The 72,089-nt window shown below is 39.3% G+C and overlaps 1 pseudogene; it reads left to right on the plus strand.

The window, feature by feature from the left end:
- The first annotated feature begins 29,413 nt into the window (after positions 1 to 29,413).
- Positions 29,414 to 30,330, plus strand: LOC115068313 (annotated as a pseudogene).
- The last annotated feature ends 41,759 nt before the right edge of the window (positions 30,331 to 72,089 follow it).

Genomic DNA, 72,089 nt, shown 5'->3' on the forward strand with positions numbered 1-72,089 from the left:
CCATGAAAACTCAGGCAGACTAGAACCCGGCATAGAACTGGGAAAATGAACTGCAGACTTCAATCTTAGCTGAAGAAATATTGGCAGCTGATTGCTTCTAGATAAGGAAGAACTGATTTTCCTAAAACAAGGGACTCTAGATAGGCTGACTAGACCTCAGTGGATGGACTTGCACTGGGGAACATCTTGGGACACTGACTTGACACAGTAGACCTTAATATGGATGACAGAGTATTTGGGTTCCAGGTGGGGGGGGAGGATATGGGAAGGTGCCAGTGGGGACAGGCATATAAAGATGATTAAGATTGTTTGAGAAATTCTGTATGAAATACACAAAAATTCAATAAAAAAGAACACTAAAAAAAAAAAATCAGTGTAATACCAGGAGCTATCTTTGCGGGGTTGTTGAATTAAAGAAGATAATGTTATGAACTAGTAAATATGGTGTCTGCCATATATTCATTATTTGGAAAGTGTTAGTTATTTTTTATAGGTGTTAACTTCAGTTTTAGCATAAACATCTTCTCAACATAACATTCTTTACATAATTTTTAAAAATATAAAATTTTTAAAAAATGCGCTTCCTTCTCAAGTCATGTAGATGCCACAAACTTCTTACTCACACAGGCCAAAGAATTTTGAGCATTTTTGGATCACACCACCAAGTCACCAAGTCTTGCTTTATTTATAATCCATTGGAACTTCATGAACTAGTATAGGAAGAGATTGAAAAATCCACTGTGAAAGAACTGAAACAGTTTTTTTTTCCATTTAATAGTAATTCAGAAAATTTGTTCGCTATTGTTTGGGATGCAAAGTATTTGTACATGGGTAATTGAAATGTTACATTGGAATAAATAGGAATTTCAGTCTATTAAGCAATCAACTGAGTCAGTAACTACAGCCAAGATCTAAACTGTTCCTTCTCTATAGAGCTGTCTTCATAGGGCTACCCGAGGCTTTGAAGGTGTGTACACCTGTGTGGGTGTGAGCACACATGTATACAAAGGAGAGAATCACTACTGTAGATATGTGTGCACAGGACTCTAATTTGGAGGTATTTGAACATTTCTGCATGACTTCATGATGTCAGCTGACCTGTGTGCCATCTGGGTCTGCACGATTGAGCTCTAGACCTCTCAGGCTTTCTTGCTATCTTTGGAAATGATTATATCACTGTAGAAGTGGAATGGATTTCCTTATTATGGTCAGGCCTATACGCTGCCTAGAAAAACTCAAGTAGAAATAAACTTCTTTTTTAACCTCACCTTGGCCTTACGGTCAGAGAGAGGGGCAAGGGCAAAATGAATCATGAGCAACCTTTTATGGATAAACATATCCCACCATGCCCTGGACTGGTAGAAGGTGCACTGGACATGAGACAGTGTGCTCAAGATAAGGAGTGAGGAGTCTGGGAAATAGCAGTGGGATTTGAAATTCTCAAGATCTATGGAATTTCATGCTTAAGAGTGATAGTTTTTTCACTTGTTAGAAAAAATGTTTTTCCTCTTAGAATAATTCCAGAGACTTGTCTGTAGAGATTAGGCATAGGAGCTTTCGATAGTTCAAGTTCAATCATACTTTCTTTTCTTTTCTTTTCTTTTTTTTTTTTAGCTTTCAAATGTATTGTATATAATAAAAAGTCTTCCTCTCGAACCCTACATACTAAAAATGGAATGTATCTTTAATATGGTCAGGGGAATTTGTCCTTGGAGTAGTCAATGCAAGGTTAATGCTTTTATAAATGTTTCTATAATGACATTCATATTGAATCAAATACTACATGACTCAATCAAAAATCTTTTCTTACATCATCTTCCTTAACCTAGTCTTCTATGGACTAATGCCACAGAGGGTTTTAGAGACAAAGGCTTGTAGAAACCAACTGGACTGAGAGTCAGGAGTCTTTGTCTTTGCCACCTGTAGAGCTTCCCTGAAAAACCAGGAAAAAAATTTCCTCAAGAAAATCTGGGAGTAAAACAAAGCAAGGCAAGACAAATGCTAGATTCACAGATGCCAATGTGTTCTTTGTTCCTGGGAACACAGAAGTGTGTGTGTATGTGTGTGTGTATGTGTGTGTGCACGTGCACATGTGCAGTTGTGCATGTGTGTGCACATGTGTGTGCGCTTGTGTTTGTGTGTTTGTGTGTGTTTGCTTTACTTGAACCATCTTTAATCACAAATTTAGAATTATCTACCATTCTCTTTAAATTTACCTAGTCAGACTATGGCTCACCAAGCTGTAAAGATGCCATAGTGGAAATCTTGTTCTCCTGACCTAGCCCTGAATAGTAGCCCCCTGTGCTGAGGCAACTATGTCAGGATCACATGGGTTCTCCATACCTGATCTAGCTGGTCCAGCTTTAAACACAGAGCTATTGTTATACTATGTCTTCTGTAGATGGCATTTTTCCTCCATAGAATGCAAGAGCCTTTCAAATTTGAATATTCATCTAGAAAAGTTTTTGATCAAAGAGCAAGTCCCTTGAGTTTTATAAACTAAAATGAAAACAACAAAATGGCCCATGGGTTATAAAAATATTCTCTGAAGATGAAAGACATAGTCACAAAACTGTATAACATTTTATACACTTTAAAATAAACTACCATGCAGAAGACAATGGGAAATCTGGCAGCAAAAAGTATAATTGTGAAATATATGTTTGTATGGATGTTGCATGCAAATACTAATATATACACTAAAAATTATCTTAAGAGATTTAATGTACCAGAAATAATTTAATGTGTATTCTCTTTGTGTTATTTTGTTAATAATATTTTGTCTCTTTGTAGGATATTTAGAAAATGACAAGAAATACTAAGCTAAAATTACATTTCACCTAGCAGTGAAGCCCATTGTCCCCCTTGTTTTATTTCTAGTCCTTCTTTACTCTGTGCATAAGGGAGTTTTTAAGGCAAGAGTGGCTCTGCATATAAAACTATACAGCTTGGATTCTCCCTCAGCGTCCTTTTATCATTCCTTCATGTGCTGCTCAGCACCCTGTACTCCACTACGGCCAACATTTTCCTACATTCCATTCCAACCTTTCTAGTATTCTGCCAGGACCTTCAGGCCCTCCACTGCCTTTCACCACCCCTCACCACCCCTCACCACCCTTCATGTTCAGATGCCTGGAACGCAGTGTTCTCAGTAACCATTCTGAGTTGCACACACCTTCACTCTCCTTGCCCCTCTTTTCCTTTGTTGAGTTTATCTGATGAAACTCCAATACTGTTTTGATCCAGCTCTGCTGACTCTCTACTGTAGACGAGGGGACAAGAGAACACAACCATCTTCTAGGAGCTTCACTTTATTTCTTCAGTGTTTTAAAGTTTTCACTAAAGAGGTCTTTCACTTGGCTGTTCATTCATTTGTTTTAAAGCTATTAGAAGTAGGATTTCCATGCCTTCTTTCTTGGCAAAGTCTACTTTTATACAGAGAAGCTACTGATAGTTGTGTATTAATTTTGTATTCTACTACTTGGCTAAAAGTGTTTATCATGCCTGAGAGTTTTCTGGTGAATAGTTTAAGGCCTTAAATATAGGATCATATCATCTGCAAACAGAGATTCTTTTGTTTCTTCATTTCCTATTTATATGCTTTTGATTTTTCTCTTATTGTTTTACCTGACACTAAGCATGATATTGAATAAGAGAGGAGAGGAGTGAATGGGCACCCTTGTCCTGTTCTAGATTTTACAGGAAATGTTGTCTCAGTTTTTCCTCATTTAAGGTAATGTTGGCTGTAGGTTGTCCTATATACTCTTCATTATGTTGAGGTATGTTCCTTTTTTCTCTGGTTTCCTCAGAACTTTTATCCTGACAGGACACTGAGTTTTGTGGAAAACCTTTTCTGTGGCGTGATTGAGATGATCATGCAGTTTCCATCCTTAAGTTTTCCTATGTGCTGTACTTATTGATTTTGCGTGTTACAACCCTGGAATGCAACCACCTTGGTCATGGACTTCTTAGTGTGTTCTTGACTTTGGTACGTCACAGTTTTATTGAGAATTTTGTGCCCATGTTCATCAGTGAATTTGGTCTGGAGTTTTTGTTTGGGTGTGTGTCCTTATCTGGTTTTGGATTTAGAGTAATGTTGACTGCATAGAATGACTTTGGTAGTGTTTCTTCCCTTTCTATTTTATGGAGCAGTTTGAGGGGTGTTAGTATAAGTCCTCCTTTAAAGTTCAGTAGAATTCAGCAGTGACTCCATCTGGCTTTTCTTTGTTGGAGAACCAGTTACAGGGGAATAACTGGAAATCTTGCATCGTATAAACCTGGAAGAAATGGATAAATTCCTAGATCCATATGATTTATCAAAATTAAATCTAGAGGATATAAGCAACTTAAACTGATCTATAGCAATTAATGAGACTGAAAGAGCAATTTAAAAGTTTTCCAAAGTGATCTTTTTAAACTTAAATTTTATCAGGTTACTTATCTCTCTGAATTTTTCTCACATCTCTCTACTTGAGTAAAAGTGAAGCTGATAAACACACAATGGTTTATTAAGGTCTGTGCTGCTGACTGACCTGCTACTGTTTGATCCATTTTTCTTTCTAACTCACCCCACTTCAGCTATGATGGCTTATTTCTTGTTATTCAGTTCTGCTAGGTAAACTCTTCCCCAGGGCCTTTCCACTGACCATTACCATAGCCTAATAGACTTATCCAGTCTTGCTGGAAATGTCATCTGCCCTGGTCACCCTATATTAAATTGTACCCCTACAGCTCTGTCTTCTTGCTCCTCCTTACCTTTCTTTTCCTTCCTCTTGATGCACAGGGAAGCTTCCAATATGACATGAGACATTCCTAACACACACATAATTTAATATTATTTTTATGTTTATTATCGTCATTCCTACCAGAAACGTAAGCCATCAGTGTTAAAGCCTTCATTCTGTTCCTAAGTGCTGAAAACAATGTCTGGCATGCGGTGGTTACTAGAGAAATATTTGTTTGAAGAACTTTAATAAATAAGTCTACTCATACAGAAAAGGCAAGCACTTAAAAAGCATCTTAATCCTTTTCAGCGAGAATTTGTTTTGAAAGCCCTGCTTTCTGAATTAAAGTGTAATCTCTAACATTGGCTCTGATCACCTTACTTGAAGCTTTACCTTTCCATTCTTTAGAGATGACGTTCAAAAATGTGTTGGTGAGGGGTAAAGTAAGATAGAATCGTCAAACACACTGAAAAGCAGAGAGAAGAATTATGACAAATACCTGGATGTCTCAGCTGCAGGAGCTTTGGTGGTGAACTCCTGTCATCAGTGGGCAAGTCCTGGCAGAAGCATGTCAGTGTGTGGATGGAAGGATGGATGGTGGTGGGTTGGAATGGGCACAGGCAGAAGTTGGCTATGAGAAGAAAGTTGAAAGTAAAGTGGTAGGAAAATAACTATACTAGAAAACATACCAAATTCTCAACTCATAAATGGCGTATCAGAAATGCCTGTGCTATTTGACTGAGAAAACAGTAATATGCATTTACTGCACAGCATAGGAAGGGCACTATTTATCCTTTGCTTCATCAATAAGTTTTTGAGGTCATACCAAAAGCTTAAATTTCCCCATGATCTAGAGGCTGGGATCATGCAACTGTTCCAAATGTGCTCATCTGCTTTAGGGAGCCAGGACGGGTTTATTTATTTTTACAAACTTTTAAATTTTATTTTTTTTATTTTTTGTTTTATTGAGCTTTTAAAATTTCATACATTTCCCACACAAATTCAGACCCTTTCCCATCCATGCTTCCCCCCACTCCCCCACCGAACCCTATGTACTCTGCCATACATGCTGAATACTATTCATTCAGGTGTTTGTATCCAAATGTCCTTCAGTGTAAATACGTACACTGGAGTCTAGTCAGCCCATCCAGTGGTCGTATTTAAGTCATACTCTTCCCTCACCCAGCATCAACCAGTCTCAAACAGCTCTAAAACTAGTGCTGGCCTGCCACCTGTCTCTCACCTCCCTTTTGGGCCCTTGTTTAATTGAGCTGACATGGGTCCTATGCTTGATGCTACCACTGCCACAGGCTCATATGAGCAAGCCTCCAGTGGCCTGGAGGCCTCCACTTCCCTGGGTTCATGAACCAGCCCTGGCTCTTACAATCTTTCCACCTCCCCTTCTGCAATAAGCTGTGGGTGAGTGAGGTTCCATATAGGAGTCCCATCCTATACTCTACAGTCTCTTATTCTCCAAAGCTTGGCCAATTATGGTCCTCTGTGTGCATCACACTCTGATGTTCATGGAAGCCTCACTTGTGAGAGTTGAGGGGTGCATTATCCCTCTCTCTACCCCTTATTCTGCTATGTTCCATGAGCCTTAGTTGTAGAGATTAGATAGCAAATGTGTCACCTAGTACTGGGCATCTCCCAGGCATATGCTCTCTGTGCTGACGAGATGTGTAACTCTGTAGTAGCCTCTATCTGTTGTAAAAAGAAGCTTCTTTGATGAGTACTGTACGGCACGCTTGTCGCTCTAAGGGAGGTCTCTTCTATCCTGCACTGTGTTCCCAGCCAAGCAACTCCCAGGTATACATACACATTAATGTTCAGACACTCTGTATGAATTTCTCATGGGGTTTCTAGGGCATCACTTTTCCCTCTAGGTTTCCTAGTCCCCTGAGATTCACTCATCTCCACTCTTTTTTCTCTTATCCAGCTTCTCCCCACCAGTCACAGTGCCCCCATTATCCTCCCCCTCCCCCTCCCCCCAATACCTCCTGACTCTGATCATCTTTCCTTTCCTGCTTTCCCTCCCTTCCCCACACCATGGTCCCTTGCACGTCGCTCCCTCCTCTCCTTCCTGCCAATTATTCCCACTTTTTCCACCTCCCTCAGATAATATTTGTTCCCTACTATCCCCTTTTCAAGTTTTTTTTTTTATGTGTGTGTGTGTGTGTGTGTGTGTGTGTGTGTGTATGAGCACACATGCACATGCAGAGGTCAGGACAGCTTTTGGTCATCAGTTCCCTCTTTCTGCCATGAGTTCCTGGGATTGAACTCAGGTCATCAGACTTGTGTGACAAGCACCTTTACCCACAGAGCCATTTCACTGGTTTGCCTGGGAGTAGGCGCCATAAGAGTCTTTTCAACCATGAAACTTTCTAATCCAGCCAAGGAGACAGAAACTGCAATGACTAAACTATCATCTACATTAGAGGAGAAATAATAAAAAAAATAAAAACGAGCCTGTCTGGAGGGGTATATGTATGAAGGGTTTTGCTAAGGAAAACCCATTCCATTTAGATGGAAGCAAGACCACCTCTTAGGAAGCCAGACATTCGTGCACACACAGTGTTCTGCAGCAGTTTTGATCATTTTATGGTGATCTCCTTTAATTCGGGTTTCCAATTAGGTTTTTCCCCAACTGGCGTTCAGTGTTTGGAAAAATCATCACTTAATGATGAGGGTGGTGAGTGAGGAGGAAATTAAGCAAAGTAACTATCCTAAATAGTGTCATGATGTAGTCATTTGGGGGACATAAAAGGAAAATAGAAGTGTTTCACCAAAGCCCCTCCAGGGATGGTCAGAAGAATAGGCAGGCAAGGGAGCTGGTTCTCTAGAGTTTAGGCTTCTCATGGAAGCAAAGAAAGCTAGCAACTGAAAGAAGGGGGATGGGGTGTGTTGGTGGGGTATTGTTGCAATCTCTAACAGAATAGTCCAGCAACATTCTACTGAGAAGGAATCTTTGAGTCAAAACCTAAAGAAAGTGAGGCCTCAAACGGTAGGAAGCAAAGACCCCAACATGGAAACATCAGGGGGGTTGAAGGATAGCAAGGATGTAACATGATTAGCTGAATGACCCTACTTTGTTTCCTCCTATAACATTCAGTATCCCCTGACATGTCTACTGTCTGTCTACCCAGCTGCCAGGACAGTATTCATAGTAGGTACTATGAAGGGTGCTGTGCTTTGCCATTCACGTCCCCTTTCAGACAGAAATGAATGCTCCTCAGAGTGCTGTCAGCCCTCATGGGAAACTACTTATGGCCAAGATAACTGCACAAAGTCACTCCTTTTTCTCCTTTTCCCTTCTTTGGGAAACATTAGAGAGCTCAAGTTTTCCTCCCCCTCCATTTTACTTCCTTCCATTTCTTTTCAAAAACACTGATTTCAAGAGAGCTCCCTATTTAATGTGCCTGTGATGGCGAGTTTTTATCAACTTGATACAACTGAGTCACCTCAAATGAGGGATTTTCCAGATCAGATTGACCAGTGACCATGTTTGTGAGGCATTTTCTTGATCAATAGTTGATGTGAGAGGCCCCAGCCCACTGTGGGCCTGGGCTGTATAAAAAAGGTAGCTGAGCAATCCAGGGGAAACAAGCCAGTAAATAGTGCTTCTCTGTGGTCTCTGCTTCAGTTTCTGACTTAGCTTCTCTCAATGATGAACTGTAACCTCTATGCCAAATAATTACTTTACTCCCAAAATTGATTCGATTATGGTGTTTATCACAGTGTCAAGAAATCAAACTAGAACATTGCTCTGTCTCTAAATCTGCTTCCCACAGACCCCTACCTGACTTAATGTCAGGAGTATCACTGAGAAAATAGATGAAATAGATGCTCAAATGGGATTTTGGAAGTGAGCTACATGCCATTGGCTGGTGATGACATTAATACTGTTATGATGACATAACATAGTATGTGGTAGTCCCTTCCTTGAGGTAGTGGTGTAATGATTGCACCTTTTATTGGTGGCAAATCAGGATGACAGACTAATGAAATAAGCATCTTATAGTATACTACAGAGGCATTTGAGAATATGGGAGAAATGGTATCTATAAAGACTTGGAATTAAGTCAGTATAGCTAAATTCAACTTTAAGAATTGTTGTGTGACTACTCCATATTTAAAATCAAGTTGGGGAGAGGATGGGGAGATAGCTCAGTGGTTAAGAGCACTTACTTTTCTTCCAGAGGATCCAGGTTCAGTTCCTAGTACCCACATGGTAGCTAACAATCATCTGAAAGTCCAGTTACAGGAGATCTAACTCCCTCTTCTGGCTCTCAGTGGGCATTACATGGCATTGGTGCACTTATATACATTTAGGCAAAACATTTATATGCCTAAAAATAAAAATAAATAAATACAAATTTACAAAATCAAGTTTGAAAGCCCTGGGGGCTCCTTGGGAACATATGAAGGGCTTCCCATTTCTTGCAGTGAGAAGGCACATAGACTGAGGTGCAGGACTGAGATGTACTGAGAAGAGTAGACATACTCTAAAGCATATCAAACTCCCAGTCAAGGATGTTATTTTATCTCAAAGTCAGGATCTTCATTGTTAGAGAATAGATTCTGACTCTGACACATGGGATCTAGCTTCTGGGTTAATATACTTCAAAAATTTCTATGGCTAAATACAGTAGTATTCTGTTAAATGCTTAACAGCCAGCTCTCCAATATATTTACTGTACATGCTCTTCTTTATTCCACATTATTATTTTTCTGTCCACAGCTTTCTTTAGCTAGACAATCAAGCAGACAAAAAGTCAAGCCCTGATCTGCGGTGCCTCTAACCTTCATGGGTCAGGACCCACCACGATGGCCCATTGTGGTATCACTGAACGTGAAGATGGGAAGGGTCACTGGATAGTCTGCTGGTATGTGGCATTTCCTCCACACTGATGCAACAGATACAAACAATATCAAGATCATAAATAACAGTAAAACAAGTAGAAAGTGGTTGAGTTCTCAGTATTTATTACTTTTGTCTTCTTTTTAACTTAGTTATAATTTCATATTATTGTATTTGTCAATGATTGCTTTTACAATCCATTCAAGAATTTCTGAAATTCAACAATCATTTGTGAAGAGGGGAGCAAAGTGGCTAGTAGTGAGGAAATTGCAATCAGAGGACGTGGTGTGATATAAAGGCTTCAAAATTCATTAGGAAGGCTGGGATGTAGCGCCATTGGTAGAGTGCTTGCCTGGCATGTAGGAATTCCTGGGTTTGTTTCCAGCACCACATAACCAATGTATGGCACACACATCTGTAATATAAGCACTTAGGAGGTGGAGGCTGGAAGATCAGAAGTTCAAAGTCATCCTTGGCTACAAAGGGAGTTTGAGTCCAACCTCACACATGTGAGATAATCTTAAAAAATAAACCAAAAACAAACAAAGAAACAAACCAAAAAAAAACCCCAAAAACCCAAAACACCAAACCAAACGTCAGTGAAGTGCTTACCTTGCAAGCATGAGGACCTGGATTTGATCCCACAAACTATGTCAAAATAACCATGTGAGGTGCCGTGTGGTTATAGTCCCAGCACTGGGGCGAGAGAAAAGGAAGATCTTTGGGTTCACTGGCCAGTCAGTGAGCTTGGTGAGTTCCAGGCTAGTGAGAAACTGTCTTAAGATACAAGATGGATGACAATCAAGGAGTGACAGCACAGGTTGTCTTCTGGCTTCTATGTGCATGTGTGCACATGAACCTGTATACACATGAACATGTATACACACACACACACATATACACACACACACTCACACAAGAGCAGGAAAGTAAAGACACCTATTTCTGCCTGACAACTTTCCAGACAAGACATACACAAATAAGTGAAATAACCACAAGAAAAATACCACTTTCATAATCCAGGACTAACTTCTTTAACAGTAGAAAAAATTTTCATGCATTGTTTCATAAACACGTATGATCTGAAAGTTACTTCCGTATGATTAGAGCCACAGTCCTTAAAATGACAATGTGAACATACTGCTATATTAGGCTATGTTTGGGCACTTTGACTTGGAAATGGGAGGAACAACTTTTTGCCATTCAGTTATATTATTGTTTGCTTGTCAACCAGGGCTCTAAAGGAACCTGGAGCTTTTCTAGAAAGTGTAGGATTAGAAATATCCTGTACAAGGCTTTCTAAAGCATGGACTAAGAAAGAGAGAGTTGTTTCAGGATAATTTGGTGATCAGCATATAGGGATGATGCCATCACTTGTAGAAGACCATCTTCAGAAAATATGGTCTAAAAATAGCTGAAAATTGATGTGGAAACAGAATGTCTACTTTGTAGTTTCATACTATAGGTTTTTCCTGCTTTTAGCAGTAGAACTAGGACAAGAAACTCATTCCTGAGGCCACTTTCATATTTACTGCTTTTTTAAAAATCCATTTTTGGTTTCGGTTTTGGAGACAGGGTCTCCAAAGACGGCTCAAGATGGCCTTAAAGACTTGGTCCTCCTGTCTCAGCTCCCCAAATGCTTCTAGGATTATATGTGTCCCTCCACTCCTGGTTCCTATTTTCTACTTTTTAAAGAAGATGGAGGTTCTTCTGGATGCAGTTCTTTTAATAGCAGCCTGCTGTCTTGAGGCTGAAAGAGGAGATTTGGTGTGTCCTTTTCTACTGGATGAGAAGTCAGTATTTGCAAAGAATCCTTTTACCCTCTCTGCCTGTCTTCTTCCTAGCACTAGAGAGCTTCAAGAAGCTCTGCAAAGGAGATCTAGAGAAAGAACAAGAAAGAAGGATGCCATGGGCTCCTTTTCCTGGGCAAAAAGGTAATTTGGTGCAGTACAAGTATGATGTGCAAAACTATGCTCAAGGAAAAATGGTAAAGAGGTGGGGTTGCTGGTATGTTCTCCAGTGGTTCCAAGGTTTACACTTCATGCTATTCTAAGGCACTAGATCCCTAGGAAGCCAACAGGGTCACTGAGAAGAAATAAAGATGGTTCATTTGTGCTTCTTGGTCTCTGGCAGGAAGGCCTTGTTTTAACTCCAACAGGGCCCTTCAACTGAGCTGCTTAGGGACATGTAGCTCTGGATATCTCAGTTTGGAGATGTGACCTGTCACCTTTCTCTTCTTTGTTTAAGCACACTGCGCTGGATAGCTTTAGTGTCAACTTGAAACACCTCAGTTGAGGGAGCCTCAACTGGGGAATTGCCTCCATTGAACTGGCCTGTGGCCTGAGATGTGACCTGTCACCTTTCTCTTCTTTGTTTAAGCACACTGTGCTGGATAGCTTTAGTGTCAACTTGATACACCTCGGTTGAGGGAGCCTCAACTGGGGAATTGCCTCCATTGAACTGGCCTGTGGCCATGTCTGTGGGGGAATTTTCTTGATTGTTGAGTGATGTGGGAGGGCCCAGACCACTGTGGGTGTTGCCACCCCTGGGCAGGTGGGCCTGTGTGGTATAAGCAAGCAGGCTGAGCAGGGGCCAGGGGAGCAAACCAGTAAGCAGCATTCCTCCATGGCCTGTGCTCCAGCTCCAGCCTCCAGGTTCCTGCCCTGAGTTCCTACCTGGGCCTCTCTCAGTGATGAACTGTGACCTAGGAGATGTAAGCCAAATAAACCCTTTCCTCCCCAAGTTGGTACTGGTCAGAGTGTTTTGCCACCGCAATGGCGACTCAAACTATAACACTGACCAATTCCAAAATTAGTGGAGGGGAAAGCACTAAGCCCTTTAAACCCAGATTGTCCCCAGAGACATTGGATTCTGTTTCCAGGTCACCTCTCTACTTGTGGAGAGCTTCATCTTTCCTCCTGAGTGTGTGTGTATGTGTGTGTGTGTGTGTGTGTGTGTGTGTGTGTGTGTGTGTGAGAGAGAGAGAGAGAGAGAGAGAGAGAGAGAGAGAGATACTTTATGTGTACGCATATGATTCTTTATCTTTCAGTAAAAGGTTGTGTTGGGGACCCTGCCATTAAGGTAGCAGTCCTCATGTCCAGATAGCTCTACAAGCTCGGTGCAAAATGGAGGACTCCCTTTCTCAGCTGGGGCTTCCTACTCTCTGCCTGACCTTATTTGGAAAGTGTCTCCAAGCACAGATGCCCGACCTTATTTGGAACATGACCTTTGACATAGTTCCCTGCAAATCTGCCCCTAGGTTTTTCCTGTATGATAATTAGGCATTGCACTACAGCTACTCCATCCCACCTACCCTTTCTATGCAATAGGGTCCTCCTGCCACATGCAAATAAAGCATACTATGAATACCTATCAGGTAAAGCTTTGGCTGCCATCCTCACCCTATATCTTTCCTCCAACCTCCCTGAATAAATGAGCTGTCTCATTGAAGCTGAGGAAGCTGACTCCCGGAAGGTCTTCCCATTGTATTCACGGCCATACCTAACCCCGTTCGTCACCTCTGCTCCCTTTGTTCTCATGGATCGGTGGCCAAAGACCCATGAGGGAAGAGAGACCCATATGTTTGCTTCTTGCTCTCTGTTGGTCTGAGATTTTTCCTGACTTTTAATTCTTTAATTGGCTGAGAAAACAAATCCGACCTTATCCTTAGACTGATAATGTGCCAACCACAGCACTACAGTTTTATTTGTCTTTTAAAAAACTGTATTAAATTTCCAAATTTCAGACATAATCTTTTTTCTAACATCTACAAAATCTAAAACATAAAATACCACTAACTACAGCAAGCCTCAAGAGTCATTGACTTTCTCTATTATGATAAACAATTAAAAGCTGATTTTACTACTAACTAAGCAAGGAGTAAAAGGAAAGCTAAGTGAAGAGCTGGTGTTTCCTGCTGCTCACATCACACCCACAGCTAGCCTTTGTAGCTGCTGGTCTCAGCCTGCAAGGCTTCTGGCCCAATCACCTTCCTTGGCACATGAGCTCACTGAGCTCACAACTGCAGAATTCTCTGTCATATCACCCTTCCTTACCAAACTCCATCATATCACCCTTCCTTACCATACCTCGGAAGTGACTAAAATTTAATTTACTCTAAAACAGAGGAATTATAATTATTACCATTGGAAAATCTTCTTGAATTAAACAAACACTAATCACACCTTGCTTTGCCAGGTTATTGAATAAATGTTACTTAATTCTGATAGCTCAACAAGCAAACTCTGCTTGTGCCTATTATGAGGAAATCAGTATTTTCTGGCATCCACTTAAAATGTTCCTCTAAACCCTGGAAGAACATTCACGTATTCCATATCTACCCTTATTGTGACTTGTCTTCTTGGCTGACATGTTATTATAGATGAATCCTATAATCATACCCAAAATGTCCCATCTGTACAATGTTCCTGCCTTTGCTTATGGGCTTCTCTTAACTACCATAAACTTGGTTGATATCTAGCAGTAATGCTTAATGAACTCTGCTGGTGATGTTGGCTATAACAGAACAACTTTTACTTTCTCATTCATCGTGCCTCTTATTCATTGTGAGAACTGTTTATCTTCTACTATAGGCATATCTTCTCCACATCTCTCAACTCACTCTTGATTGTTCTACCAAAAGGAACTACAAACCTCAGATCATTCACTCACTCTCAAGCACAATTTAATCAAGATCAAGGCTGGTGGATTGAATTTTTTATCCAAATCTTTATCACTTTCTATATCCCTACATTGTGCCTTACAGTTTTACATTCTCTCCCACTGGAGTCAGAGTTGAAGTCAGAGTATCCTTTCCCTAACTCTTGACTTTGGTCTTGGCCATGTACTTTGCTTTGGCCGATGGGATGCTAGCAGATGTGCTGCAAAAGGCAGCTTGAAATGTGTGTGGGAGGTTGGGTTTGCCCCTGGCTGTGCCTTTGCCATCACCCTGAGAAGAATGCGCCTTGAATAGCCCAGTGGGACCAGAGGATGAAAGACTGCCAGAAGACCTGACCTGCAGACTTGCAGCGTAAAGTGAAACCAGGCCAGCTGACTCACAGATCTCTGAGAAGAAAATAAGTTTTTTGGTCACTGAGTTTTGAGGTTGTTTGTTATATATACACCGTTATTGTGGCCAAAACTAATTGATGCAAGATGTAATTCTTTCCATAGCAAAGTCAAATATTTATATCTGTATGCAAAGCAGTTTAGCTACTTCTTGTATCAACTATTCCCATTCTCTGAGTAACATGCTGGCTCTATTGTGGACAATAAATGTGCATGTGAGAATGCTGTCTCACAATAAGAGGAGTCTTCTAGAAAGGTGAAATGTGAATTTTCCCTTTATTTATGGATGCAGGAAACCAACAACTACATGTAAATGGTCACATTTCCATCACTGTAAAATGTATTAAAGTCCAGCTGAACATTTTACTCTGCACAAATATTTGGATTTATAAAAAGACAACTGATCCTTGGGCCTCTTAGCAACATATTCTGTTCCAAAGGCCAAAAATTTCAAGAATATTTGGGAGGATTTATCTAATCCTTAAAAGATTTTAGGGTTAACTCTTCAGAGGGGGGAATATTAGAGTAGCCAAAAGCCCCATAAAAAATAAAAAATAAAAGAAGACGAGAGAGTACATGAAGTTATCAGAAAAACAGTGATGGGGAGATATGGGAAGATATGGGAGGAGTTGGAGGGGTGGGAGTGAGCATGGATTTGATCAAAACACCTCATATGCATGTATGGAATTCTCAACAAACTATTTATTAAAAAAAATAAAGTAAAGCATGCTGTAATCCTGGGGGGGGCGCAAAAAACAAAAGGACGACTGAACGATTGGTTTTGTTTCTGATGAAGTATTTTTCATAAATATGCCCTTCTTTATAAAAATATCCCTTAAAATTTTCTTAGCATGTCAGATTCCCGCCACCTATTCCTATGTCCCTTGGAGTGGGTGTAGACTGCATCTGTATGTCTCCCATGGTTATTCCAGTACCTGCCCCATTATGACTGCTGATTGTTTTATAACTAAATGTAGATCTTATAAGAAATAGAAATAGGAAAAACCTGAAGACCAGGATAACCTTAGGAGAAAGGTTCACAGATATGATATGCTAATGGTGACCTTGAAAGACTGAACAGCATTTGAGCTGTCAGAGAAGAGATGGGAACATATTTAAAGGAGGAAAATATGATGACTGGAAATGAGAGAAAAGAACTTACTCAGAACCTTTTTATTTGTTCAAGGACCAGGGATTGAACCTAAGGCCTTGCTCATGCTAGGGAGATGCTCTAGACTGAGCCACATCCCCATCCCTTCCTTTGTGCACACAATTTTAAAGAAACATTTCAGTGTAACCATCAGCCTCACACTCTGGCTGTTATGCCTTGACCACCATTACAGGCCATTCTCTTTCTTGAAGTTTAAGTCACGATAAGCCTAAACCCTTCTTCCCATTAAAAAAAAAAAAATCAAGCCAGGTGTGGTGACACACACCTTTGATCTCAGGACTCCGGAGTCAGAGGCAGGGTATCTCTGTGAGATCAAGGCCAGCCTGATCTACACAGAGAGTTTATAGCTGGGGCTATAGGGAGACCCTGTCTCAAAAAACAAAAAACAAACAAACAAAACCCCAAAAGATATCTATGGTGAAGTCAAAGGCCAATGAATATATTTCTTCAAGGTATCGAAGAAAGTAGAAGTTCAATGTGCTTTGCAAACAAAAGAAAAGAAAAAAAAAAAACCCAAACATACCGAAAATCCTAGCTATTTCCTTTCCACTGTTATGTTTCTGTCTTAATCCTATTGCTTCCCCTAAAAGCCCCTCAGAGATTTGCTGTAATCTCCTTCATCATTCTATATGCCGTTATTCCTCACTTCTTAAATTTATCCTGAAGAATCCAATCAAATGGGCTTATGATGGATATATAAATGGGTGTATTTCATCTACCATTTGTTTTACAGCTGCAGCCCTGGCATGCATGCACAAAATACTTGTTATCCTTCTGCTTAATTGGTAGCTTTATTGTTAGCAGATTAATTCATTATCGCAGTTGAACTATTGAAATTGACACTGAGTCTATTTTTCCATTGAGGAAACTGAGGTTTAAAGAGATTAAATGATTAGGAGATTGAGTACCAAGTCACACCGAGAGTGATTACACCATGACTCATGCTCGGGTCTGCCGAACACCTGCATCATGCTATCTTAAACTTAACTGACATGCACATTTAAGAAGACTGTGCGGCAAACTTCTACATTTCAGTCATATTTTCTACTTCAGACCATGGCTAGAGAAATCATTGCAATGCAAAATGATGTGCTATACATTATGTAAATATGTGTGCAACTACAAATATACAGAATAATGTGCTTTTCTCATTTCCTAATAATAAAATTGAAGAATACTGTTTTGTGAGACACCAGCTACACATTTTGCTTACTCTAGAATGCTCATTAACCTCTCCTTTCTTCAATGTGCTCATCAACAGGAAGAATGAGCCTACTGATGCCACCTAAAAGTCAGAACTTAAAGAATTTCATAAGGTATTGAAATTTTTATCTGTATTCAAGCTTGTCAGGAAATTTCCCCATAATTCTTTGTAACTGAAAATATACTATACCTTGTTTAAAGCACTATGGAAAAGAGTTTTACATTTTTCCAGTTGCACATAAAATCAGCTTCTGAGCTTCCAAATGAGAACTAAGGAAATTCAGTAACTAGGGCACCTCTTTTATGAAATAAAGTTGCCATATCCTCTGCCTCAGTGGCTAACTTGATTACCACATCTTTTCATTTATTTTTCAAGTAGAAATTAGGAATTCTTCATGGCAAGCTCAATAACCGAGCTGAAATATAATGAGTGTTCCATAGTAGAAGTGAGACACTGAATGTATGCAAATGCTGCTGTAATGTAGGAAGAATTTCAAAATAGAATGAAGCCATATTACAGAGGGTTTTCATGTGATACAAGGATTAAGTTAGTATTAATACAAAATGAGTACTCTAGGTTAATATGTTAATTAGAACAGTTACGGAAAGAATAATTCTTAAAACATATGGTAAGATAAAGTGTTTAAAATGTTACATTATAAAATATCTAACTCAAAGGAAAAAAATAAAATAAGTAAATAAAAAAGGCATAACACTTGTAGGCAAACAAAAAGAAATAACTATAAATCCTACTTTTTCAGTCATTACATTAAATATAAGTGGCTTAAACCTTTTGATTAAAAAATCAGAGATTAGCAAGCCAGAGTTTGAAAAAATGATCCAATTGCTATCTATAAAAGGCACACTTTATGTAACAAACTATAAATAGGTTAAACTTAAATGGATTTTGTTATTCAAATATGAGCTGTCTACAATAGGCTTTATATGTTGAAATGCTTGGTCCCTAGTTGATTGTGCTAGTTGGACAATGCGACCCAGCTAAATGAAAAGGGTCACTGAGGTATTGCCTTTGAAAGTTAAAGTTATACCTGGTTCCCTGTTCCTTCCTTTCTCCCCTTATTGTTAACCATGAAGTGAACAGCCTCTTTTTTCCCCCACATGTTCCTGCAACCATGATGTTGTGCCTCACCTTGGGCCCAAGATCAACGGACCTGAGCATTATGAACCAAAATCTCTGAAACTATGAGCCTTCTGCCCCCAATCCTCACATGTTTCTTCAGGTGTTTTATCACAGTAATGCTAAAGTAAGTAATATAGAATATAGAAAATATACCATGCAAAAAATAACCAAAAGAGAGATGAAATGGCTGTACTAAAAACAGAACAAAACAGACTTTAAGGAGAAAATTGTTAACAGAGAGAAGGATCATTTTACAATGGCAAAAGGTGAAACTCTCAAGAAAACACAATAGTTTTAAATGCATACACATTTGGAATTCCAAAGTAAATAAAGCAAGCCCTACATAATTGAAGATAAAAAGGTTATTCAATAATAATAGAGATTTCAAATACCCTACATTCAATTAAGAATACAATAGACAGATCAAAATGGAAATCATAAGCCAACCTACGGTAACTGACGTCTATTGAACATTCCAATCAACAGTGACAAAATACACTTTTTTCTCAAATTTACTTGAAGCAGTCTCCAAGATAGGCCATGTGTTAACCATAAAACAAATCTCAATATAGTCCATATATTTAAGTAGACTGAAATTGTACAAAGAATATTCTACAACTGCAATGGAGTTAAATTGGGGGGGGGAGCAAAAAAAACACCAGGAATTTAGAAAATTCACGAATCAAATGGAAATTTAAAGTATATACTCCAAAATAACCAACAGGGCAAAAGAAGAAATTGAAAGGGAAATTACTCTAAGTATTTAACATATTAAAGTTATTAGAGTTGTTAAATCAGTGCTCAAGGGGAAATATATAGCTCTAAAGTAAAGGACCAAGAGAAAAGACATCAACAACTAACGTCTGTCTTAATAAAACAGAAAACAAAGAACAAATTATATCTAAACCAAGGAGAAGGAAAAATTAGAAATAGATAATTCTCTAAATGTTGAGAAAAATCAGTGATTTTCTATAAGCTCTTACTTAACATATTCATTTGAAAAACATAATTTGAAGGACAGGCTGCATTTAATTTTACAATGCTAAAAGTAATACTAGTTCAGTAGAAAGATTAGAAATTGCCAAAAAGTGTTATTTTTTAAAAACATCAACAGCTTAGAGTTGTCCTTCCAATCTATATGCTTTGGAGATGAGGGAGGAACTTATCTTGGGATTTAGTCAAAGATGACTTTGAACTCTTGATCCTCCTTTATCTACCAAGTGTTGGGATTACAGGCATGCACCACCACGCCCAGTCCCTCCTTCCAGTCTTTAGGCCCACATGCATGGAACCTGTACAGAGCATAGGAAACCTGTACATTTTTCTATACTTTAAGCTCAATATTTAGCTATTGATTTCACTGTTATTACTATTTTTGTGATATTTTAAATGACTACATAAAAATGTCCCTTGCATGTAAAGATTAATGTATCAAGCCTTTTCTTGATTTCTGAACATTTAGAGTGCTTGGAATACCTTTCTTAGAATAAATTTCTAGTGAGATTACTAGGTCAATGATTAAACTGCTTTTAAATCTTTCTCCTGTTATGATGATTTGCTTTACAGAACAGTTGTACCAATTTTCATGAACACCAGCAGCACATTGGAATGTCTTTAGAGATAATATTATCTGAATTCAAATCGAGTCATACAATTTGATGTGTACTAACATATGTAGAGAATCAAAAATTAGTTAAAGTCAAACCATAGTAGATATTTAGTACATGATTTAAAACATCAATGAAAATATTATTGCTTTCTCTTTCACAAACAACCAAAATACTACTAAACTGAGTTTAAAAATATTTTTTTGCTACATCTACTTATAAAACCTAGAGTTAGAATGGACTTTAGAATCCTGTGTCTAGAGAGTGCTGAATTCGGGCCTCCCTCTGGCCTCCCTCTGGCAGAGGGGCTGAGAACACAGGGCACTGCCTGAGAGCCCCCAGATCCTGCCTCCATGTGGTGGTTTTTTTAATAAGATGATACTATACAGCAGTCCCTTCTGCATGAAATAACTACCATAATCATGACTTCAGCTGAGCCTGATTGCTAAACGTTGTCACAATTGGGCTTGTTGATGGTTGTGCTCATTCATTAAAGGAGGGCCAAGAAGGGTCATTGGACCCTCACTGGAGTATTCAGCCACTATTCCCAGCCAACTGTATGTAATTTGTCCCTAATCACACATGGCCTCCTGGATTTGGGGAGGGCTAAAGTATACAATCTGGAATCTGGGAGGAAGAGAAGGCATGACTCATGCTGGGTAAAGGCTTTCCAGTGTGCATACCCTCATTGGACCCTCACCAGATTATCCAGCCACTCTTCCCAGCCAACCGTATGTAATTTGACTAATCACATATGGCATCCTGGATTTGGGGGGGGGGTAAAGTATACAATCTGGCAAAGCTAGAAAGAGAAGGCATGATCCATGCTGGGTAAAGGCTTTCCAGTGTTTATACCCTCAGGTCATTCATACATCTCAGCAAACCCTTAGTTATCTAGGTAAGTAAGCTCAATAAATTCATTGGTTCCCCAATAAAATTTCAAGCAAACATTGGCTTGATACTAGAGTCTTAAAAGGGAATAAGCATTGCTTAGCATCCCCAGGAAAAGAAGTCCCCAAAACAGATGGAAAATTTATTTGCTAATGCTATTATGCCTTATAATTATTTTTAAAAAAAGAAAATGACAAAAAAAAATATGTTAAAAGGATATGGGAATGGAGATAGTTTCCAAAATAGGAAAAATGAGAACACCTAAGCAAGTGATGAAGGTCTGTGTAGGTTTGTTATGATATATAAAGGATGAGACAAAAATAATATACACTTAATCTTATTGGTATTTTACCCAAGCCTTATCTACATAGCACATGGTAATTAAAAGTACCAGACTAGTGGAACTAACCTTATTGGATATTCAACAGCCATAGTTTGAGGCCTATACTAATGTGATCAGAGGGACATAAAGGACAGTTTTTTCCCTTTGCCTTCCAAGGTTGACTAAGTACCAGGGGACCATGGAACATCTCTCAGAATGTCCGGTAACTGTGGTGAGTCACCTGTCCTCTCGTTCAGGGAGGACACGGAGACCCCACGAGATGAACTTGAACCAGTGTCCAGTCTACAAAGAGGAGGGTCAACTCAAAGGTAACATCTCATTTATGCTTCCAAGTGAAGCCAGACATGGTCGAGCAGGACCTTTGACTTATCTTCACAAATATGTAACTGGTTCTTCCCAAGCCCATGTGACACCTAAGGAACAGATCCTCAAATGACCTTAAGTGTAAAAATAAATTGATTTATTTTGGCCAACTGTATGGTCTTAAACACCCAAAAGCATAACCAAAGAGTAAAGTCATCAGTATATGTCTTTTAAGAGTTCAAGGGATTATACTTCCCAGACATTAGGCTTAAGCCTATATAACAAGTTATTTAGACAATTATTTCTCATTGATGATTTTGTTCCTTACCAGAAAGTACTGCTCAGATGTAAGACTTCAAATTTTGGTCCCCAGTACTGTAGTGCCCACCTGTAGCTAAGGGAGACAACCAGCTCTTGTTCTAAAATGACGGATAAATTTGTTTTCTCCCCCATCTAGTCGCCTTTGAGAGGGAACTGACACTGATTCTAATCACTCCAACAGCTATCAAAATACCTGAAAGCAAATCCTGAATCCATTGCTCTAGAGTCCAGCCTTGGCAGACAAAAGAAAAATGGGGAGGAACCCAACAGAAGGATGCTTTTAGAAGCCCTTGTCAAGACATTCCATTGGACTCTCATATGAACATTTGAAAATTGCCCTGTTCTGACTTTTTTCTAGTTCCCTGTCTAGAACTTGTAATGCTAATCACGCTTGTCTTTATTTCTCCTTCATGTCTCCTAGTCATGATTCAAGGACTTTATAACCCCTAGAGGTTGGAGTTATGCAATTTGGGAGTCTTTTAGATAGACCCACTGAAGGGGTACTCCAATTGCCTCCTCCTGCATCCCAGTTCAGCATGGAAGAAGTCAGAGTGGTCTGCATCCCTATTCCCTGTTGGCAATTTGGATAACCCCTTCAGAGGATGGCGTGGTAAGAATGGGAGGTAGGAATTGGCTAGGCAGTTAGGGTAAAAAGACCCCAAAGAAAAGTAGCCAGTTTCTTGGTTAAAAATCAAAATGTCCTTGGGCCTTTTTGCAACATACTGTGTTCCAAAGGACGAAAATGTTAAAAGTATTTGGGAGCTCTTATCTAATTCCTAAAAGATTTTAGGGTTACCTCTTCAGAGGGGGGACAGATGGGGAGATATGAGAGGAATTGGAAGGGAGGTAGTAGGCATGGATTTGGTCAAAACACCTTATTATGCATGTATGAAATTCTCAATACATTATTTATTTTTTTAAAAAAATAGGGGAAAACATGCAGAGGGCCAAACCACAAGTTTTAGAAAACTAGCTTAAAGCTGTTAAAAAAGAAAAATTATCCCTTCCAAAATAAGCAACAATATTAGATATTTAGGAATAAGAACAACTATTTTGTCATAATTATTTTCAGTTAAAGTATACCAATGTAACTTCTGATTACAGAAGTATAAATAACAATGGCTAACAACCTCAAATTATAAAATGGTAGAAATTTAGTAAGTGTAAAATGTAGAGCTCTGCAACTTTATATCATTTTACTTATTAAAATGAAAAAGTATAGAAGGATATGCACTTTAGGTAAGTTTTCAGTGTCTTAAGCATTCACATGCCTTTCAAAAATGTGCGAGTTAGTAAAATATTAAGGAAAAGAGTGATATCAACATGTCAATATACTATACCATGATTCAATGTTTAAATGTACTGTACCACGATTGTGTTAAAGTTCTAAATTTTATGTTTATAGATCTGGAAAATTTGTGTCCACAGCTCCATCTAAAATAGAACATTAAGAAAAATCTCATCTTAATCCTTCATACAACATTAGTAATGGAAAAAAATAAGTGAGAAACTTAAATGGCAAAAATAATATGCAAAGAGTCTTCCCATATAATGAATGTTTGGTATCAAAGCATTCAGTTTAATATCAATATAAAACCAGCTCAGCATGTGAAATGTATTATGATATTAGATAGTATAATTCTATCTACAATGTGTACATTTGAATAGTGGTTTATGTGCTTTCTTTGTCATTTTATATTTTAACCCGTTTTCCCCTGGATTGTATCTATGATTAAAAAGCAAGAAGAATTTGCTTATATTTAGGCAATTCACAATCTAAACCTTTCACAGCATCATTGACTAGCCCCAATACAAATAACGTATGACTGTTTCTATCCATATCATCACCTACATTTATATCTGACTTAATCCAAGATATACATTACATAGAATTATCTTTTAATATAACATAAGCTATATATTCTGTTCTTTGTAAAGACTATGATCTTTTCATACCTCTAAAGATTAAATTGTACTTCAAAATTATTCTCTATATTTAAATTTTAAATATTCATAAAGAACTATAAAAGAATCCTGTGTCTAACACCTTAGTTTTGCATAGCATTTAACTAATGTCCCAAGGGACAAAGTGAGTAGCTCAAATCACATGACTGTGTGCATGCCTCTTAAGTTCAGAATACTTATATTTTTAGATAATATAATGTCAAATAAGACAAATAATATGTGAATAAACCTTTATAAAACTTTAGACATTGCAGCTATATGTAAATATGAAGATAATACCTATAGCATGAACATATTTAATGTATTTAAAGATACAAATATGCATATAAACAGATGTAATACACAAATATAGTGTACAAATGTACATAATACTTTACCATTGCTGTGAGAAAATACTTGACAGAAACAACCTAAGAGAGGAAGAATTTATTTCAGTTCTTGGTTTCAGAGATTTCAGTTCATATTTCAGAATCAGTGACTCCAATGTTTGTGAACCATGGTAGGGCAGAGCATCATGGTAAGCAAGTGGACAAGGAGGCTGTTCACATCATGGTAGACAGAAAGTAGAGAGCACGAGAGCCCAGATTTAATCTTCAAAGGCACACCCCCTGTGATTGACCTACTTCCTCCAACTAAGCCTTAGCTCTAAAGTTTCCAAACCTCCCAAAATCGTGCCATCAGCTGAAGACCAAGCACTCAATATGAGCCTGCTGGGGACATTTCCTATTCAAGCCATAACACTACTCTAGCCCCCAAACGCTCATGGCCATCTCATAACGCAAGAAGCATTCATTCTATCTCCAGAAGTCCTTTAAAGGCTTGTCAACTCCAATGGTATGAAAAAACCCAACTTCAAAGTCTCTTCTGAGACTCAAGGCAACTCTTAGCTGTAAGCCTCTGAAAAATAAAAGAGAAAACTACATTTTCCAACATAAAATGGCAGAGTAAACATTCATAGTCTACATGGGAAAATTTGGTATTAAATAAGAATAAGCTCAAAACAAGATCCAAAGCTTGCAGGGCAAATGTTAATTCCTATAGGTCCATAATCTGGCATCCACGGGGCATGGTATTAATATGTAAGGTCCAACAGACTGGGGCATTCCTGACTGGGTGGGGCCCTACAGTTTGAAAGCTATGTGGCCTCTCTCTTGGTCAGACTCCATTCAATTGACTATTGTTTCCCTTGGCACATTTCTGATATGTCCAGAACCCTTGGATTGCCAATGAAACTTAGACTTTGCCCTTACAGATTCAGGTACTGCCCTCACAGAAACTCCTTGAAGGAACACTAACCCTGTCACACATTGTCTAGCTTCCCATGCTTGCTTTGAAATCTGAGTGGAAGCCTCCATGATCCTACAACTCTTGCATTCTGCATGCCTGCCTAACTAACATCATGGGGACAATACCATATCTGTTACATAGCTTAAGCAGTCGCTAGGCCTCCTTGAGCCATGGCTGCAGCAGTCTTTTAGTGTCTGGGCAGCTGAAATAAGAGAAACACCTTGGGTAGCCTTGTATGTACAGAAAATTCCATAGCTCTTTTCTCAAACTAGTCTTTCAAATGGGTTAAAACTTTGGCTCTAAGATTGATGGAGTCTGGCTAATCCCTGAGATGCCCTTAAGATAACTTATTGTCCTGAAGCAAAATAGTTAGCTTCTTTTTATTTGTGCCGATTTCTCCAGAAACAATGATTTACTTAGTTTTGGGTTTATATAAGCTTTTCTGACCAAACTGAGTATTTTAAAAGTCTTTCTGCTCTGTGTTTTGCTCTTATTTTTCACTATTAATCTGGATTAAAGCAGTCAGCAATAGTCATGCCACAACCTGAATGCTAGAAGGCTTTACAATTTTCTCTACCAGATTAGTATATTACCTTTACACTTAGTGTCCCATAAAGTCTCAAAGGATGGAGATAAAATGTAGATAAATTCTTTGCCACAATGGCCCTATTTCCATTCTCTTTTATGAAAGTAATCACTGCCTCCATTGGTTGGATGGGGATCCTTCCAGACATTTCCATTTTAAGATATACACTTAAATTTTATTATAGTATATATATATTCAATTCCCCCTCTCACCACACACATATACTGAATACATACTAGAGACCTTTCCCACCAGTACATAGAGATCTATCTATATTTTTAACTACTAAAGAGTGACATAATATAAACATATAATTTATTTAATCATTCTTTTTTGAAGGGTAATTTGTTTCAAGCTTGATTTTACAACCAGTGCTGAAAAGAATATCTTTGAACACATATTTTAATGTACATGAGTAAATGTTTCTATAAGATAGATATCCAGACAGCAAGATGCATCCAGAAGATGATGCATATGCTGCAAAACTGCCCTCCAGATAGCTCATGCTGTTGCCATTAGTGGGATGGGCAGAATGCCTAAAGATATCCACATCTGAATCCTATGAACCTGTGATACAATACTCTAATGGCTGAAGGGGCTTTGCAGCAAACGTGGTTAAGGACTTTGAGATAGGGAGATTTTTCTGGATTATCCAATGAGTCCCATTGGAATCACATGAATCTTTTTTCTTCCTAGTATATTTATTTATTATGATGATATATTTAGTTTTTGTATATTTTTATTGAATTTTGTGTATTTCATACACAGCATCTTAATCATCTTTAAAATTTTTATTGAGCTTTTGTACATTTCATAATCAAATTTAAACCACCACCCTCATCCAGGCCCCCCCAACCCCCCACCAGACCTCACGTATTTACCATACGTGTTAAGTCCTATCTAATCTAGCATTTATACCCAGATGTCCTTCAGTGCAAATTCATCCACCAGGGTCTAGTCAGCCCATCTAGAGATCATAAGTAAAATTTTTTTATTGAGCTTTTGTACATTTCATAATCAAATTTAAACCACCACCCTCATCCAGGCCCCCCCAACCCCCCACCAGACCTCACGTATTTACCATACGTGTTAAGTCCTATCTAATCTAGCATTTATACCCAGATGTCCTTCAGTGCAAATTCATCCACCAGGGTCTAGTCAGCCCATCTAGAGATCATAAGTAAGGCACACTCTCCCTCACCCAGTAGTTATCAGTCCCCAGTAGTTCCCATTCTAGGGTCAGCCTGCCACTGTTATTCTCTATGCTTTGACCTGTGGCCCTTTGTGAATCACATGAATCTTAAAGGCAAAGAATCTGTCCCAACTTGGACAGAGAAGGAGCTGTAACTACAGAAGAGTGATCAGAATATACAATACTGCTGACTTGAAAGAATGAAGCTGTTGTTTGTGGCTTTTTCCTCTGGGCATAGCATGAACACCATCTTGGAATAGAGAGTACCTTGACCAGGTAACAATGACAATCAACTGAAAGCAATACAGAGGTAGCTAGGTTTATAACAGTAATGGAGCTGTTAGCACTTCCTACTGGAAAGAGGGAAGTGAGGGTCACAAGGCCCTCACCTGGGAGTCCCAACTATTGCTCCTTCCTGCCTCTTCTCTCAGCTGAGAGTGATCTTAGGAGATGCTGTAGTGTATAGGAAATGGAAGGTTGATGGAAAAAGAAACTCCATTGTGCAGCTGCCATGAGATTGTCATCCAAGATAGGACAAGACTGTGGTGATTGATGCAGCTGCTTATCCCCTTACCCATGCTCTCCAAGTAAGCATCAAAACTCATTAGTTTACCAAATTGGACTTCGGTTGAGTTGTTCTTTGGTCTATCATCAGTGTCATAGTTGCAGGGAATAGACACTTGTCTGCATCTCCTCAGGAAAAGTTAACAAAATAACCCCATCATATAGAAGCTAGGGAAAGCAAAGAAAAAGATTTTTCCTCAGTGTCCAGAAAGGAATGCAGCCTCATCTGCACCTTGACTTTAGCCCTGTGAGACCAATATCAGACTTCTAAAACTGTAAGTGTTGAGATCAGGCTGTGCCCTCCCCCTAAATTACTCCCTGCTTTATAAAACAGTGGTTTAACTGCAAGACAGTAGAAACCCCCCATTTGAGCTGTTGGCCAGAATAGTCCAAGAGACTCCCCAGATTACACAGGCTATTTCCACAGACCTTGACTGCCTCCCAGAACTTGAAGGTAAGATCGTATTGCTGAAGACAGGACACATTTTCGACATAGGACTTGATGCAATAGAACTGGAACTGACCTGGAAGCCACCTCCCTGAAGGCTAGCTCTCATAGTTTTGGAGGACACTATGTAACCTGCTAAGGGAGAACATCAATTGATGGTCTAACACCAGCTTTAAAACCTAATGACCACAACAGTGACCAGCAGAGCAACCTACATGGGGCACTGGTGGCACTTTTATCTTGGGGGTAATTGACAGCTACCTAATTGAACTTAAAGCCCACTCAGTGGGAGGGAACTCATATATGGTACTGTAAACATAGCCAAATACAGCTGGAGAGGTCATAGCTCTTAGAGAAAACTCTAAGGCTGTCACATCCCTAGACAAATGTAATTTCTTACTATATACTAAATATGGATCTTGATATTTACAGATAAATATGCAAGTCACCGCTCACTAATGAAGCTTCTTTTGCAAGAGATGGAGACTATTACAGAGTTCCACAACTGGTCACACTGGAGAATAAGTGTCTGTGAAATACCCAACCCTAAGTGGTACATCGACAATGGAACCTCTACACCTAAGACTCACAGAACATAGTAGAACAAGATGTAGAGAGAACACTAATGCATCTCTTAACTCTCATCAGCAAAGCTCCTTCATGCAACAGAGGGAAATGAACACAAAGGCAACAATGGCCAAAGGGAGGGAATAGGAGTCTGTAGTATGTGGATCCTTGGACAGGACTCCTATATTAAACTCCACCCACTCAGGGCCCAGGGACCATTACAAATGAATGGGTTGAACGATTGTGCCAGGGGAGGAGGTACATGGCCATATGGAAATAAGAGTCCTACAGGCTCCTGGGACCTTACTATATGAATCTATAGCAATGGCATTATCATGCACAAGACCCATGCAAACTCAAGCAGACATAAACCCAGTATAGAACTAGAGAAATGGGCAACAGGCCTCAATCTTAGTCAAAGAACTATTGGCAGCTGATTACTTCTGGGTGAGGGAGAGCTGATCTTCTTTAAGGGAGTAGCTCTAGATGGGCTGACTGTACTCCAGTTGATGAACTTGCGTTGAGGGACCTCTAGGTATACTAACTTGATAGGCCCTAATATAAATAACAGAATGCATGAAATCTGGTGGGGGGGCTATGGGAGGGTGCAGATGGGGGAGGAGGGTATAAAGATGATTAAGATGTTTTGTATGAAATGCAGAAAAATTCAATAAAAATGTATAAAAATATGAAATATAAAAAAATTGAAGACATACAATAAGGACAACAGTAGCATTCATTCCAGCATGAAGTTCTATTTTGATACCTTTTCAGTTTTGACAAGACAGCATTGGTTTTATTTATCACTATGCATAAGAAAGCCTTTAAGGTAAAGTGCGTCATTCCATTGAGTGCCCTGTAGATGGATGACTGTGAGGAAACAGTTGGGGAAGGCCACAGTGCTGCCAGCGAGTCCATTTCTTGGGATGGCTCACAGAAAACTTTGTGACCAACTTCTGCTCTTCAGATCAAAAAGGACAGTAGTACTATTTCCTTCAAAGCCATTAACTACAACAATAACAACAAATTCGGAAAAAGTGAGTGATATTATCAGTAAGTCATACTAACTATTAGGAGTACCTAGTGCTGAGAGAGGTTATCAGCTGTGGTTCTGTCCTGGCTGGGGAGAGCTCTATACCCACTCATGGGGCATGAGAATCCATAAGCCATCAAAATGACCTTCAAAATGCTGCATTCATGCCATTATGGCTAAGGAATTTCATGCATTCCCCAAATTTGACAAACATGCTGTGGAGCAGTTTTTCGTTCCCTTGTGTACAGGATGGTTCATCCTGAAGCCCAGAAACCCAGCTGGGACCAAGTGAAGAACAAGGAGAGGACCATTAAAAGAAGATGGCCTTTCATAATTCATGTGTTTCCCCAGGGCTCAAACACCTTTCAGAACAGTGTGTGCATGTCTCCTTCAGCCCCAAAGACAGGGTAACTGTTTGGAAAACCCTGTCATGGTGTCATGGATACTTGTGAGGGTGACAATCTGCCTCCACCAATTCTAGACATGTTCTCCCTAATAATGAAAAGGGGTTAAGCACAGCAGGAATCTTCAGAGTGGTAGCCAGTATAAATTCATGCAGAGCCCTGAAAGAAAAGCTAGTACTGGAGAAGAAGTGAACTTGAACAATGAATCTGTCTTCATTGTAGCATCTGTCTTAAAGGAGTTTTCTTAGACTATCCCAGGGGGTGTATTCTTATCCAGTATATACGATGACTGTCTTGGTATTGTTGATGAAGAGAACAGCCAGGAGAGAGTAAATGCGATCCAGAGTCTTTTAGAGAAGCAGTCCAAACCGAACGTTCTTTTGAGAAACATTGTCAGAATGCTATACAACAGTGAGATCTATTCCATAATTACTCAGATGGCAGCATATACTCTGTCAGTTTCCATAGCCCAAGTGTTCTGTGGATGCCGTGTTCCCACACATCCAATCTGCAAAACAAAATGTCAAGGAATATATCGTTTGTGAAATTTTTCCTTGAAAACTGTCTCAGTATTTTTGAAGAAGACATCACTTCCATTCGAGGAGAGAGATCAACTAATTTTGGTAAAAATCTCCTAATGCAAGACCATTAAGTATCACAGTAGTTCAAAGAAATGAAGACTACAGTGTGATGACAGGTACCACATCTGGATCAGCCCACCCAGCCTCCTGCTAATGATTTCCTCAGTTACTGAAGACCTCAACCCAGATAACCACTTTTGACATCTTTCTAATTTTTGGTATTCCACTGAAAACTATCTTTCCAAAATGCTTGAGGGATTTTGTTGAATTTTATTTAAATCTTCTTTTGTCCAGAAATAAGTGAATCCCTTGATAAAAGAATGACCACCGCCAACTCAAACTAAGACAAGCATTGGACTGATGCTGCTGGGTTAATTGTTTAACTTAAAACTGAATGAATCAAATGAATTAAATGACACCTTGCTCATTTGATCTGAGTATTCCTTTTCCTCCTCCCAACCATCCATATTTGAGAAAATTTTCCTATAAAGTATCTCTTCTGTCTTACAATTCTTACTATTTTATATTATTTATCTTTAGTATGTTACTTGTGTTTATTACCTTCGTATTATAATGTACACATTCTTTATTAATACAATAAAGAATTTCACTTCATAATTTGATGAATTGGGCAAAAAATTAAAATAAAACAGTGGTTTACAGACTGTGCATTACCCAGAGAGACTCCATTTTACAAGCAGCTTTTTAAAATCTATTTTTTTATTTATTATCAGTGTGCATGTGTATGTACATTGTATATGTATGAGTGAAGGTATGCATGTCACAGCACATGTGCAGAGGCCAGAAGACAACTATTGGGAGTTGGTTCTCTCCTTCCACTGTGTGCTCTGGGGTAATGAATGGCAAGTGCTCTGTCCACTGAGCCATTTAATTGCCCCCTTTTAATTTTATTATTTTATTTATTATTTTTTTTATGTGTATGAGTGTATTGCCTGCCTGTACGGAAGTGCACCCGTGTTGTGCAATGCCTACAGAGATCAGAAGAGGGTGTCTGAAACTGGAGTTAGCTGCCATATGGGTGCTGGTAACCTGGGTCCTCTGCAAGAGCAGCCAGTGCTCTTAACTGCTGAGCCATCTCTCCAGTCCCTTAATTTTATTTTTCACAAGCAGCTCTTCAGTCTATCTTGAGGATGAAGGATGAACATGTACTTGGGTGGACACATGAATGGCAGCATCTATCCAGCACCACCCATGCTGAACAGGCTGATAAATGACTTATTCTTGGAAATAGAAAGGATGCCATCATATAAATATATTTGGGGTAAATTGAGACTGTATAGACATATGTGTACATGAAGATCACACCAGGAAAATCAGGCCCAGTATCTTATCATACATACCAGACCAAGGAAAGGGTATGACTTCCTCGCCTGGTGTAAGTTGAATTAACTGCTGGGAGGCACTAGCTCTATGCTTCCACGCCTCCCGGTGCAGCCCTCCTCCCACCATTCTTATGACAAACTGAAAAACCGAGAAATATTCCTCCAAACTACAACTTAGGGAACAAAAGATTTGTTGGGTTTGCTAACAGAGCACATGATGGTGATGAGGGAGTACTTAGGTATGAACACCCTTGAGCTTTTATTACTACATTTGGGCTGAGGTTTCCACACCTGTTACCGGTTGGTCCAAGACTGCGAAGCCCTTCCCTCTCTCTGGCTTCCTTTGTCTCTATCCTTAGCACCTCCCCACTCATGCAGTTAAGGCTGTCTGATTGGATGGGAGGCTTAACTGTCTCCCTCTGCCCCTCTCCTCCTATGGAGAGTCTCATAGTCCAATTAGTTTGAGGTGATTGGCTAAAGGAAGGCATCTATTCATTGCTGGTCACTTGGAGGACGAACTTATCCAACACCTGGGCCCCATAAAGAAGTGAATATCTAGCATTGAATGGAGAAGGCCCTCACCAACCTGTCATCTGTGACAGGTATATGTGTCAAGGACTGGTAGACAGAGAACTCCCAACTGTCCCATGAACTTCAGCTTGACTCAGTCCCTATTTGAATTGCCATCTGCCCATCTTCCATTCACCTGTCTGGACCTGATCCATCTGTCTGCCTATTCCTTCACTTAAGCCTGGTCTTCATTCTTTTGTCTCTGCAGCTAGATTCAATTCTGCAGTGTCAATTTCAAGCCTGTGACATACAATGGCCTAGCTCACAGTGGTCACAGGTCTAGAGCTTCTTCTCTTCAGCTGGGTTTTTTGTTGATCAATACAATGCCATTTACATCTCCATCAGCTTCCCTGTTTCTCAGGACTTCTGAAACTTCTTGAATTCTGCTGTGACCTCTTTATCTTTCATAGCTAGCTTGTAAACTACAGATAGCTAGATAAATAGACAGACAATAGGTTGATTTACTGTGTGATGTGTGATGGGTGTTTGGAGGGCTAATAGTAATCAAGATTGGAATAAAAGAGCCTATGTTCATCTCGACCGTGGTTATCAAGGAAAGCAGGAGTATTTGGCAAATTACTGTCATTGAAACTGCCCTATCTTGTGAATTTTCATCAGTAATAGATAAATAAACGTCCCTGTGGTTCCTATATGATTTATCTGAATTTCTGGATTTGTGGAATCCAAATGAATGAGTTTAACTACTAGGTCTTGCACTTCTGGTTTCTTTTTGACATGTCTTTCCTGGGGGAAAGTTCATCATCAGCAAGTGTGATAGACAGAGCCACTACTGCCTTCTGGAAAGAAAAGTACTCTGACATATTCTGGGGACAGTTTCAGCCTGTTTAGAAGTTGTCACATATCCTGAGGACTGAAGCATAGCCACCAGGCTGGCCCTGCCGTGGAGTCCTTCCTGGAGGATTCCCAGGACAGACTCACACAGCGTCACTCAGGGCCTGTGGGTTCCCTGCATGGACCTCACACAATACCAGAAAAGGTTAAATAGCTTTAAAAAAAATCCTCTCCAGTGTCCTTCTAGGAGAAATGATGAATTAACCACTTCATTACTAAGAAATGTATAGACCACATTCTAACCAAATAATGGGGGGGAGGGGGAGAGTGAGTGAGTGAACGAGAGAGAGAGAAAGGGAGAGAGAGAGTGAGAGAGAGGGAGAGAGAGAATATAGTTCCTTTTAGTTTTAAGAGGTGTGTGATGAGAACAGTTGTAGAGCTGATTTGGAATTTTGCTTGCTTGAAACCTATATTCGAGGGTCCTAATAGTTGCATTTTAATTGCAATGGTAATACACTTTCCAAAACTGTTGCTTAGAGTTGTGGAGTATATAATTAACACAGGTTGTTTACCAGAATCCTTTCCTTTGGGGAGCCTAGTCTGTGTTCTGACTCCCCAAGATGAAAATGGGAGCCTCACTGGCCAGTGGGAGTGACCCTGACCTTCAGAGAATGAGAGAGAGTGCACAAAGGTAAAGCTCCTCTCTAGGGTTCCTTCCAGAACTAGCAGGAAAGTCAGTCTCTTGCTTTTGCAGGTCATTCTATTTGGAACATCTGAAGTTAGCTTGCCAGTGGCCACATTTTTTAGCTGCAGGAAAGTCAGCGGTCTGGAATGGAAAAGAATGAGGACAAAACCCAGAGGGAGGCAGAATCAGTGGAGAGATCATGCCACAGACAGCACCTGAACCCTGGGATCCAGCTACCTCTAGGGCCAGCTCCACCTATGGGCTCCAGCCACATGACCAAGCCATCTCTTTTAGCTGAACCCTGTGTCTGTTCAGTTCCATCACTTTTCAGTGAGGCTTCTTAGGAAGGTGCACATTCCAAACAGTGCTCTCCTTTCTCCTTTACAAAATAGAATAATTTTGTGCAAATTGTTTTATTACTTACTTTTTTATTTAATATACCACTGGCACTTTTTCAGGTAGTGCTTGTGAATCAATTGCATTCTTTTTTGAAAGAGCAGAATATGCCCTATGAAAGGGCACCATCCTCTTTTTTTAAAAGTACCAATTGGTTGAGTGGACATTTGGCTGGGTTTCCAGTTTTTTTTATATTATAGCACAATCTGCAGTATACTTCTTGTAAAAATATCTTTAGGCATTTGGTAAGAATTTTTATAAGATCAATCCATGGCAATGGCATTTCTGGGTCAACAATTTCATAGAACTTTTCATAACAATTTTACAGAAGTTGCCAAATTGCCCTCCAGGTTGTGCTGTGTCCTTACCAAGCTTACAACAATTATGGTATAAAAGGTTTCTTCTATATCCTAATGAATGTGTGGGATTCTATGACATTTTAGTTTTTGCAGTTTGAGAGGCAAATGCATACTTCATTTGTTTAAGGTGAAAAGTTTTTAGAGAGATTGAGAGTCTTTTCTGTTTATTGACTTTGTTGTTATGGAGCATGCTTGCACACACTCCTGGCCTTTTCCCTGTTGGGCTATTCATTCTTCTCCAGGCCATTTATAATAGCTTGTTATATATTATGTGTGTCAGCGTACTGCCTGCCATATACCTGCCATTTCTCCTTCCCCCTAATTTATCTCATTTAAAAGATTCTGGAGATGGCAAGCACCCCAGAACCCAGGTTCACAGAGCTCAGGCTCCACAGCACGATGGTGGATGGCAAACAAAAGGGAACTGTGGCAGAATTTCAAAAAATATTAAAAGACATTTAAAGTGTTTGGCCATGGTCAGGGAATACAGTGGATAAGAGAGGGTCTGGAATAAGTGATGGTGTTCTTCACGCACCGCAGTGGAGAGCCGTGTGCTCTGACTGCAGAGGCAGAAAAAGCTGCTGCCAATGTTGGATTTGAAAATGCTCTTCCAGTGAAGAAGATATGGACTGATTCCAGCCGATGTCCCTCTTTGAGCTTTTGAAGCTTTAGGTCCAGCTAAACGTGGGTTTCTTACCAAGGAAAAACATGATAAAAATAAATGACTGAAAAATGGGCCTTTTCCTCAAGAAGAAATAGAGGAAATGTCTGCTCAATCAAATACAATTCATTACATAATAAGCTCCGACAACACTTCTAACACCAAACTTTCAAGACAATAAATTCTTTGCTCATATTTTCACTGATTTAAATCTTATACTCAGTGATATTACACAGTAAACAGTAATTCACAATGTTTTAAAAAGACCTTTGATGGGAGTGATGTAGGAAGACAATTATACTTAAGCTCTTTTCAGTTTCCAGACCCTATGTCTATATTATTTTATGTAGTCTCCACTACAAATTTCTGTTTCCAGATATGTTAATTGCAGTTTACTGAGGTTAAGTGATATTTCTGGGATCACACATTAGGATGAAGTAAGCTAGGATATTGTGATTATTTGATGGGAGTGTTATAGGAGTATCTATCTTCACTGTTTTTGTTCATAAACTGAACTTATCATTGATGTCTGAAATACTTTGGACTGTATAAACTATTCCTACCACTTAAAATTTTAAAAAAGCATAAAAAAGGGAGTAACTTTATTGATTCAAGTTCTTCATCCTCGGTTAACTATATTCATGTCGTGTCAATGTAACAAAATACCTATAACTCAGGTTAACAAGGGAAAAAGTTTATGTTGGCTCACAATTTCAGAGATTTCAATCTGTGGTCATCTTTTGCTTTGGGGCCTGTGGCAAGGCAGCACATCCTGATGGGAGCCTGTAGCAAAGGAAATTGCTCATCTCATAGCAGTCAAGAGGTAAACAAGGACAGGAAGGGGAGAACCCAATATCTTTTTCTAGGGCACACCCTCAATAACCTAACCTCCTCCCACTAGACCCCACCTCTTAAACGCTCCATTGCCTTGATGTAGCCCAGAGCCTGGAAACAAAGTCTTTAAAACATGAGACTTTCTGGGACACATTGAAACCATGGCACTGTTGTCTGTAACTTTTGCTTATCCTTTCAGCATTTTTCTGTGCTCATATATGTAAATGCAACTGTTTATTTCAATTCTATTCCAACAATAGCACATTTTGCATTGGATGCACTTTTAAAATTTAATGTTATACTTTGCAGAATTATTCAGATGAGTTTGGAGAAAGCCATTTCATTTTAACATGGCTGATTCTCTCAAAATTATTTCTTTTCTGGAATTAATCTTTGAAAATTTCATATATGTATTCAATATCCATATAATATGGATATTGATCATATCCATCCCTTACTGTCCCCAGGGCCCATGTCTCATCTCCCTTCTAACTTCATGCCCTTCTTTTATTATTCATTTATTTATTCTTTTTAACGCACTGAGTTCAATTAGTGCTGCCCATATGCATATGTGAGTGGAATCATCCAGCAGGGAATGGGAAACGTTCAAGTGGCCATACTCATGAAAAAAGTGACTCTCTCTCCTCTTAGCAGCTACTAACTGACAATATCTCCTCAGCTATGGGCAAGGCCTTCGGAGGCTCTCCTCATTCCCTGCTGGGGTTTTAAAAAATATTTTATTTATTATTTTTATTTTATGTGTGTACATGTATTGCCTGCATGTAGGTAAGTGCACCCGTGTCATGAAACACCAGCGAAGGACAGAAGAAGTTGTCAGATCCACTGGAACTGGAGTTACAGACTGTTGTTAGCTGCCATGTGGGTGCTGGGATTTGAACCTGGGTCTTCTGCAAGAACAGTGTTCTTAACTGCTGAGCTATCTCTCCAGCCATGTGGGTGCTGGGATTTGAACCTGGGTCTTCTGCAATAACAGTGTTCTTAACCGCTGAGCTATCTCTCCAGCCCCCCATGCTGGAATTTTTAACTGGCTTGATCATCTGTAGGTCTTATGTAGGTAAACATTGCTGCTGTGGGTTCATGGGTGCAAGAGCCATGTCATGTGCAAAGGACAGCATTTCACAGCACTTCTCCCCATTCTCCTGCTCTTAGATTCTTTCTGCCCTCTCTTCCACAATGTTCCTTAAACCTTATAGGATGGGGAGAGTGTTTGATACAGATGTCTATGGCTAAGCACTACAGTCACTTATTCTCAGTACTTTGAAAAGTAATGTGTCTCCACAGTAAACACTATCCACTGCAATAACGAGCTTCTTTAACCAAGGTTGGGAGGAGCACACATCTATAGATATAAGCATAAATATTTAAAAGGTGGTTAGGCAACATGACCATTTAGAAAACAACATCAATAGGTTCTTGCCTATGGTCTATGACTTACCTAACCTTGGATTTTGGCCGTGTTTACAGTACCAGGCATGAAATTTCTCCTGTGGTGCAGGCCTCAAATCTAATCCAAGTGAGCAACTAATCTTCCTCATAAATGCTCTTGCCCCTATTACACCAATGAGCACATCTTGCCTGGTAGGTCAGCATTGTAGCATGGAGGATCCAGTGCTAGATAAGACAACTGATGTCTTTTCTCCCTCAGCAGCCTGCATAGTGCCTTACAGCACTATGAAAGCTAGCCAATAGGGAAAGTTTCCTGCTTAGTTCAAGATTGATTTCTCTGTGTCCTGCAACCAAAGTGTGTGATGTTTTCAGCAATAGGGTCTTGCCATCTAGATATGATAGACAATGAAAAGCAATGGCAATAGCCTGTAATGTGTTGAGTGCTTCTGCTCAACATACAGTTACCATGTTATGAGAAACCCGAGAGCCACATAGTGAGGTCAAATATAAATGTTCTGGGTTACAGTTCTAGAATCAACCATTGTATGAGTGAGTAAATGAGCTCTTAGATGACTCTAGTCCTTAACCATCAAGTCTGCCAGCTTACATATTATTGAAGAAAGATGAGTCCTCTATGATCTACCTTGTATGGAATTCTAATGCATACAAGTCGTGAAGAATAAAAAATTATTATTGCTGGTTTATAGCACTAAGTAGAAGAAAATTTGCTATACAATAGAAAACCAATCCTGTAAGGAGAAGCTTATTATGATTCAAATAAGAGGTAACTATTATTCAAACAAGGGCTTTGTAAAATAGACACTGGTAGGCTGTAGTGACATAGTGTGGGAAAACCCAGTAGCCTTCTTCTCACTTATGAACCATTTGTGAGTACTTATCCACTCTGACACGTGAAGGAATCCAGTGGACCAACAGCAGCACCAGTTAAGAGTCCAGGCTAAGATGATGCTTCTCAGTGGGAGATTGTCATGCAGAGAAGCTATAGCATTTAACATTTGAGAGCACAAATACAGTGTTCGCTGGGGACTTGAGGTATTTTATGGCTTGAAGCATAGACATAGAAGAATTTGAAGAGGGACTGAGAGCCTGTATCCATAGGAGAGAAGGATGAGTTGACCTCATTCATTCCACAGCCTGAAAAATTTTAAACAAATTTGTATTCCAAAAGCATAGAGTACAGAGTCCAATTTCTTTGGGGGAGAGGACAGAGACTACTATCCTCACTTTAAAACTATGCCCCACACAATGCTTAGTTATTTGGACATATAGTACTGATTCCCAAGTGACTGTGACCTCTAGGCTTTCTCTCATAGACATCAAGATACCTAACTTTCCCACTGGAGAGTGCTATAGTTAATCTCTATGTAATTGATAAAAGTGACCTATGGTATACACTGTCCACTTAAACAATCAATAAACATCTTTAAAATCCTGTTGGAGAGATTACTCTATTGTACCTAAACGAATCCATTTACTTCTTAAACCAGAAACACAGACACAAGTATCTACCCACTCCCCAATGCTCTCTCTCAATAGCCCACCTCCATATCCTTCCTGGTTTCAGCCACTATCTTTGAAGAATTCTCATGGGAAATAGTCCTGATTTGAGAGTATTAAAAAAAAAGAGAGATAAAAAGAAAAGGGATAGAAATGAAACTGTGGGTGGCTCTAGAAAACAGAACTGCTGCATCAAGGAAAAGGCAGGGAAAGAGTGTTGGCAAGGACGTTGTCAATAGTAGTGTTTGATATTTTAGTGAAGGGGCAAGGAGTTGAGCAAAGACAAGAGAGATCACTGGTGATCTTTTAGAGCATAGCAGCAGTATATTTTATTTGGAAGGCAGTTTAGTTTGCTTTTCTGTTACTATGATAAACACCATGACCAAAAGCAACTTGAAAAGGACAGGATTTATTTCAACCTATACTTTCAGGTCATAAATCATCATTGAGGGAACTCAGCACAGGACCTCAAGGCAGGAACTTGGAGGCAGGAACCATGGAGGAATGTTCCTTGCTGGTTTTCTCTCTGACTCATGCTCAGCTAGCTTTCTTGTCCAGCCCAGGATCAACTGCCTAAGAATGGTACTGTCCATAGTAGGCTAGGCCCTCCCACATCAATCACCAATCAAGATAGTCTCTCGCAGACAGGGCCACAGGCCAATGTAACTGGCAAATTTTCAGTTGAGGTTTCCTCTTCTCTGGTGACTGTAGATTGTGTCAAGTTAACCCTAAAAACAGGACAGAAGGAAATTGCCACAAGGTCAGAAGCCCTTCCCTGCGTCTTGTTTATTGCCAGTATTTTAGTCTCTTGAATGCTCCGTGGTACATAAGAAATCCTTGATTAAATAAGTTGGTCAGTATTAGCTTTGCCAAAAGGACTTGGCACATTGCACCAGAAAGGCAAATAAGAAAGAACATTGTGATAGTTTGAATGAAAATGTCCCCCATAGGCTCTAAGTATTTGGACATTTTGTCCCCAGAAGATGGTGCTGTTTTGGGATGTTTTAGAAGGTGTGGCTATCCTGGAGGAAGCACGTCTCTGGGGATGGGCTTAAAGTGTTCTTAAGCCTTGCCAGATCTCCCTTCACTCTCTTGCTTCCTGTGCCTGTGTGATGTGAGAGCTTAGCTTCTGCTGCTCCTGCTCCAGCCACTCCAGCCACCATGCCTCCCTGCCACGATGGACTATAATTCTTCTGGAACTGTAAGCTCAAATAAACTCTTCCTAAATTGCTTGGGTCAGTGTTTCTATCACAGCAACAGGAAAGTGACTAATACAAACATGAAGAAAAAGTGACGTTTTGAGGTGAACAAGAGAGAAATTAATGGAAAAGCCATAAAGGAAGAATACATATGATAACTTGGATGAATCTCAAAATAAGCATTCGGGGTAAAGGAAGGCAGAGAACATGACAGCAAAATGATATTTACATAAAACTCTATAATGTCAGGAAGCAAATTAGTGGTTGTCTGGGAAAGGAGGGGCCTATGAGGAAGAAAGATTGTGAAGAATTGTTACAGGAACTTGGGGTTGGTGGCTGCACTCAGTGTACTGACTATGGGGATAATTTCATAACAAAACATTAATCGACACATTTAAACATGTTCAACTTATTTGAAGTCTATTACACACAACATAAAGTTATTAAAATGCTGTATCCATCTCTATACCAAGAATTTGTTTAGATTTTCCTTAACATATAAATATACTACTGAAACTATTAAGACTCAATTTCTTTTCATATTTATTATTTTTTATTTTATGTGTATGAGTGTATTGCCTGTGTGTATGTAAGTGCACCTGTGTCATGCAATGTTCAAAGAGGTCATAAGAGGGAGTTAGAGCCCCTGGAACTTGAGTTATGGTTGGTTGTTAGCCACCATGTGGGTGCTGGGAACAAAACCCTATTCTTCTGCAAGAGCAGCCAGTGCTCTCAATCACTGAATTATCTCTCTAGCCCTTCAACTTCTTTTAAAACAGTGATTTCACCAAGTTTCCAGGCTTTTTTTTTCATATGCTGGAGATCAAACCCAGGGCCCCACACATGCTAGGTAAGTGTTTTAGTACCAAATCACACCTTTAGCTTTCCCAAGGCATACTTGACAATTATTTTATGGACAACTACATAAAGAAAATAGTTAATTGTAGCATGTATATACCAGTTTTACCATAATATATATTGTCTGCATTATTTTAAGTAGCCCCAGAATGACCTCTTCAGTATCTTCTAAAGTGATGAGAAGTTAATCTCTTAGGCATTGAGAGGAATGTTGGGTGGGTGCAATTTTGTTTTAATCTGGAAAATAAAAAGTACTTAAGATTCTTTGTCCAGATGTGATGTTAGAATAATTTCACTCCAGTGATGTTTGGGGGAAAATGTTTTCATTCTCTTAAAAATATTAAATGTCTCACCTCTTGATAGCCAGATGTTTTGAACTTGGTCTTTCCCACTCTGCTCTTGACCTGAATTTGTAAATAAACGTCTCATAATCTTTAAGTTCAAATGAGGGCCACCTCTAAGGACATAGTGTTCTGTCCTGCTCTAGTAGTGACCTTTCTCTAAACATTTTCTTTATAAAAAACTTTTTTTACATCTTTAATAGAGAGAGAGAAAAAGAGAGAAAGAGAGAGAATGCCATGCTACATGTGTAAAGGAGAGAGGAAAACTTGCAGGAGTCAGTTCACTTTCACCGTGTGGGTGCTGGGGATCAAACTTGGGAAGTTAGGCTTGGTGAAAAGTACCTCTACTCACTGAGCAATCTCACTGGTTCTCTTTAAACATTTTCCAACTTTTACCTTGGGGGTGTCATCTCAGCACTAGAAGGAAACTTGAACTCTTTACCAATGTCATAAATCCTTCCAGACTCGGCTATACATAATTTCAGACTATTTCTAAACACTCCCAAATTAACCTGCTTTCATTTTGTTAATAGATTCATTGACCAATTCCTTTTTACAGATACTTTCTTTAAAGTTATTAATTTGTTTTTAAAGATTAATTTATTTTATTTTATCTGTATTAGTATTTTGCCTACATATATGTATGTGCACCACACGTAGGCCTGGTGTCCAAAAGGGGGTGTCAGATCCCTTGGAACTGGAGTTACAGGTAGTTGTGAGTCTGCATGTGGGTACTGGGAACTGAACCTGGGTCCTCTGCAAGAGCAGAAAGTACTCTTAATTGCTAAGCCAGCTCTCTAGCCCCAGGAGAGACATATTTTTAAAATCTCACCAATAAAATATTTTCTTAGATTTAAATTGTCATTAAAATATTGCATGTTTTCTCTTATAATCCGAATCTACACTTAACTGTAGGTAAATATTTAACATATGATGAATATGCTGGGAAAAATAAAGAAAATAACACCATTCACAACAGTTTAAAAAAATTACCCAGCAGTAGACTTAACCAAAGGAAGAAAGAGCTCCACAAAAAAAACGTTTAGAACACAATGATGGGAAGAACTCCATGCTCATGGATTGGCAGAAATGATAACATTAAAATGGTGCTATTATAAAAACCAACATTCTTCCTTATGTCCAAGACTAGTGCCTCACCATTTTAGGAGACTCTGAGGTCATTCTGGAGTTAGTTAAAATAGTTCAATGCAAGAGATGTACATTATAAGAAAACTGGTATAATCACACCATGATTTTCTAGGTATTTTCTTTCCACACATTTGTCCATTAAGAGCTTCACAAAAGAGCTAAGGGTATGGTGGAATACTTACCTAACATGTGTGAGACCCTGGGTTTGATGGATCATCTGCACAGAAAAACATATGAAAGCACTAAAAATTCTAAACAGCCACAGCAATCCTAAGCAGAAAGAGCAATGCTGTATTATCACAATGCCTGAGCTCAAGCTACAGTGCAGAGCCATAGTAACAAAAGGAGACATGTAGACCAGTGGAATATAAATAAAGACACACACACACACACACACATACATTGGAGAAAAGGCAGTCTCTTCAGCAAATGATGCTGTGAAAACTAGACATTCACATACAGAAGAAGGAAAACGAATCCCTATCTCCTACCCTGAACAAAATCAATTCAAAATGGATCAAAGACCATAATATTAGACCTAAAACTCTGAAACTGCTAGAGGAAAATACTCCAACATAGAGGCATAGGCAAGGACTTTCTTAATAGCACAGAGAATATCAGAAAGAACTGACAAATGAAACTGCATGAAATTAAAAAGCTGCTGCAAACAAAATAGGCAGTTATCAAGTAAAGAAAGGGCCCAAAGAATGGGGGAAAACAATATTTGACAGCGATATATCTGACAGGACATTAGCATGTAGAATATATAAGAACTTGGGGCTGAAGAGATGGATCAGTGGTTAAGAATACTAGCTGCTCTTGCAGAGGACCTGGGTTTGGTTCTCAGCACCCACATGGTGGCTAACAACCACCCATAACTCCATTTCCAGGGAAACCTGACATCCTCACCTATCCTCTGTGGTGTGGGCACTGCATGACATGGGTGAACTTACATACATGCATAAAAATAAATAAACTTACATATGAACTTACATACATGCATAAAAATAAATAAAAATTTTAAAAAGAACTGAAAAATGTAAACTTCAAAGAACCAAACAATCCAACCAATAAATGAGCAGATGAAAGGAACAGAGAGTTCTCAAAAAATGAAGTATGAATGTCTATAAATATACTCAATATACTTTCCCCACCCAGGCAATGTAAATCAAAACTACATTGAGATTCCATCTCATCCCAGTCAGAATGGCTATCACCAAGAAAACAAATGACATGTGCTGGTGAGTATAAAGATCAAAGGGATCCTTCTACACAGCCAGTGGGAATGTAAGTTAGTCCAGTCACTATGGAAATAAGTGTGGCGGTTCCTTAAAAAAGTAAGAAATAGAACTACTATATGATCTAACTACGCCACTCCTGGGAATATATCCAAAGGAATAAAAATCACCATTATTACAAAGATACCTGAACATCCGTGTTCATTGCACATTATGTACAACAGCCAGGTTATGAAATTAATCAGATAAATAGACAATGAAAATGTAGTATACATATACATTTAAATTTTATTCAGCAGTAAAATTCAGTAAAGAAGAATGAAATAATGTCATTTGTGGGGTAGTGGGGGTGGGTGAGGCTGGAAAGGTAGCTTAACAATTAAGAACATCTGCAGAGGACTTAGTTTTGGTTCCCAGCACCCACATGAAGTGGCTCACAACCACCTGTAACTCCAGTTCCCAGGGATCTGATGCCCAGCAGATGTACACATGTGGTGTGCATACTACTCAGCATGTACACACATCAAATAATGTCAGTCAAATTGATGGAACCATGTTAAGCAAATTAAGGCATGGAGGTAGACAAGGGATTTCTTGGAAAAAGGAAAAAGGAACAGGACTAGCAGAAAGTGGGGCCAGGGGACAAAAGGAAATTGGATGGGATGGAATGAATGTGGTCAAATTACACGATACACATTAATGAAGACGTCTTTATGAAACATCACTTTTTACAATGGATTTCTGCTAATAAAAGTTCAGTATACATATGAATGATAAAACATAGAAAGGGGACTATTTGGAAGGGTCTCACTAGCACCAGGGAGAACAGACAAGAAAAATCAGTGAGGAGGTTAGCAAGAGCATAGCACGTGATTTACATGTATGAAAATATCATAATGAAACCCATCACTTTGTACAATGACAATACTCCAATAACAATTAAATTATAATTAATATATTAATTATTTATAGGGGAATTAAAAATTAAAACACATAGTAGGATAACACAATGTTAACAGAAATAGAAACCAACTATAGTCCAAGGTTTAGTTATCTGTATAGTCTTAAATATGAGAAAATTAATTTTTCTTGATTCAAATGAGTGAATTCTAAAAGAGATAATCTCTAGGGGACATTATTAAGGAACAGTTAAGGACGTTATTAAGGAACATTTTAAAACAAATTCATTCTCAGACATAATCTAAAGTTCAAATCTAAAGTAATGCTTCACTTAATTTTTTTCTCAAAAAACTATTAGATTTCTATTTCCTTGGGATTATGCCTTTTGTCTATTTGAAGTTCATTTCTACAAGTTAAACTTTATTATTATTGAGGATACTGGATATGTTAAGAGTGCTAGAGATTGTTGTCACTGCTTTTTTATCTTCTATAAAAGACACAAGCAGAATACTGGCTAGTTTTCATTTGTCAACTTGACACAACCTAGTGTCAACGGAAGAGGAAATCACAATTGAAGAATTTCCTTCATCAGGCTGGCCTGTGGCCATGTCTATGAGGAATTGCCTTGATTGATGATTGATGTGGGAGGGTTCGGCCCAATATAGGTGGCATCATCCCTAGGCAGATGGGCCTGGACTGTGTAAGACAGCAGAGAAAACTAAGAATTTAGCTGGTAATAGCATTCTTCCATGGTTTCTGTTTCAGTTCCTGCTTGAGTCCCTGCCTTGACTTCCCTCAGTGATAGACTGTGACCTGAAAGTGTAAACTTAAATAAACCCTTTCCTCCTCAGGTTGTTTTTGGTCATGGTGTTCATCACAACAACAGAAAGTAAACCAGAGCAGGCAGTTTCCCCTGCAGACATGTAATAATTATATCCCTACCACACTCTTTAGAAACCACTCAATGCCATCAGCATACATCTCTTCCTACTCTTAAAAAAAGAGTTGAAGGCTGGATATGTAACTCAGTGGTAGAACTCAATTCTTAGAACTATAATAGATAAACAATAAATAATGAACAAATTAAAAATTGAGAACCATAATACATGGAGTTACTACTTAAAAGGGTTCAATATATTAGAAGCCTGTTTAGATGATTTGTGTGTTTACAGATTATGAGTACTGCTTAGTAGCTAGCATAAACCAGACCAAGGCACCCCTCAGCTGAAACTTGCCAGCAGAGTTCTTTAAATTGAAAATGCACCTTGACAAATATGTGGTTATGTTGTACATGGTTTGTTTTTCATGGTGAGATCCTAACACAGAGGTTATCTAATATCAAGACCATAATGTCCATCAGTTTTGAAACCTCCACTCAAGGTATATCATTAGCTTGCAAAACAGTTTATTTAATGCCATCTTCATGTTCCATAGTCTTTTCTTTCTTTCTTTTTTCTTTCTTTCCTTTCTTCTTTCTCCCTTTTTTGAAACCAGATATCATATAGATTAGGCTAGCCTCAAACTTGTATAGCTGAGAATGACCTTGAGATTTGGATCCTTCAGCCTCTATCTCCAAGTGCTGAGATTACAGGCATCTGACATTATGTCCAGTAGTCTGAAGTGCTGGGGATCAAACTCAGGGCTATGTGCATGTAGGAATAGCAATCTACCGAGTTACATCTCCAGCCCTATTCAGCTTCCTCTGCTTTCTCTTTTAGGGCACTGCAAGGAGAATGAAAGTTTCTTATAGATACACTGGCCCAGATAAATGAGCAGTAAATTTGACAAGTTCATTAGCCCCATGGACAATAGTTCAACTCTATAACCATTCTTTAAGATATATATGGTCCCTTTGATCTGTTCTGGTTCCTATTTTGGTAAATTATGTGAGACTTCGCTTTTGCCTATTTATTTCAAAATGTAGCTCTCCCCAACAAAAATGGCTATAGTTGATAGAAAGTCTCATACCAACATAAAGGTCATGTGCTCCATCCCTCTGGATATAGCAATTGCTACTAAAAAAGCTTCCATGAATCACACTGATCACAGAAAAACAGAAACTGTTGGTACTGGAGACAGTGTGATCCAGTCTTCAAATCTTTGATCTTCCCATACAGGCTTCAAGGTGAATATAACTCCTTCTTGCCTCCCTTACCTCCATTTATGGCAAATAGCACAGCTAAGGCTGTAGTTGGACCCTCTTCCAAGCTGTACCTTCCCAGGATTGTGCCTGACTACCTTTGCTGCCACATTTCATAGCAGTGACACCTCATTAATAATCGATGTTAGTAAATATATATTTTATAGTTGAATGCATATGCCATTGGTGAAGTTTATTTCTAAGGGGTGGGGTACTGTAGCTCAAGTGAGCAGCTTCTCAATGTGCTTATTTAAAATGTATCCTGAATGTGTACATGTATGTATAATTCAGTGGGCCCAGTCAGTCTGATTTTAGTATCTTCAGGCCCAAAACATCCCAACCCAGGAGTCAGTAAAGGGAGAGCCATCCTGAAGGCCATCTCCACCAGATCACTGCAATATTTGAATTTTTAACTATAAGGAAACAAGGGCTGTCAGATATGATTCCTGTGTGGCTACGCTCTGAGAAATAGCTAGGTATATTTGCTACCTTTTCCCTTTTCCAAGCCTTCTCCCTAACTTTTTCTGATCATACTTAGTACCACCATATAGAAGAGGACTAATAAAAACCTTGATAAGAGATTCCTCTGCCAGAAACACTTTCAAGTCTAATTTAAAGGAGATCAAAGTCTAAAAGGTCTCATTTGTTTCTGTTTATTTTTCGAGTGATGTTCTCTCTCTCCCTCCCCCCCTCTTCTCTCTCTCTTTCTGGTGTGTGTGTGTGTGTGTGTGTGTGTGTGTGTGTGTGTGTGTTCAGCACACACCTCAGCATGCTTCACAGGGCCCAGCTTCTGTGTCTTCAAGCCTCAGGGGGCCAGACTCTGAATGTCCCTGCATGATGGGATAGTGCTGTGTCCACACTCTTGAACCCCTGGGCTTTTCTTGTCAGTACTACGACAGGGAAAAGCCTCAGGTTGTGTACCTGCATAGAAAATGGAAATGCCTTCTGCTGACACTGCTTTCTCCCAGCTTGTAATTGCAAAATGAAACTTGCTGTGCTATAATCCAGAGTGGCAGCTGAAATTTTCATCTGTTTTCTGTCAAATACCCTGTTAATGTCATATTGGATTATATGATAATGGAGGATAAATCCATTGATGAGTTATGCCCACCCTACTGTGGAGAGTCAAGTAAAGCAGATAGAAGCAAGAGGATTGAATCTATGAACTATGTTCAGTTAAAGGATTGCATCTGCAGTTTGGTTCCCATGTGTCCCTACAGAGGGACTATCCAGAGTATAGACCAAACCTACTCTACCCATTCAGATTGCATTTGTTAGTTGATTTGTTTCCCTTGAAAGACACAATCATAAGGAAACGAGTCTATTACTAGCCATCACTGTGAAGATCTGTGCCCATAATTGTTTATTCCCCTTGCCATTCCCAGAATTCTGCGGAAACTGAGACACGGGCCTGAACATGCTGGTTGTTCACTTAATGATGACCCATATTTGTTGCCTTGGTCAGGACTCTCAGGAGATATGGTGCTATCAAACCAAAGCTGAGTTTTTGGATGGAAACCCTGGGCTCATATCCAATCTCTGACTTCATTAACTGTGAATTCTCTAGGCTTACATCCTCATTTGTAACCTGAAGGGCATGCTACCCTCCTTGGAGAGTAGCACTCAAGTAAGCTATTTATACATGAGAAAAGACAAATTAAAACATAAGGTTTTATCATCACCCACTAGAATAGTTCCAAACTTTACTGGTCATCAGTAGTGCCTAGGAAGCTTAATAAAAATACAAACTTCCGGCTCTACCAAGCTAGCATCTTTGCAAGTAACCTGACTTGGATACCTGTACTTCTAGGGTTCTAAGAATTCTACTGACCTTCAGACCTTGGGAATTACAGAAGATGAATAGTATATATCTTAATGTTTTGAAACATTTGTACAAAGTAAGTGTTCATTCAACATTTAGTAAGGCCCTACTGTGTATGAGGCATTTCATTAACCACCAGGGAGACACAGTATCACACTCTAACTGTTGGTAATGTGGGTGTTGTAATAAAGGCACAATAATTTTAATAGGATGTACTGAACACTGTCAGAGAGGTCAGCCATCAGAGGGTTTGAAGCCATCTTTTGATATGATATGATGTTGTCAGTTCTTGTTTTATGTTTGATGCCTGGGAACACTCTATTTTCCAATATTTTGTTATGGGCAATGTTTCTTGCAGAAAATAGTGTGAATCTTTAATTAAAACTAGTTTAGCCGGGTGTGGTGGTGCATGCCTTTAATCCCAGCACTTGGGAGGCGAGGCAGAGGCAGGTGGATCTCTGTGAGTTCAAGGCCAGCCTGGTCCACAACATGAGTTCCAGGACAGCTGGGGCTACAGGGAGACCCTGTCTCAAAAAGATCAAAAAAAAAAAAAAATCAAAAAAAGAGTTTGTAGATTTTCCCATTAGTCAGATTTCTTGTCTCTTCTTGTTCAGGGTCCTTGGACACATGTAGGGTGATCATCTCCTTTATTCCAAATGCTAGCACAGAAGATGAAGTGCTACCCCACAGTCGTAGTACATGTGCTACCACAGGACATGCCATTAAGGGGGAGAATGGGAAAGTAGATCCTTGGAGGAGTCTCATTCTGAGGTGAAATGAGGTTCTAGACCATAAAAAGACCATATGAAGGAAAATTAAAATTCCAGTATCTGTCTTAGAATGTGAAACAGAGAAACGTTCTTGCTGTATCCCAAACATGGCCAGCTGATCCCAGTCTGGCTGACCTAACCTAGCTGGCTGACCCCCATTTTGCTCATTCCTTGAACTAAGCTTGAACCTTTGTAAGCTCTGAAATCATTTGGAAGATTATTTCAAAATATTTTCCTCTTGTGTTTTCTGGCTTGCTCTGAGGAGAACTATAAGATGAGGCAAGGGAGAAGGTTCAAATTCTCTCTGTTGAAATGTGCTTTTATGATCATTTCCCTACAAATGTTGGCTCAGAAAGAAATGGTAAGAATTGAGAGACTCCTTGATTGAGAGCAAATGCAATTTCCCATTAAGGCAGTGTGGTAGGAAGTGGAGACTCAGCAGCCACAGCTCTGGTGTCCTGCTCTAAGCAGTCATTCTAAGTACACTACTAAATGAATGCAAGGAACACATGAAGAACGCCAGCTATGTGTCATTAAGACATTTAACCAAACATGGAACGAACTACCGCAATAACAAAATCCAAAAATTAGGAGCTTGCCACTTTGGACTGTAAATATATCCCAAATGCTGAGCAAAAAGCAAATTCCTTAAAATTTTTTTGATTTATTTTTATTTTATGCCTGCATGTATGTAAGTGTACCTGTATCATGCTATGTCTGCAGAGATGGGAAGAGGGAGTCAGATCCCCTTGAAATGGAGTTAGAGACAGTTGTGAGCTGCCATGTGGGTGCTGGGAAGTGAACCTGGGTCCTCCATAAGAGCGACCAATCCTCTTAACAGCTGAGCCATCACTCAAGGCCCAAGGAGCAAATTCTTAAGACACGGGCCCTGATGGCTGTTCATAATCTATTTAGCAGGCAGTAAATTTTAGCCCACATAGGCAGCTCAGAGAAGGAGAGGTCTGGTATCAGATTCTGCATGAAGAAGGGTCTAAGACTAAACTGATACTCAAAGGGGAAGAGGATTTGGGTAGACAGAAGACAAGAAGAATGATCTTTAGTAACAAGCTCAGAAAGGCAGACAAGGTTTAAATTGTGTTAATGTTTGTGAAACCCAGCTTACCAAGATCACTGAAGATAGTACTAGGGAGTGGCAGGGTAGTGGGTTGACCATAAAGTGTGCATAGAATAAGGACTTGATGTGGTAGACAATCCAGAACCCTACAGGTTGAAGAGTGATATTCTGGGTGGCTGGTCTAGCAGAGGGTGTATCTTTTCACCCACCTCCTGGTCAGCTCTTTCTTACTGAACCACATCCAAGGTCAGATAGAAATCTAGCTAGCATTTGTACTACTCACCCATGTGCTCAGCTCTGCAGATGTGTGGGGGCAAGCCCCTTACACTCCCTAGCCTGAAAGCTAATGAACATAATGGAGCCTGCATCACAAGCTTTCAAAAAACAAACCAACTCCCTTTTCCCCTCTAATAGAATCTATCAGATGACAGATGATCCCAATCCCTGTCATTAGTTAGATACTTTAATTGATTTTCAGTGGCTGTAATAAGTAACTGGAATTCAACCTTGCAGAATTTCCTTCCTAATTGTTGCTGTTAAACTACTCATTACAGGGATAAATAACACACCACTTTATTTAATCCATTTCCTCCATCCATGTATATTCCAGCGGAAGTGTCACAGCATTTGCTGGTTTCTGGAAGGTCTAAGAGTTCAGTGGTGAGACATTGAGGGAGCTGCTCAAGCCTGTTGGCTGTTTCAATTGAATAAGCAAGTCACAAGTTCCCAACACTGACACACTTCCTAACGCTTAAGATTTTAAAGGCTGTAGAAAGGATAATTGACCACAGCTTGTCAGCATGAGAGATTTACTGTCATTAGCACAAACTCAGATGAATTGCTTTAATATCATGGACTATAAAAAACGGCAAGATAGTTTCCTTTCTCAGGATATTAAGGAGGCTTAGACAGCTTTTCACAGTTCACTTATGTATTTGGATGTAAGGAGGGAGGAAAGCATAAAAGATCCATGAGAGAGAGGTAAGGAGGATTAACTCAGCAAAGGCAGAAATGGCAAAATTTAAAATCAAGTGCAAGTGAAAAGACCTCTTGTGTTCTTTCCTTTTTTCAGAAAGGCATAAAAATTGTTTGTTTTTTTCTTAAGTCTCCATGGGGCCAAAGAGATGGTTCAACGGTTAGTTAAGAGCTTATACTGCTGTTCTAGAAGACCCAAATTCAGTTCCCAGCACCAATGTTGGATACTTCACAACTGCCTGTAACTCTAGCCCTAGGGGATCTGACACCCTCTTCTGGCTTCTGCATGCATCAGCACACATGTGGCATATACTCGCACATGCACACACACATACACATAAAAAAATAAAAAATATCTTTCTTTGTCTTTTTGAAGCAGGGTCTGTCTCCCTGTAGCCCCAGCTGTCCTGAAACTCACTATGTAGACCAGGCTGGCCTTGAACTCCCAGAGATCCTCCTGCCTCTTCCTCCCAAGTGCTGGGACTACAGGCGTGCGCCACCACACCTGGCTATTATTAAATATGTCAATGCTGTTGTAATGAAATGCTTCTTCTAATTATATGGTTATGAAATAAATAATTAAAAAAACAATAATTAGTAGATGTGAAAAACATTACCATTCTGTAAAACTTCCCAATACTGTGGTCTGTTTTCCAGTGTAGTACTAACAGAAAATTCTGTTACAATTTGGGTTCTTTGTATTTTGACTCAGGTGTTTAGAGAACTAGTATCACTTCAAGGTAGACCCCAAAGCTTTTATTTAATTATATTCACCACCTTTAAAGACCTGAATTGTTCACTCAGGATTAGTCAATGCTTTTGAATTATCCATATATCTGAAGACTGTGTAAAAGAAGCCAGCACTCAATCACAAAGAATGTCTGCAAGGAGGAGCAATTCATTTTTATTTTGCTTCCCCATTGTTCTTTTTGCAAAAATATTTGCCTCCTAATTCTCAGCAGTCAGTGCAAGCTACCAATAATAATTATTTAGTTTTGATTTTGAGGAGGAGGGTGACATTCCTGTCTGATTGTTAAATATAGACCTGCTTGACAGTTTATCTCATTTCCACTAAGATACAAACATGTGGGTCTGGCTCTTGTTGCTATTGTAACTGAAATGGAACTAATCTCTCTTGTTTCTGTGTGGCACTGTGGGTTACTATCTGGGGATGCTGTGGCCAATTATGACTGCTCTTTAGTCCCTGAAACATGTTACTTGTCCTTTGGAGGGTTACTCCCTCCTTTGAAAATTCTCAGGCACATTTGACATAACTGAAAGGTGAAAGTTACAGAAATTCCCTTCTGAAAGGGGTTGGGGGGAGAGAAATTCTTTAAATATAACAGTGTGTTTAGTTATTGTGCATTTGATATTTTCTCCCTTTGCCACTGAGTGTCCTAGTAATAGCACAGAGGAAAATGAGTATTTCATAAACAGCATCACTTGGAGCCACGTTGTTTAAAATGCACCGACAACTGTAACAACAAATGCTGCCACAAACCGAGGTTGCTCCTCTCTCTGACCGCCCTGTCCTGTGACTGAAGTCTTGGGGCTAGACTCTTGAGACCTGGTGCTGTGGTTGGTCTCCTTGGTGTATGGTTTCTGCTATTGGCAGCTGTTGCTTTGCCTTCATCCCATTAGTCTGATGATGCCTCTTCACTCCTTCATTCTCTGGAAGTGTCAGTTTGAGTTTGCTAATTCTGTTTTCAAAATTCAAATAGAGCAAAGACTTGACTCTCAGCTGTTTAGCCAAACTTTGTAGTGTGTGTGTGTGCGTGTGTGTGTGTGTGTGTGTGTGTGTGTGAAAGATATTCTACTTATATATCAGGAGTGGGTAAAGGCATATAGAAGAAACAGAATAGAGATTTGAAGAAATAAACTCAAAACTGTCGAAACTCAGCTATAAAATACATGTGGCTCCCCATTCCCACAAGCTGGGCAGGAATAGAACTACCTCTATCATTGCAAAATGTGTGTGAAATGATGGCAACCTTTATAGGAAGAAAAAGAAAATGACGAGAAATAACAGTGTACCTGACCTGGTTATGTTAGCATATGATGTTTCGTTGTTGTAGCCAAGGGTTCTTTCATGTTCTCCAACAAAGACTGGAGCCAGGCCTGAATAGGATAACAACATCTTCTCTTGACTGGATAGCTGTGCATTCTCTAAAATAAAATCTACACATTCTGTCTTTGCTGTGCAGCTTTAACTGGTCCATTATATGCCTGGTGGAGTGAATCCAAGGCACACTGGAAACGAGGCAACATATCAGACATCAGACGGAAGATGCTTGCAGAGTATTCAGAGGACCAAGCAGTGGGGCTAGGGGTGCGAAGTGTGGGAGGAACTTTTCAATTTAAACATTCCAGCCTGGCACTTAGAAAGCCTTCATTCATATCTCTCTCCAGGGATGGCTTGGTTCCTATGGCATGTTATAATGAATTTGAGATGAAAGAAAGAGAAAGAAGCTGGGAGGGATGGAGGAAGGGAGGAAGGAAAATGGAAGGGCAGGAAGGTGGGAACTGAGGAGAGAAGGAAGGGAGTGAGAAGGGAAGGAGGTAGGAAAAACTGTTGGATTTTGTTTCTATGCCTGCTTTATTCTGTGCAATGGAATGTTAAATGGCCTGTGTTGGCTGTTTCACTTCGCCATTTCCTAAACAGTTAATGCTTTTCTAGATATAGCAGGCATATGCTTTCTTAGATTTCATCTGCATTCCTTTCACCTTCATTCTCTTGACAGCTCAACAGCTTTTGCTGGCATCAAAGAGACCACCAATATCCAACAGCCTGTGCCTATATTGGGGAGTGTGAGAGGAAAGACCAGCAAATGACCCGAGGTGGTACATGGAGTGACACCACTGGAAAAACTCCAGGTCTTTTCTACAGTCGTGATTTCCCCTTCATCATTTCACTTGGGTGAGCACAGATGGACTGTATAATAACTATAAGGGGTCTCTGAAATATTGTATAATAAATTTTTGGTGGTTGACTATAGCAGAGTTGTATCCATGGGACATGGTTTCCAGGACATACCCCACCCAAGGGATACCAAAATCTGAGGATACTCAAATCCCTTGTAGAAAATGGTGTAGCCTTTCCACTAGTTCTAAACATGTCATCTTCCTCCACACACTTTAAATTATTTTTAGATTATAGATAATGTCCAACCAAGTATAAATGCTATGCAAATAGTTTTATACTGTATTGATTAAAAAAAACAAAAGGAAAAAATGTATGTATGTCCAATAGAGATGATTTTTTTTCTGATTATTTTAAGCTGTGACTTGAATCTGTGAATAGAGAGCCCACAAATATAGAAAGCTACCAGAGCATATATTTAAATGAGGCATACATATGTGTATGCCCCTGTAATGACTTATATTGACTGTCAACTTGTAAAGAATCTCAAATCACCTATGAGACAACCCTTTGGGTATTCCTCTGAAGTATTATATAGCTCAGGTTAACTGAGGTGGGGAGACCCACCCTGAATGTGGACAACACCATCCATGGGCTGGAGTCCCAGACTGCATAAAAAGGAGAAAGCTAGAAGAGTAAAGCATTTATCACTCTCTAGATTTCTGTTTCCTGACTGTGGATGCAATGTGACCAGCTGCTTCAAGCTCCTGTCCCCATGAGTTCCCTGCCATGGTGGACTGAATCCTTAAAGTATGAGCAAAAATAAACCCTTAAGTTTTTTCCTGTTGGTTATTTTTGTCATACCAATGAAAAGAGTAACTAAAATAGAAAATTGGTACCAAGAAATGGAACTGTTGCTATGATAAACCTGAATATGTGGTTCTTAGGCATTTGAGATTGGTTTGTGAGAGGAATGTGGAAGACTTTGGAACTTTGGGCTTGAAAAGCCCTGAAATGCTATAAGCAGAACTTAATAAACTCTTTTGATAGGCAATTTGAAGAGCAGAAGAACTAGAGAAATGTGGACAGCAGCAAGAGCTGGGCTAACACCATTAAGATTATACTTTTGGTAAAGAATCTGACTGCATTCTGGAATGTCCTGAGAACTTGAATGAAGATGAATTTTAAAGTAATGGACTGATATGTTGGGTGGAGGAAATTTCAAGGCAGGGCAGCATTCAGGCTGTGGTATGGTTATTGCTAATTATTCATCTAGGTCTACAGTAAAAACCAGCAGGTGGAGCAGTGAAGTTTGTAGAAAACGATCTCAAACAAATTTAAAATTGCAGTCAAGATGCATAGTAAAAAAGAGGTTGTAATTGTTAAAGAGAAACCTCTTTTTCTATACTGGGGCAATAGGAAAGGTGCCCCAATGGCAAGATTCTACCTATCAAAGGCACGAACTTGTGAAAAATACAAATTCATTTAAAAGGAGAGAGCTAGAATCAGCTCTGATTCTAACCACTCCAACAGCTATCACAAAACCTGAAAGCAAATCCTGAATCCATCGCTCTAGAGTCCATCCTTGGAAGACAAAAGAAAAATGAGGAGGAACCCAATAGAAGGATGCTTTTGGAAGCCCTTGTCAAGAAATTCCAATGGACTCTGATATGAGCATTTGAAAATTGCCCTGTCCTGACTTTCTTCTACTTGCCCATCTAGAACTTGTAATGCTAATTACTCTTGCCCTTACTTCTTCTTCACATCTCCTATTCATGATTCAAAGACTTTCTTTTCCTCCTTGAGATAAGAGTTATGGGAGGAGTTGGAGGGGAGGGAGTGGGCATAGATTTGATCAAAACATCTTATATCCATGTACAAAATTTTCAATAAATTATGTATTTTTTAAAAATTAAAAAAATAAAAGAAGAGAGCTTAAACTGAGTTTGTCATTGAAGCAGTTCCCTGCTCCAGGAAAACAACTGCTTAGGGAAGTGTTTTCACAGGTCAGCACACAGAAGTGGATGAACTGTGTGGTTCAAGAGGGTCACACTCCATTCTGAGCCAGACGCAGAACCTGGCAACATTCTCTACTTTGTACTGGTTATATAGTCCTGAAGGATACAAGATTCAGGTGGATCATGGGGTCTTGAATCACCATTCCAGAGAGCTACTTAGGCAAGAAATGTATGGTAAGGTCAGAGTCCATGCAAGAAGGTCCTGTGGGGTCATTGTATGAAGCTATAAAGATGAACCCTAAGAAACAGTGGAACTCCCAGGATATTAGAGATGCCAGAACAATTCATGGAGTGGAGGCAGCTCAAGAGAAACACTGTGTGTCCTTCAAAGAGTAGAGCTGGAGGAGAGGAGCTATATAAACTCTTTGGAGTCCAGATGATTCCATCATGAGCCCAATGCCAGACATAGGGCTTCCAAATTTGGTGTTCACCCTGCTGTGTTTTGATTTGCTTTGATGGAAGCTTTCCTTGCTGTGACCTCATTCTTCCATTTTGGAATGGGAGGTATGACTTGATTTTTATTTTACAGGGTCTCACAATTAAGAGATTGCTTGAACCTCATAAAACCCCTATGGGGTCAAGAGGTATATGATTATGGCTTAAAAGTGATATGTTTAGGTGTCAAATTGACAAGAGATAGGCTTGTGTTGATTTTATTGTCAACTATATAGTGTCTAGGATTACTTAGGATACAAACTTCTGTAGCCTATGAGGGATGATCAAGATTAGGCTAACAGAGGTGAAAAGACCTACCCTGTAGTACCAGTCTGTGAGTTAGAGTCTGACTCTGCATAAAAAGGAGAAAACTAGCTGAGTAAGAGTGTTCATGGCTCTCTGCTTTCTGACGGTGGATGCGATGTGACCAGTTGCCTCAAGTTCCGGCTGTTATGACTTCACTAACATTATAAACTGAACCCTTGATCTGTGAACCCAAATAAACCCTTCCTCCCTTAAATTGCTTCTTGTCAGGTATTTTGTCATAGCAATGAAAAAAAAGAGTAACTAAAACAGTTTCTATTTTTATGTTTTCCCTAAAAGGGAAAACTTACTAAAGTTTAAATACTGTAAGTTTTATCTTCTTGAAAAAAAATTTGCAATGTGAAGAAGCAAAAGGAAATAAGTTAAAACCATTTTCAATCTTCCTCCTCAGAGATAATCCATTTAACATTTTGTTGAGCATCTTTTGAGGCCTTTTCCTATGTATATTTATACATAAAACACCTAAGAATAAATAAGCATAAAGATGTCTTTCTAAAAATATTTTTTCAGGGCTGGATAGATAACTCAGCAGTTAAGAGCACTGGCTGTTCTTGCAGAAGACCTGGGTTAGAATCCCAGTACCCACAAGGCAGCTAACAACTGTCTGTAACTCCAGTTCCAAGGAAATCTGATGACCTCTTCTGTCATCTATGGGCACTGTGTGACATGGGTGCACTTACAAATATGCAGGCATAACACTCATACACATAAAATTTAAAAAATAACATTTAAAAAAATTAAAAAATATTTTCACTTGTAAATGTATCATACCCAATTTCCATGCCATAACTATGCTTTTTCTACATCATTATCTCAAATGGTTTCTTACACTGTTTTCTCAAATGGTGTAACCATTCTTTGAAAGCATCACTATAAAATGGTTTTTTGTTGTTGTTGTTGTTGTTATAAAGTAGTCTGAAATGAAATATTTGTGGATACATCTTTGTATACTTTATGATATCCTTAGGGTAAGCTTCTAGCCTCATTGAGTTGAAGATAATGCACATTTGAAATTCAGATATATGCTCTTATGTTGTATTTTAGCAGGAAATACAAAGATTAGCACCATGGACATAGTCAAGGAAGGTTTTTATTTCCCTGCCTACTTTCTACTCCTTTTCCCCCCTTTTAACTGATGTTTTAATTTCATATTCTATTTGGATTCCCAGGTTTAAATTTTTAATATTTGTATACATTGTGAATTTATATTTTAGTCATTCTTTGAGACTTTCATACTTGCACATAACATGCTTTACTCATATTAACTCTCCATTATCCCTCCAAATCCTCCCAGGCTCTTCCCACTGTATCCTTCTCCCAACTTCCTGTCCTCCTCTCATAGTCCACTGAGTCAATCCAGTGCTGTCTTTATCCACATGAGTGGAGGGTCATCCACTGAAGCATGGGCATTCCAAAAGGGGCCACTTTTGTGAAGAAAACTGACTCTCCCTACCCCAGTAGCCTTCAGCTGCCAAAGCTCTTTGACAAGGGATTGGGCTTCATGAGCCCCTCCCCCCATCCATGCTGGAATGCTGACTGGCTTGGTCTTGTGTTGGTCTTATGTAGAGAACAACAGACACTGTGAGTTCATGAGTGCAATGGCCCTGCCATGTCTAAAAGACACTGTTTCATAGAAGTCCTCCCTGATCTCTAGCTCACATAATCTTTCTGCCCTATCTTCTGCAATGTTTCCTGAGCCCGGGGTGGGGAGGGGGCAGAGGCTGGGGGGATGATATAGAGCTGAGTATTCCACAGTGCATCCTCTGAGCTCTGACCAGCTGTGTATCTCTGTATTAATTCCCATTTACTACAAAATGAAGCTTCTCTGGTGAGAATTAAGATGCATAAAAATTCAATAAAAATATACATTGAGAAAAATATATATTTATATATTAAAGAGAATTACACATATCTTCTTTTTTATGACAGGATCTCCTGAGTCCCAGCCTGCTTGGAAGTCACAATGTGGATCAGGGTGACCTCAGTCTCACAGAGATCCACCTGCCTCTGCTTCCCAAGGACTGGGATTAAAGGTGCGAGCCACTACCCAGCATACTCATCTCCCTTTTGTGGCAAATGGAGACTATTACAGAATTCTCCAACTGTTCGAACACAGAGAATAAGTGTCTATAAGATGCCCATCCCTAAGTGACATATCTATAATGGAACCTCTATACCAAGGCTCATGGAATATAGTGGAACGGGGGTAAAGGGAATACTAATGCATCTCTCAACTCTCATTAGCAAAGCTTCCTCATGTAATAGAGGGTGATGAAGACAAAAGGTCACAACTGGCCAAAATGTAAAGAATAAGAGCCTGCAAAATGCATTCCCCTGAATAAAACTCCTATATTAAAACCTCATCCATTCAGATCATTGTGGAAGAGGGAGGTGGAAAGACTCTAAGAGTCAGGGATGGTGAAAGCCCACAAGGAAACAGAGTCTTTTAGGCTTCTGGGAACTTGCTCATATGAACTGACAGCAATGGTGACAGTATGTGTAAGATCCATGCAAACTCAAACCAGATGAAGACTCAGAATAGAACTGGGAAAATGGGCAAGAAGCCCCAACCTTAGCCAAGGAACTATTGGCAGTTGATCACTACCGGGTGAGGGAAAGTTAGTCTTCTTTAAGGAAGAGATGCTAGATAGGCTGACCAGGCTCCAATGGATAAACTCACAAGGGACATCTGGGCACATAAACTTGACTGGATGGGCCTTAACATATATGACATAATTCATGAAATCTGGTAGGGGGGCTATGAGGAGGTATAGATAGGGGGAAGGGTTCTAAATAAGATTAAGATGTATTGTATGAAATGCACAAAAATTCAATAAAAATATATATTGAAAGAAGAACTACACTTATCTAGTTATAAGGCAGTTTGATACTATGTCTGTTTAGCAAATTAACAGTAGTAGGTTCTCCCCTAAGGTCTATGACCTCCCCAACCACCAGTACTTGGTCAGGTTTATAGTACCAGGTGTGAGTTCCATCTTGTGGAATGGGCTTTAAATCCAATCAGAAAGTTGTTGGTTACCCCCATAACATTCAGGCCACTATTACACTAATGGGTATATCTTGTCAGGTTGGTCATAATTGTAGACCTCAGTGTTTCATGGTTGGGTTAGACTGTTGTTTTCTCTATCAGCAGTCTATGTAGTACCTTTGAACATTATAAACACTAGCCGGTAAGAAAGAATTTTCCATGTTGGTACCAGCTTGATTTCTTCTTGTCTGTGATCCTAGAATATGCTGTCTTCAGCAATGGGATTTTATCATCTAGTTCTGGTGGGTAATCAGAAGCAATGACAATAACCTGTTTTGTTTTACAGGTCTATGGGACATCTTTGAACAACAACTCAAAGGACAGAATCTTATACCCAGCACTGGACTTTTTGTTTGATAACCTATGGTGTCAGGCAGAAGTGTTATACATCTATTTAGGGCAGCTCCATTTAAACGCTTGATATATATATATGCTTTTAAAATAGTAGGTTTCCATATGACTTTTTCTTCTAAACATTCTTAGTGTTATCCCTACTCCACCCCATCTTCTCCCCTATCTTCCCAAACCCCTCCCAACTTAAACCTACCCCCATTACCTCTTTTCCCTCTTCATTCACCCTGTGTTTGTCTATCTCCCCACCCTTGACCCCCAAATGACCTCTTTCTAGTTACCTGGCTTTTAAAGGTACTTGAAGTTAATCACATGTATTTAAAGATTCAATGCTAGGATCCACATATGAGAGAAAACAAGTCATATTTGTCTTTCTGGTGCTGGATTACTTCACTTAGTATGATTCTCCCCTCCTCCCCCCAGTTCTATCCATTTCCCATGACAGGGTTTTTAAGGCGTATTTTTATATTTATTTCCTGCATTTCTATGGTACATAAAAACATTAATTACTCTGGAAGACTTCTAGAATGAAAAGTTATGCTATACATATGTAGGCAATTATTTTTTTCAAATGAACAGTTCCTGGATTTTAATCATTACTCACATTTCAAAACTAAAAAAAAAAAAAAAATTTTGAGGCAGGGTCTCGCTGTAGCCCCAACTGGTCTGGAACTTGCTATGTAAACTAGGCTGGCCTCCATCTCACAGAGATCCAGCTGCCTGTGCCTCCTGAGTGCTGGGATTAAAGGTGTGCACCACCATGCCTGGCCCTAAAACTAAAATACTTCACAATAATTTCCTTAAGTTTCTTTGTGATTTCAGTTGTAATTTTTATGATTTTAAACTATATTCTGTGTAGGCTGGTAACTTTTGTGTAGTTTACAGATACGTATATGTGTTAGAACAGGATGGAGGAACTTTAGGAGAGTAGCTCTTTTTCTAGAATCCACCATATACAGTTTTAGACATCCACAAATAATCATTTTAAAGCCCAAAATGTAGTCCCTGTGGCAAAACAGAATATCAGACACAAAATAAACAGCTGTACAAAATCAACCAGTTCAACCATTCTGATTTCAATGTGTGTGTGTGTGTGTGTGTGTGTGTGTGTGTGTGTGCCTATGTGTGGCTGCTAACATCATAGTCAGTAGTAGGAAGACATATGCTACACACAGCATGGTGTATTCTGTCATGAAGCTTAGTCCTTTCAATATGAAACCATAGCCAACCCCTCTGTGTGCAAACATAAGGCCTGAGGACTAAGCCAGGATCACTGCTGTTACCCTCTATTATTTGGGCCCTTCACTAATATTTATGGGATGCCTAGCATAAGCATGGACCCCCTATCATATGGTAAAACGACTTTGTTTTCTCAAAATAGCTTAGTCTTAACTTTGAATGTAAAATCAAGCTTAAAAAATATTTGCCAAAAAGAATTTTAAACAGCATACTGCAATCTATAGTAAAATTAGGCTTTTTTTTTTTTTTTTTTTCCTGAACTGAGAATCCCTGTCCTGTTCTAAAGCAATTCGTGAAGACAGCTTTGGCTCTTGTCCCTATCTAAATGGTCCTTTTTGAACTATATCCCAGGGGTATAGATTTCCTCATTCCACATTGTTTTCATTTCTTATGTAGATGGGGGAAAGGGGTAAAAACAATCCTGCAGATTGCTGAGCATCTCATATATGCCAGGCATTGTCCTGATCACATGTGTCGATCATTCAATCTCTTTGATGAGGTTGAATACATCATCTATCCCTAGAGGAACTAAGTTGTCTGAAGTTGCCCATATTCTTGGAGAAAAACACAAACTTGTTTAGTTGAGACTAAAGGTGTTCCCTTTCCCTGAGCCGCAGTCCTCAGGATTTCCCATTTGCCTTTGGAATCATAGGTGTCACTATCACAGGGAAAATACGGCACAAAATATTTGTAATGTACACACAATCCATGTACTCTTGTAACATGTAATTCTTGCCTGCTTGTGCTTCATGCTCTGCTCTGTGTCAGAGTGTGCAAAAGAACAGGTCTTGGTCTTTGCCTGAGGAGAGTTTGTGGAGCCTCTGAAGGACCAAACTTCACCAAGTGTCTACCACAAAATGCAATATTAGGCAATGTGCACTCATATCCAGACCAGCCAAGAGAGCACAAAAGAGAGGGATCTGTAGGTATCAGCCATGTTCTGACCCAACAGTGACAACAGATTTGGAACAGTTCTTCAAGTAAACAAAGTTTTGTGAATATTGCTCCAGAAATGGGAAATACTCGGAATATGTGTTGAAGTGATTCTCCCCATATTTCAAGAGAAATATTATATTCCCAGTAACTTAAAAAATAAATCAAAGGATAATTTCCTAACTTATAAATTCTCTTTGCATGTTACTTACTCTACCTTGTGTCTTAAACCAGTCACAGGGCTGGAGAGAGGGCTCAGTGGTTAAGAACACTGGTTGTTCCTGCAGAAGACCCAGGTTCAAATCCCAGCATATGGCAGCTAACAACTGTCCATAACTCAAGTCCCAGGGGATCCAACAGCCTCTTCTGACCTCCGTGGGCATTGCACAGCACAGGTGCACTTACCTACATGAAGGCAGTACACGCATACACATAAAATAAATATAATAAATAAAAATCTAAAAAAAGTCACAGTGATAGTGATAGAACGATAAAGAAAGTTAAAATTTTTTGAGCACAAAAAATTTTTTGTGCTAAGTTCTTTTCTTCTATTACCTCATCTAATCTTCATGGAAATCCTAAGAAGAATGTATAGAACTTACTAGCAAGTAAACTGGAAACCTAGAAAAATTAAATGGTTTACACGAAGCTTCACAGAGATAGAGATAAAATTGCTGAGCCTAGACTCAAACCCAGGCATGTTTTATTATTCTGTTTATGTCCTTTTTTTAATAGAAGGAGAAAATCAAATCCTCTCCAAAGAACAACTATTTTTGTGTCTACCTACTGATGGGCCCACATAAATGCAAGCACGTTGAATTAATATGTTGAGTTGTGTCTGTCTGTGCATATAGCATCACCTCATCTATCACTAGTCTGCTTCTTATTCAATCTGTAAGCCTTGCCATTTTATTTCCTCCCTAGCTGGGAAGACCATGAACATGTATTACCTTTCTGTATTTGGGACAGGCAACAAAAATTAAAGTCAGGGAATTAGTTGTAGTAAGTGGCTATCAAAAGTACAACCTGCACGGGGAGAAAAGACGCTGGTAACTGAATGGAGCAGGGTCCTCTTTAGCATTCTCTCATGTATGTTTTATTTCCAACAACTATTGAGTTCTTTGGAAACCAGATAGAAGACGAACCTTAAAGGACTGAACACAGAACAGCTGGGTGACATAGGTTTAGAAACAATCCCTGAATTGGTACCATAACAAGAAAATAAATAAGACATGGACTCATAGTAAAGACAGAGAAATGGGCTAATAACCCAAAAATAGTTAATTATACTAAGAGATAAGACCAAGGTGCTTTGGTCTAATGGAGAAATGGACTAATAGCCCAAAATAGTTAATTATACTAAGAGATAGAGCAGGTGACTTTGGTATAGATCTTGCTAGATCCATATATAATGGAGAAGCACCAACAGCTAACATATGATAACTTGTTAGAAAGAGAGCAGGCATTCAGTATGATGGGACTATATGATATTGGATAAGAATAGGAGTTGTAAAAGGAAAGAGAAAATGTCCCCCAGAGTTTATGTGTGGGAATTTCATCTCCAATGTAATAGTGTTGTGAGGTGGGCCCTTTGAGAAGTGATTAGGTTACAAGAACTCTGCTTTCATAAAAGGATTAATGTCATTGTCATGGGAATGGGTTTCTGATAGACTGAATTTGCACTGTTTTCTGTCTGCCTGTACTCTCCCTCTCTCTCAGGCTTTCTGCAATGGGACAGTGCAGCAGTAAGGCCCCAACGGACTCCAGATCTTCGTATTGGACTTTCCAGTCTCCAACACTATGATACATATATTTCTTTATAAATAACCCAGTTTCAGGTATTCTTACAAGACAAAACAAACTAAAACAAGATTTTCTAGGAAGAAGGAAAGAAAATAGTTAAGGATCAGATAGCTTTTAAAAATACAGAGTCCATAAAAATTATGAAATTTTGGAACTAAAAGAAATCCTCATAAAGCAATCTATGCTTTACCAGAAGGTAGATTCTAGAAATTGTACAGGACTTAAAATAGTGTTTTTAGAGATGATTATTTAACTTTAGGCTAGTGACAACCTCTTTGAGTTTGAATTTCACCTGTTAATGGTGAAATTCACCTTTCAAGGTTTAAATATTAAATAATAAAAGGGTAAAAGCCAGGCGTGGTGATGCAAGCCTTTAATCACAGCACTTGGGAGGCAGAGGCAGGCAGATCACTATGAGTTCAAGGCCAGCCTGGTCTACATAGTGAGTTCCAGGACAGCTGGGGCTACAGGGAGACCGAAAAAAAAAAAAAAAGACAAAAAAAAATGGGCAAAAGCATATAAAACATGGTCATTGTTTCAGGTAGATAAACCAAGGAAGTTAAATTATCATATTAGAAAGGTGGCCATATAATAGTAATAAATAGTCCCCTGGATTTGTAATGTTTCTTGTTTTAAAGTAGCGATACAACCCAGCTCTGACCATGTGTTAATGTTAGTGCCAGAACTTAGGGTAGATTTTCTCTAGAATCCACATGATGTCTTTAGGGTGTTTAGTGCCTCAGCATCTCCTAAAAGCCCTGGTGACTGCTTCTGGAATGGTGTAGTACGTGTAAGTGTGCTGCCACACCACTTCCTGACTTACTACTTCCTTTTCAGTTATTAGGAAAGATGGCTGCCTACTTGCAGCTGCATTCTCTATGAACAACTGGGTAACAATGTAAGAGGGTGGTTTTTTTTCTTTCTCTTGTCTTCTTTTCTTTCTCTCCCATTTATCTTTCTTAAGCCATTGGTTCTTTGATGTGAGATGTGTCCTAGTTAAGTACAGTGGCTAATTGCAAGGAGTTATGAGAAACCCCAAACTCCAATAAAAAGCATCATTGCAAGAATAGGAAAGTAATCATTTTCAGAATGACTTTTATTCTAGTTACTATTTGTCAACTTGACACAAACTAGAGTCATCTGGGTAAAGGAAATACCAACTGAGAATTACTTCCATGGGATTGGCCTATGACTATGTTCTTGATGTATTTTCTTATTTGGTAATTGATGCAGGAGGGCCTAGCCCACTGTGGGTAGAACCATCCCTGGACTGGTAGGCCTGGGATGCATAAGGGGGCTGAGAAAGCCAGGGAAAGCAAGCTAGTAAGCAGAATTCCTCAATGGTCTTTCCTTCAGTTTCTACCTCCTGTACTAGTGTTTTCTATGGAGTCAGACATTTTATAACTCTGTATACTTGCATTAACTAATTTAATGCTTATCTTCAACCTCCTTTATAATCCTCAAGAATACTGAGGACAAGAATGCTGGTCAAAGCTGTGATGGGACCATTGTCAGACTGCGGAGAAACTTACCAATTTTGGCAATGTCTAGGGACATTTTTGGTTGTCTCAACTAGGGGCAATACTACTGGCATCTAATGCTAAAGACAAAGGGATGCTTTTAAACAGTGTATGATGCACAGACCATTTCCCCATATCAGACTTATCTAGTCCCAAAAGTCATCAATACAGAAGTCAAAAAACAATGGTACCATGTGATGTAGCTGCTCTTGACTAGAAACCTGAATTCAAATCCTGCTTCTGCAACTTACTTGTTGTGGCTCCTAGTCAAATTGCTTAATCTCTTTATACTTCAGTATTACCTTTAAAATGAAAATAGTAATATTATATCTTCAGGCTAATGCATAATTGAATGTATTAATATGCTTAGCTTTGTGGTGTGCATGTAGTAAATCCTCCAGACATTAACTGCCATTCTATTATCAGAGCCTTTGGGGAGACAAACTGGGCTTCTCAAGTCTTGATAGAAGTCTTAAGAGGATACCTTCAGTTCTTGCCATCCAAGTTAATAATTTTTCTCCATGTTAGCCCTAAAGGGAATGTTCTATTTTAGCCTACTAGGAAGCTCAGAAAAACTTAATTTAAATGTGTTTCTGTAGAATATCTTGATAAAAATTCCTCTGTACCTTGCTTTACAATAAAAAACCAGCCTTCCCTGTCTTGTATTGGTTGTCGTGCTGTTTCCATGCCTATGTCCATGGCCAAGGACATCCCGTTCTCCCTATATCATCATGACATAGGGTATGTTTAGTGAGAAGGAAGCCTATAATGGCTTCCTCCCAGTCTACATCCTTCAGCATTGTAGAGAGGGGAATATATATCTAGTTGGGGATTGATATCACTGGAATTGTCTAGGAATAGGATCCAGGAGACAGTCACTAACATGCTTGAATCATTCAACAAGTGAGTAAACTTGGGCTATATCTGCCCTTGATGTCCCACTGTCATGTTCTTTGTATTCCCTGCTAGTGAAAGGCCAATGAGTTCTCTATGCCTACATCTCAGATATCCAGAGTTTCATGAAATTGTCTGCTGGGTTCTTATGGCAGGTGTCTGCTGAGGTTTGACTATGTCCCACAAAAATCCATGTTGGAAACCTAATGTCTGAATTCAGAAGTTGATGGTATTTGAACATGAGGCCTTTGGGGATAATTGGGATCGGATATGGTCATGAGAATGGGAACCCCATAATGATATTGGTGGCTTTAAAAAGAGAGAGAGTCTCAGGTTTACATGTTTATTCTTTCACTGTGTGGTGCTCCTTTCCATTTCACAGCAAGAAGGCCCTTACTAGATTCTGCCAACACATTGATACTGGTCCTACCAGCCTCTAGAACTGTGAAAAATAAATCTCTATTCTTTATAAATTATTAAGTCTTCGGTATTCTGTTGTTCTAAAAAATAGATCCAAGACAAAAATCCTATTTATAATATGACTTAGGTACATGACTGTGATTCAGACATGCTGGTAATTTCTAAAACTGATTCCAGAGTTTCATACAATATATTTTAATCACATTCAGGCCCCTCCTCCCTCTCCACCCCATCCCCACTGTGCCCCCCACCAATTTTATGTCCTCCATTATTATCTGTACTTTAAAAAACATGTATGTATGCATCTTAAAGGCCTAATTATTCCAATCCATGCTTCCCAAGTGTTCCTGGGTATGGGTCCATGCCCTGGAGTCTGGTCAACTTACCAGGCATCACACCAGTAAGGAAAACTGACTTTCCCTCTCCCAGTATCCATCAGTTCCCAACAGATCCTCAACTGGCTTAGCATAATATGCTCAACATTAAAATAATGGCATAAATATTATGGGAGTAACCAATCACCTGCTACATACTGTAGGATGTGGTCTTGGATTTAAAGCCCACTTCACAATAGGAAACCCGTATCTGACACTGTTTTCAGGGCCAAAAACCTGTAGCTAAACAAATCACAGGCCACAGGGAAGAACTGACTGCTATCATTTTGCTAAATAGACCTAATCTTAAATTGACTCACAATGACTTCCTGTTATACCCATAGATTAGTACATCTCTCAGCTCTCACCAGTGAAGGTTCTTGCAGCAGATTGTGATTAACACTAAAAACCCAGAAATTGTCAACATGCAGAGAATAAGAGACTGCAAAGGGTTCAACCCTAACTGGGACACCTAATCCACACCGTCTCCTTCTAAGGCTCAGAGATCATTGCAGAAGAGGGGCTGGAAAGATTGTAAGAGCCAGAGGCGTTAATGAATATAAGGAAACTGCATTGTCTGGACACCACAGGAAAATTGCATATATGAACCCACAGTGCTTATGACAGCGTACACAAGACCCGTGGAAACTCAAGCCAGACAGGAGCACAGTACAGATGGGTAAAGGGGGCAGGAACTCCCAGCCCTAGCTACACTGGGCATTTTTAAGTAGACCCAACTCCCCCACCCTCAATGCCTTTTCTGAAGGCAAATGGAAGTATAACCTTATAGAACTTCAGGGATATTGTGGTAGGAACTGTCTTGAGTTCAGAATGATGCCTGTCAGTGTCCATGAAGACAAGCCTTCTCTACACCCACTGAGTTTATATGAGCCCTGTGACAAGCAGAGGAACAGTAAATAGATTTGAAAATAGTTCTGCTTCAAGAAAACTTTGCAAAACCTTGTACCCAAGAAGCACAACTATGAAGTTACACAGCAGAGTAGGAATCAAAATGGAATGCTGAACAGTTTGGCACAGGGATGATTCCAGGGACTCAGTTGACAGGGAAACAGCTGTGCTGCCAGGTCATGACAGAACCAGCAAATGCCTGGGGGAGAAATTGCTGAAGAGGGATTGCGGTATGAGGGTAGACATGAAGCCTCTTTGGAGACTCACTAGAAATTCTTTGGAAGTAGTTTTTCAAGTAAGTCTGTGAATTCTGACTTTTAATGTGGCCACACTGGTATGTACTGGCCTGAGGAAATGGATGGTACCTCAGATTTCATAGACTTTGGCTCCTCAAGATGCTAATAAATATGGTAGTTTGTCATACATTTCTTTCAATCTCTCAAATTGGCATTTTCCCCTGGCATGCATTGTATACTACTAATTTCAAAATCCTACAACACACTGTTATAAAAAATATAATTACAGAACACTCAGAAAGAAAGGGCTCATCATGTCACTTACGAATTACCTCCATATCAGAGTAGACATTCACAGCAATCACAACACATTAAATTTAAATGGCATTCCATGTTTTAGGCCACAAATAGTATATCCATATTGAAGTAGTTTAAATAGAAATGCCAGGGAAAGTACTATTGCCAAAGTTAGACAATCATCAAGCAAGTGTTTGAATGGCAGCCCAGGGTTAGGCCCCAAAAGGTTCGAAAAGAGTTTCTTTAGAGAAATTCAAACTGTGCAAGCAAAGATAGGTTTCAGAATTTGAAACTGGGAAAGAGAGAGTTTCTCAGTTAGCTATTCCTGCTGAGCAAACCATCCCCAAAGCATAGATGCTTAGCAGTACCTTCTACTATCTTTTGTAATATTGTTTTAGCTTACTAAGGTTGACTGGGGTCAGCTAGATGTTCTAGCTCTCTCTAGCACTGCCACATGGAGTGTCTTGGGTGGTGAATGGTTGAACCAGGTCAATCCATGTTGTCTCCTCTCACTTGTCTCAAGTGGTAGTAAGGCTAACCAAAACTAGCTTGGGCATCTTTGTGTAACCCTTGAATGGGCTTTTTGATTCTGAATCTTAGAATACAAGTCAAGAACTGTCAAGCCTTCTGAAGGCAGAGTCCACTGGAGGCTGTCTTTGGAAATAGTCGAGTTACTTTCAGTGACAGAGGGGTAGGGAAATTGAGCTCTGATGTTGGGCAAATGAATAAAGCTAACTCATAAAAAGAATAAAGCATATTAGTTAATATATAAGCCCCAGATACTCCCAAAGCATGAAAGGTTATACTTACATTTTAAGAATTGTTTTGTTTTGTTTTCTTTTTTTTCATATCCTGAAAGGCATATCACATGACAAAGAATGGACACAGGTGACCTTAGGTTTCTCATCCTAAAAATGTGTTCCATATAAGGATGTCATTATATTGTTATATGAAAGGTGAACACAACTTTATTTATTTGGAAGATAAGATGCAGAAGCATAAGAAGCAGTTAAAGAAAAGCTTAGAGGGAGAGGCTGAAGAAGCCTTTACCGAATATCCTTCATTGTCTTGGGAAGTTAGAAGAATGATAACTCTGAGTTTAGAAGAGCAAGGTTGAGCTTGGCATATTCCACAGAGAATGGAAACTGGTTCCAAAGAAAGAGCTATAGAGTGCTGACAAGTGCCTGGCCAAGGCAGTGTGTTCAACTCACAGCCATGCAGGGTAGCCCATCGGTAGAGTGCTGTGATTTTCTTCTTCAGTACCCCAGCAAACCGGAAGAGAAACAGAAGCTAAGAGTTAAGTCCTCAGGAAAAAAATAGGTTGTGAGTGTTGTAGGCATATAGGTCCTAATTCTATTTGAGAGGAAGACTATATAGAGACAGCTTCAAGATCTTGGAGGCATCTCCTTTCAGGATCCTGCATCTACCAGCTGCCCACAAGGGAGCGTTCAGGTTCCTCTGCACAGATGACTGCTACCCAGTAACTGTACATGTAAAACAAGATTACAGGATTCATTCCAGCTGTCTTCAAAGCAGAAAGCAGACTTTATGATAAATTTATTTCAGCCAGGTATGGTAAAATGCACCTTTAATTCCAGCATTCAAACTCCGTGAGTTTGAGATCAGCCTGATCTACACAGTAAGTTCCAGGCCAACTAGGGCTGCATAGTGAGACCCTGTCTCCAAAGAAAAGAAAAAAATTTATTTCTCTGACATTTCCATATCAGCAACTTACAAAATAATTTAAGATGCATTTTACTTATATTAATAATACACAAGAATGGTAGAAAATTAGAAAATACAAATAACAGAAGAAAATTCAAGGTTGCTATAATTCCTACCCAAGAAATAATTCTGTTAACAATGTAAGACAGACTCCAGGTTTTTCCTATACATTTATAAAATTGTTCTAAGTATGTCCGTGGAAGTGTCTTACAGATGTATTAGTTAATTTTGAGACCAAAGCAAAACTAAAATTTGTGTCCTTCATTCAAATATTATAACCTTCAAACTTGCAGCAATAAAATTTTTTAACAAACTGTGGCTCTTTCTAAGTGAGGCTACGTGCACCTGACAGCCGGCACACATGAAGTTGGTCTTATTTATATTTTCATCTCCAGCTGAGACATTGTCCTGGTCACAGTGTCCCCTCCTTTTCCTTCTCTTAGCTGCAAAGACTAACAGAATGTTGAGAGCTGCAGACATGACGCAGGCCAGTCCAAGGAGTGGTCCTCATGGCCAATGGGGAACTTGTTTTCAGACACTTCCCACTTTCTGCTTAGTTACCTGCTGCTTTCTCTTCAGGATCATCTTTAAGGGAGACAGGAATTCCTGTAATTCCATAGGTTTGGGTTTCCACCCATAGTATACCCATACCTGGCTCAGAAGACAGAGTGTCAAACTGTAGGAAATTGTTCTGCCTAGAAACTTAATTTGTCCTGTTGGGTTTTGGGCTTGTTTGAGACCTGTGATTTCTCATTTCAGTTTCTCACCTTGGGGATGGGGATGGCTATCCTATGCCAATCCCATGTATGCATATACATTTGGAGTAGATAATTTGCTTTCTAGGTTCCACAGATTCATAGATGGAGAGGAGTTTTGCTCCAGTACAGCATATGTCCAAAAACTCTCCTAAATCCTGATCAAGACAATTCAGGAGCTTAAATTTTAGACTTTTTAACTTAATTATAAGTTTTTTTTGAAACACAGTCTTGTTATATAGCATGAGATGCTCTGGAACTCACTGTATAGTGCAGGCTGGTAATCTTTCTGACTTCTTTCCCGGTGCTGGGATTATAGGTGTGGGCCACCATACCCAGATTTCACTTGATCATATTTAGATGATTTTGGACTTAGAGTTGATTCAGGATTAGGTCATAACTTTTATGGATTTGAGATAGGGGAGAACATATTTTTCATGTGTGATGGGTATGAATTTGAGGGAGGTCATATTTTGAATAGTGCCCCTAGCCACCACACAGATTATGTTCACATTTAACCCTTGGTGCCAGTGCATGTGAACTATTTGAAAACAGAGCCATTGCAGGTGTAATCAAGTGGATATAAACTCATGCTGGGTTAATTCAATTATTGATATCTTTATGAGATGTGGGAAATTTAGACACAGAGACACACA

This window comes from Nannospalax galili, unplaced genomic scaffold (assembly GCF_000622305.1).
Source record: "Nannospalax galili isolate Female #2095 unplaced genomic scaffold, S.galili_v1.0 scaffold85, whole genome shotgun sequence".
Lineage (NCBI taxonomy): Eukaryota > Metazoa > Chordata > Mammalia > Rodentia > Spalacidae > Nannospalax > Nannospalax galili.